This window comes from Manis pentadactyla, chromosome 4, assembly GCF_030020395.1.
Source record: "Manis pentadactyla isolate mManPen7 chromosome 4, mManPen7.hap1, whole genome shotgun sequence".
Classification (NCBI taxonomy): Eukaryota; Metazoa; Chordata; class Mammalia; order Pholidota; family Manidae; genus Manis; species Manis pentadactyla.
Window position 1 is genome coordinate 100,421,910 of NC_080022.1, and position 71,717 is coordinate 100,493,626.

Here is a 71,717-nt window from a genome sequence, read left to right on the forward strand (position 1 = left end):
TTCTAGCACCCTTCTCTCTGAGAGCTGAGGCTGATCAAGCTGGCAGGAAGGAAGCTCGAGAGCCTGACATCAAAGCCATCTGCCCTCCCTCTCCCCACTGGGGGAGTGGTGTGGGGCTCGGCCACTCTGGGGAGACAGGAGTCATCCAGTCTCCTCACCATCTTCCTTCTTTGGACTCTACTTGTTTTGAAGGGTTCCAGGCTTAGGAGAAGGCCCCATGGCTGCCAAGGCAAGGTCTTACCCACTGATACTCACACCTCCCCTTTAGGCATTGCAACTCCTGCCAGGGACCAACCCCTCCTCCCTGAGGTCCAGGTCAAGGAGCCAGCATCCTTTCTCAGCCTGCCCTGCTCCCAACCCAGTTAATTTAATTGCTTTATCAGCTGCCATCACTGGGGGAAGGGTGATAGGGAATTTCCTTTCTTGGAGGAAAAAGAGAAGGGAGGGCCAGAGGAGGCTGGAAACTTTCCATTTGCTTACCAGTTTGTTTAACCCTGTCTCCCACGCCCACCCCCATGCAGCCTGCAGAGACTCTCAGGCTCCAAATCAAATGCTGAGAGCCTTCTGGAAAGGGATCCGGGGCATAGAGGACAGCGCATGGGCCTTGTGGAGGTCGGCTAGAATGCCTCTGCATAAAGGCTGAGGCAGGGTTGGGTTGCTGTGAAAATCCTACTGAAGGTATATTTGGGGCTCTGGGGAACTCCAAAGGTGGCCTGTGATGGCCCAGCTCTTAACCGGAAAGGATCAGAAGGGTGCAGTCCACTAGCTCTGGCCTGGCCAGGGCTCAGAGCCTCATAAACTATGGATTTGGAGTCATAAGGCAGGAAGGGACCTGAATGGCAGCTCACAGTGCATTCTACTTGAGAGATTTCAGGCCTAGGGAGCAGCAGTGAGCTCTGGGAGACTGAGCTGGGCCTGCGGTTGGGCCAAGGGCAGAGAATGATATGGGGACCCATGTGGCCTCTGCATGCAGAACAGTATTCATGGGAGTCACAGGACAAGTCTAGGTAAGTGGACCCCCCAGAGCCCCCCTTGCTCAAGGCTGCTGGGGTAGAGACCCAGCCCTGGGACCAGAGAGTGTGTACACACACACACACACACACACACACTAGCTTAGGGCCCAGCTGGCAAGACTCCTTGGAACACACACACACACACACACACACACACACACACACACACCACACACACTAGCTTAGGGCCCAGCTGGCAAGACTCCTTGGAACACACACACACACACACACACACACACACACACACACACACACCACACACACTAGCTTAGGGCCCAGCTGGCAAGACTCCTTGGAACACACACACACACACACACACACACACACACACACACACACACACCACACTAGCTTACACACACACACACACACACACACACACACACACACACACACACCACACACTAGCTTAGGGCCCAGCTGGCAAGACTCCTTGGAACTCAGCATTTCTCAATCTAGAAAAGTAGATTCCTCCCACCTGGGCTAAACTCCAGCAAAACTGGTTCATTCTATTAGAGCAGTTAATGAGTCCTGATGGGCCCAGTCCCCTCCAGCAGTGTCCTGGAGAAATGGGAAGTAGTTGTCTAGACAGACCAAACTCTCACTCCTCTTGGATGCTCATGAAGCCCAAGGATCCTTCCCTCCTTGGCTAAACCTGGGAAGAACAGAGACCCAGAAGCCAGCCAGCTGTGGCCCAGGGGGCCACAGAGTGGATCTCCATTGAGTCTTTCTACTCCACAGCTAGCACTGTGGCTAGAGTGGAGTAATCTTAATAATGGTTTGTTTGTTGTTAAGTGAGAAACGATCTTCCCCCACTTCCTGGGATTCTTTCCGCCTAAGACAATGTAAGTAAAGATCCAGCAGTGTGCCTGGTACCAGTGGGCATAACAGTCGCAGGGTGTTCCAAGGCAGATCACGACTGCCTCTACGAGGAGGGGCCCCTGCCTGATCCTTCCTTGTACATTCTCAATGCTCGGACAATCCGAGGCACTCAGACACTCGCGCTTGATTGATGCATGGAATGAGTGAGGCATGTGGGATGGGGGTGAGAGCCCTCCCAGTCAGTGCCTTACTGTCCTGGAGGATTGGGAGTCAAGAAGCCCAGGCTTTGGTCCCAGTTTTCCCCCGGCTTGGTGTATGAATTCTGGGTACATCTCTTTTCTTCCCTGGGCCTCAGTTCTCCAAGTGTTGTTGTATGAGGAGGTTGGACCAGATAATCACTAAGGTTCGTATTCTGGTCACTATCACTGTGAAGCTAGTCATTCCCACAGTTTAGTGGTATGAACCCAGCAGTTTTTATTTTCTTATTTATTTAATTTATTTAATAAATTAAAATTTTATTTTCAGATTTTATTCTTATAATTTTCTGGCTCAGGATGTTAGGAAGGGCTCAGCTGGACAGGTCTTGCTTAGGGAGGACAGTCCTTCCTCTTCCAGCTGCAGTCAGATAGCAGCTGAGGCTGCCTACATCCAAAGCTCAGCAGAGCTGAGCGCCCACTGTGGCCTGTTCACACAGCTGGCAGCTGACGCTGGATGTCGGCTGGGAGTTCAGCTGAACCTGTCAACTGAAACACTCGGCTTCTCTAGCGTGGGCAGTCTCCAGGTAGTTGGACTTCTTCCATGGCTCCTGGATTCCCCTAGACCAGTATCCCTAGAACACCTGGTGGAATGACATGACCGGATTTAATCCAGCCTCAGAAGTCACATAGCAAAGTGATCACCATAGTCTGTTGGGCAAAGGAGACATTTGGGTGCCCAGTTTCAAGGGGAAGATTATATAGACTCCACTCCCTTGTGGTGTTAAAGAATTTGGGACCCTTTTTATTGTTTTTTTTTTTTTAAAAAGCCACATCCCTGCAGTCTGTAGAGTTCAACCTTCAACCCTGGCCCAAGCCCCTGTGGCTGGAGCTGGCTGAGGCTGTGTGGCTGGTTTTGTCTGTTTTTGCGGAGGAAGCAGGATGGTGTGCAGTATCAGCGATACCCTTCCCTGGAAACAGTGGCTTCTCTCCCCTCTTTCCTTGGCTTCTTTGGATTTTAGGCTGAAACCGTCCTTTCTAAATAGCTCTGACAGAATGGCTCATTGCATGGATGATGAGGCTCTCAGAATAAAGCCGGCCCCATGGACTTAGTCCAGTTGCAAGAAGGGAGGAAGCTAGCATTTAATAAGAACCTACTGTATTCCAGCATAGAGAGAATTCTATACTGTGTTCCACTAGGTGTCCAGGAGGAGTTTGTTTTTTCCTAACATCCCTGCAAGGAAAGTTTGTTGGCGTCCCTCTTTTACAGATTAGAAAATGGACGTTTCAAGAGTTAAGTGATTTGTCCAAGGTCGCACAGCTGGTGACAGAGCCATGATTCAAACCACCTTTATGCCACCTGACCTGGGCAAACAGGAGTCAGAAGAAGTGATCTCTCCTGTCCTCCTCGCATGCCCTCCCTTCCTGCCTGTCCTCTCTATCTAGGGCCACAACTCAGCCACTCCCTTTCCTATCAGAACATCCCTGTTCTGTGCCTCGAAGCTGACAACCCCTCAGGAGAAAGCCCCCACTCAGATTCCAATGACCAAAGACTCCTAGCACCTCAGAACAGGCCCACTCCATGGGCAGCCACACATTCTTTGGCCTCCTTCTCATCAGCAGGTGGGGTCTGTCTTCTCTCAATAAACTCTGGGCAGATGCGGTGATCCATGGGACATGGCAGAAGTGACACTGCCATTTTCCAGGTACAGGCCTTAAGAAATTGGCAGCTTCTACTTCCTGTCTCTTCAAACAGTCTGCTGGGCACCCTGAGCCATCATATAAGAAGTCGGCCACCCAGAGCTGAAATACTCTAGAGAGGCCAGTTGTAGATGCTTCTCTGGTGACAGCCCTAGATAAGCCCTGCTCTCCAGCCATTCTCACTGAGGTGCCAGCCACTCGAATGAATGTGAGTGGGCAGCCCAGGACCCTCCAGACCAGCTCATCTGCCAGTGAATACCACTAAGTGGCTTCAGCTGCCACCAGAAGAGTCACTCAGATGAGCTCTCCCTGAATTCCTCACCCAGAAAAACCGTAAGATATAAGGAAATGGTTATTTTAAGCCACTAAGATCTGGGGTAACTTGATACAGAGCAATATGCATTATCTCATTTAATCCATTCATTATATCTATTTTATAAACTAGGGCATTTAAGCTCAGAGGGGTTAAGTAACTTGTCCTAGGTCTCCTAGGAAGCAGAAGTCCTGGCATTTGAATTTGAACTTGGCAAGTCTGACTCCATAGCTTCCTTGAACCCAAGCCCTGCTTTTACTGCTTCTTAGTGGGTCTCTATGTCCCTCCTGGCAGGAGTGTTGACTTTTCAGCCAAAAACATTACCTCAACCAAAGGATTAAATGAATTTACAAGGAGTGATGTTTCCAGCACCGGGACATTCCCGTTTCAGAGATACATGGGAAGATTTGGAGTTGGGGGTCAGGTGGGTGGGGGTGGCATTCCCTTCTCAAAAGTCAGGACAACAGGGATTGACTTATATATCTTTGTGTACCCATAGTTGGCACAGAGCCTGTCAGGACGGCTTAATAAATGTTTGTTCAACGAACGCTGGAGCTGTGGAAAGGAGGGCAAGATCTGGAAAGAAAGGTTTTCCTGCCATCTGGTGGTTATTTCTGGAATAACACTTTCTTCCCTGGCCGGAGAAGGAAATGGAAGATTCCTTGGGGGAACTTGGCTGTGTGGAGATCAGGCAGATCACTGCAGACTGCAGTGGGATGCGGCGAGGGTGGAGCCTTCCCCAGGAGCCAGACTGTTTGCCTCTTCCCATGCCCGCAGTGCTTGAGGTGAGGCAAGAAGATGCACTTCCCCAACCCAGCACGTACCACCAGAGCATTCAGTAGGTGTTTAATAAATACTCGGGATTGAAATTTGAGAAAATATCCTTATCTTCTACTGAAGTTTGCAAAAGCGATGGCCGCTCCCTCAGCACTTAGAACATGGCCTGCTCCCAGTGAACCCTCAGGTCCCCTGCTGTCCCCCTCCTTGTTCCCAGACCCCCAGAGGTGCGCCGGCCCAGCCCCAGCCCTTCTCTGAGGTGGGCCTTCACACATCTCAGCCTGGCAGTGCTGACAGGTAGAGCTCTTCCTGGCAGCAAGGCAGGGTGGGAATCCCCCTGACCTCACCCCGCAAGCCCCAGAGGTGGACACCAAACACCACGCTCACATCAGACAGAGCTTTACTTTCCTCACCTGGGAAGATCTGTACGAAAGAGTAACCTCTCAGAGAGATGTTTCAAAGATCATGAGATTAGACGTGTGGAGTCCTTGGACCCCAGTAAGGCCCTCTAACAAGTGTAAGCCTTGTTAAACATCCAGGACAATGCCTAGAAAAATAAATACATGTCCCTCCTCACTCTCCCCAAACTCATCAGCCAGCACAACTCCCACAGCAGTCCTCCCCAACCCACCCCTCCAAGCTCTGACCCCAAAGCTTCCCCCAGGATCAGGGACTGCCCCCTACCCGACCCCACCCCCAATCCTGTGTGGTCAGAAAGGCAAGATGGGTTTGGTAAGAACAGACACTTTATTGTACACCATGGGGAGTGTAGAGAGGAAAGCGCTCTGGGGGTAACAATGCCTCATCCCCTCCCCTGGGCTGAGTGGTCTTGACCCAGGGCTCTGCACAGCTATGGAGCACATGGACTTGAATTGTTCTGAACTTGCACCAGAACTTAAAGTGATGCTTGCTATGTGTGCTCGGGTCTGTACAAAGTAGCGCTTGAGATAAGGAAGGACCCTGGGCTCCCCCCAGCCCCAGTTTCAGGACCTAGTGGACACTTAGCAAGTCAGATGCACTCCAACCTGTTCCATCTCTTTTCTCTGTGGGGAGTTCTCTGTGGAGCCAGGGGCAGGGAGGTGGGGCATGAGAAAGGGCAGAAGGGCAGCTCTCTGCCTGGAATACTCAGGCCTGCTTAAGACTGGGACTATGCAGCTTCTAGCCCCAAGCCTCACAGCCTACGGCAGGCTGCTGACTTGGGAAGGCCTCTCCTGGCACTCAGAAAGCAGCAGTCCCCACAGATCTATTGCTGGAGGGCAAAAGCCAACCTCACTGGCATCAATTTGTATGCCCTCCACTCCCATCTGGACCTTGGGCTTCGTGTTGCCTCAGCAGAGAGGGCTCCCTGAGCAAGAAGCTGGGGATTGGGTTCAAGCTGGCACAGCCCTGCCCTGCCCTGGATTCTGCTCTATCTCTGTGGGTCCTGCTTGGACAGAACCAAAGCCAGTGTGCGGAGACATGGCGGCTGCCCCTCTAGGCCATCTCTTGCTCCTCCAGGGAATCTGGGGCTGGACCTTACCTCATCAGATGCCCCACCTGCTCTGACCTCCCCTGCTGACTGGCCTGCTCCTAGCTCCCCAGCTCCCTGAGGAGTGGTAGAGATCAGGGGAGCACAGGGGAGGGGCAGCCGGCTGTGCCTTTCTGAACAGGTCTGTCTCAAGGACAAATGCAGGACAGAGGTGCTGTGAGATGTCCTCTTGAGGTCTCACCATCTTAAGAAACCCAGCATATTCCCTTGGGTGAAGAGCTTGTGACTTTAAGAGCAGCAAGATGTTGGCTGGAAAATAAATCTGGGGGCTTCCCACCCAAACCCCTCCTTCCCTGTTTCTAGTAAGCCAGAAGGCAATGCGTGAAGGCAATGAGTTACCAGCCAGACGTGCCTGCTCTCGCCACAGCAGGGGGCTTCCCACAGGACCCAGACAGAGCTGAGAGGAGGAGGAGGAGGCAGGCAGAGGGCAGCGTGGTCTTCAGGAATGTGGTGAACACTGGGAATCACAAATCGGCTCCTGGCACACATCCACACCCACATACGTGCACACACCACACATACACGCACACGCGCACACGCCAAGCTCTGGGCCCTACATCTAACACAGCAGAGACACAGCAGGGACAGGGTCTGGCCTATGGCAAAAGGCTACGAGCTCCACCACGCCCACAGCCACCAAGCAGAGGGCCCCAGCTCAACTGCCCTGTCACAGGCTGTCAGGCTGGGGCCTGGCCCAGCCACACACTACAAAATTAAAAATATATCAAATATACAATGAAAATAGATCTGTACAGCACTGAGGATGAAAATAGTCCACCAGCCACAGTATAATATTGGGTTTGTCATTTAACAGCATTTACACCCACATGTACAGATTGAATATACAATAGAAATAGAATATATAGAGGAGTATATATAGTAGAGTGTCTCTCCTGGGGCCTTGCTTTTCCTGTTGCTAAATCTGGTGGGATTAGGCATGGGGCCAAGTAGGAGGTGTTGTCATCAGGTGAGGGGGCCTAAGGCGGGGTGCTGGGCCCCAAAGGCTTATGTCTTTGGGGAGATGTGGGTCTGCTCTCCCCTCACACACTCAGGAAGGAGAAGTAGGGCTGAGAGGGCTGGCAATGGGAGCAGGTATGGGGGAGGGACAAGTTAGGGAGATGGTTGGGTCCAGGGATGACCACCAGGTAAGGGAACCAAGGGATTAAGAGGTGAAGGGGGAGCCCTGGGCCTTGTCTATCCCCTCCCAGTGCTGACTGCAGTCAGAGCAACAAGAGTGACTCGGGACCCTCTGTGAAGGGGCCCAGGCCTAGCACTGTGGTCTGCTCCTGTCTGCCCACCACAGCTCTCAAAGATAGAGGTTTGCTGTCCCAGCCTGCCTGCCATCCAGACATCTAGTCATCCAGCCATCCACCCACCCACCCACCCGTTGCTCCACACTTATTCCCCAGTTAGGTTCCAACTGTCCCAGCCTGCACCCTGAGGACAGCCTTCTTCTGGGGCCGGGCTAAGGGTGGGTATGGAGGCTGCAGGCGCTGGGCTCCAGGACAGAGGTGCAGCCCTTTCCTCTGGCAGTCTCCAGTGTCCACAGCACTGGGTGTGGCCCCTCTGCCAGGGCCTGGGCATCTGGGGAAAGTTTTCCTAGGTATCTGCACACAGCGTGCACACCAAGTGGCTGTGCTTGCACAAGGAGAGTGAGCGGCAGCCCAAAGGGGCAGTGAAATTATGTGTCTTTCCCCAGGTGCAAGGATTCCTGGGAGTGAGCCCCTGACCTCCAGGGACCCCATTCCAGGGGAAGAGCTGCTGCTAGTGGGAAAGTCAGGCCCCAGGTGAGAGGGGAGGGAGTGTGCTTTACAATTGTGCTCCAAGCCATCTGAACTGTGCTTTGAACCACTACGTGTGCTCTGGAAACCTCTCCCTTCTCTGTCCAGGAAAGAGGCAGAGGCTACCAGTCTGGCTCCAGGATGCGGGAAGAGAGGGCAGGCTAAGCACTAACGGAGGTGGGCAAGTTTCCCAGGCCCAGTCACTGCCCTTCCAGGCAGGATGCGGGAGCCCACGCCACCCACCTGAGGCAGGGCCAAGGGTATATGAAGAGTCTGAGTAGACCTAGGGGCAGAGGGGCACCCACACACACACTGCCACAGCTCATGCTCAAGCCAGAGGGTACCATCTGCCTCACAAAACAGAACCTGGCAACTTTTGCAGACTCCATCCCAAATCTGAACCCTAAGTCCTGGCACATCTGTCCTAAATCCCTACCCTTAAATCAGGCAGCCTCTGGGACACCCCACCCCACCTGACCCTGGGGCCTCTCACCACCACCACCACCTGGCAGCACAGAGGGACTCCCAAGGCCTAAGAACTACAGGTGCCACTTTACAGGGAAAGAGGGAATGTAGTGTGGGGTGACCCCTAAAATGGCCACAGCAGTCTCCCCTATGTAGGAAATGAGTACTTCTGGATTGTTCCAGTTATTCAGCTGCAATTTGGTGACAGGATCTCAGAAGTTCAGATGGGCTGGGGGCCTGGAATGGGGGCCAGAGGTCCTCCCAGCCTGCACTCATGTCTAGGGAGAAGTTGCCTATGGGGATGAGGCAAGGCAGACCCCACTACTTGGGTGGAGGGCCTGGGAGGAGAGGCCAGGCCGGGACAGGTGAGCTGGTTGGGTGTGTGGGGAGGGGTAGGGAGGGTGGGAGCCACGGTCACAGCTCCGACTCGGGGGTGCCTGCCAGGAGGTAGCTGCTCCCATAACGTCCATTGGGGTTGCCACTGGGCTCCAGGGGCGATGTGCTGCCGGGCCCCAGGTAGGAGCGGTGAGTGGGCATTGGGGAGGGCGCCTCGCTGGGCACCTTGCTGAGGATGAAGCGGGTTTCATCATTCTCCTCCAGGTTGGAGATGTCCTTCATCATGCGGCCCTTTTTGTAGGACACGGAGAGGGTGTTGGAGCCGTCAGAGAGCAGGTGGAAGTGCCGCAGGACGAACACCACAGGGATGGGCAGGGTCGCCACAAGGATGAGGGTGATCAGGAGCGCCATGGCCCAGTCAGGGAAATATAGGTAGCGCTCTGCAGCCTAGGGGTAGATGGGTGGAGTCTGATGCCTAACACTGGCACTGACAGCCTCACCCTCCCAGCACCTCCAGAACCATCTCTTTTGCCCTCTCCCCATCCCCACCCACCATCCTGGCCAGGCACTAGCAGAAATGGGGGGCATCAGGCATTGCTATTTGAGTTAGCTGGTCCCCTTGGTTAAGGGCCAGAATTTCTCTGGGTCTCAGTTTCTACATCTGTAAAATGGATGGGTAATTCCACTCCACAGATAAGGAGAGAGAATAGGGTTAGATAGACAAGCTCCTGGCAGGGCCTGGTACATAGTAATTAACCTGTGAGGGTTTATCTCTATTGTCTGTTGCATTAAAGGCCTGGGAAGATGCCAGTGTCCCTGGGGTTTCAGGGTCCCACCCCTCACCTCCTCCTTGATCCAGGCGCTGTACCCTGGGGGCGTGACCCCCAGCTGGATGACACTGGCTGTGGTGAGCACAGCCATACACAGTGGAGACACGAACTTCCACATGTAGAAATAGAAGCGATAGGGCCGGAAGCCCAGCATTTCCGTTAGCTCCTGCATAAACCTGCCAGGTGCAGCAAGAAGGTCCAGCAGTTGGCACCCCCACCGCACCTGCACATTTCCCCACAGCCACCTCCTCCAGGAAGCCTTCACTGACCAGTCTCCTCCCTCCCATGCTCTTCCATTCTTCACAAACAGTGCTCCCTTGTTTATTAATCTGTAGCCTGGCTGGCCTCTGGGAAGACTCTGCTGCCCTCCTCTACCTCCGTTGAATACATCATGTCACACCCCACTTAGAGATATGATCATAGCCCACGGGACACAGCCTGGGCAGGCAGACAAACACTGGAGGGCTTCTGCGTTCACCAAACGCCCAGCCCCACTCACTGTGGCCTGGCTCTGGACTCCCCCTGCTGGAAAAGAGGGAGAAGTGCACCTCCCTGGGGTGGAGAGCCAGAAGGCTGCCCTGTCTTGGGGGTTTCTAACCAAAGGACCTGTGAGGGAAATTGCAGGTTGTGTACATAAATGGCTTTCAAAAAAAAATCTTTACCTCAATAACACCTAATTTAAATCTTTCATTTCTTTCTATTATAAATGCAAGCAACCACAGCTGTATTAACAGTATCTGTGACTTTAATGGCTAATTGATTAAATCACAGATTATTTTCCTGTGGAACTGTAATTTCAGATACCAACACTACTTCAACACTACTGTTGCTATTAGACCCATAGCTTGGTCTTGTAACTCAGTGCAGGGAAAGGAAAGTACACACACATTACTGTATCACAGACTTTAAACAGTATTTTGCATTTTTTGTCAATAAATTATTTCCTATATAATCCTACATATTTTATTTTATGCATTTAAAAATAATATTCTGAGACGGGGTACAGGGGCTTCACTGGACTGCAAAGGAGTCATACGCCTTCTAGCAGCTTCTTCCAACCCTGGCTCATGGGGCTGCTCTCTGTCTCATCATCCTGTCCGCTTCGCAGACCCCTAGGAAGGAGAGGGCTACGGCAGGGCCCATGAGAGAGCCTGATTCAGACGTCAGTGGAGGGTCGGGCTGAGTGGGTTAAAGGAGGCCCTAGGCCTTGCTAAGGACTAGGACAGCACAGCCATAGCCATGTGGGAGGGACTAGTCCTGAGGCTCCTGGGGACATAGACTTGTCCTTAAATGAGGAATGAGGCCAGGCACTTACAGGGAGTGTGGTCTGCCCTAGGCTCAGGCCATGAGACCCAATTCTTTCTATTACTGAATTCTCTTACTTGCATCGCTCCACACCATGGTTCATCTCACACCCCTATGCAGATCACCTTAAAGCTGAATCAGGCTGCTGAAGTCTATGAGTCCTCAGAGGGCAGGGGCCTCTAATATGGCTAATAAGTATTTCAACCTAACAGAATCCTGAAGAGTTGGTACCCAGGTAAAGTGCTCTTAAAAATTTAAGGCAGTTTTAAATGATGTCAAGACCTGACTCGGGAGACTTGCATCCTCAGCCTGGGTCTGCCTCTCAACAGACTAGAGGCATTGGGCGGTCACACCCTCTCTCCGTGAGTTTCAGTTTCCCTAATGATCTGAACGGGCACTTTCAGCTCTGAGCTTCTGACTCCACGGCCTCCTGTCTCGCTCACAAGCTACCCTGAGAACACAGCACTTTCCAGGGAGTCAGGGCAGGACAGATCCCTCTCTCGACTCCCCCCTCCTCCACACCCCTCTTACTTCTTGGTTCCATAGATCCAGGCCACGGCGATGTTCTCGAGGATAACAATGACGGTGAGAGGCAGAGTGGCTGAGTAGTCATCAAACATGGTGACAAAGTAGTTTCCGGAGCGCTGGACAAACAACAGCCCCACGAAGAATGCAAAGACACAGCAGCCCACTGCAGAGAGCAGGGAGGCGGGTGTGGGACAGAAGTGCAGGGTGGGTGGGGCCTGGAGGTCTTGAGGGGCACCCAGGCCCCTCCCACCCACTGCTCCCCCTAGCAGGCCTGCAGCCCACCCTCCAGCACACCCCAGCCCTGCAATGGGGATGGGGGTGGGGAGGGGATTCAGATGCTGAGGTTCTAAGCTCCCACTCCGGTAGGCAGGGAGCATCCCAGGGCTGGGAGTGACAGAGATGGAACAGGGTGCAAGGCCAGCACAGACAGAGGCCACCCTTACCCAGCATGACTCACAGGCCTTCAGGGAAAGGGGCAAATGAACTGGGAAGAGGCCTGTCTCCCGGCTCAGATGTACCACTGATTCCCAAGCAGCCTCCTCCTCCTGGTGCATGAGCGCTCTTCTCTGGGTGACACCAACTGTGTCAGGGTGGCAGTGGGGAGGGAGCCCTCTAGGAATGGGGTCTTTGTAAAGTCAGAGCTACAACTTGATTGCTGTCTCTGAGGGCAGCCCACAAGGCTGGCAGGGGCTGCCAAAGGAGTTACCTGTGAACATCTCCTTGGGCACCTTGAAGGTATCGATGATGGGCGTGGTGATGCCGGCCATGGTCCCAATCATGCTGCCCAGACCCAGGTTGATGAGCATCAGGAAGAACATGACGGACCAGAATGGGGAGGCGGGGAAGTGCGTCATGGCCTCAGTGAAGGCGATGAAGGCCAGGCCTGTGCCCTGCACGGACTGAGGGTGGGGCGGAGGGCGAGGGCTCAGAGGGCCCACACCTGCCCCTAGGAGCCCCCTGATTCCTTATCTCTGCACGCAGAGGTTTAGGAATAAAGCTAATAGGCAGGTCTGATGGGTAGCCAAGGGAGAGAATCATAGTTTATGGCTCATGGGGCCCCTGACCACCCCCAGCCACTGACATCACTTCCATGTTGTCCTGTAACGTCTGCTGGATGCCTCCTACTGTGTCAGCGTGCAATTCTTATCATCTGGGTCTTGTCAAGGTTGGACTGGTATTTAGAAAACTGCTATAATCCTAGTTTTATTCAGAGGACCAGGTCACACTCATGACAACAGGGCAGGGTCTGAGGGAAGGGGGAGGTCCTTCATGCTGCCAGTCACCTGGAGAAGAAACCAGCGCAGGGGTCCCAAGACTGGGCCCTTTTGCTCTTGATCACATGGGAAGAGGTTGGGGGTAGGGAACAGCTCCCTCGTCTGAGGATGGTGACAGTAGAATGCAGCTGACTTTTAATGTGGAGCTCAGGCATCAGCGCAGAGGTATCACCTTCCCTGCCCCCATAAAGAAGGGCAGGGTTGGCCCAGGCCGGTAGAAGCTGGATCTGCCCCACAGGCGCCTTGGCCCCAGCTGGGCTAGGACCCTGCGAGTATGTCTCTCTCCTATTACTCTTTCTAACAGAACAGTCACTTTGGAAGTTTCTAGCTGTGTGGACAGGAACAGAAGTAAGGTGTCCAAACTTGGGCCTAGGCATTAATAAGGGTACAGCATCCTCCTGCCCTACTCCAGGGGATAAGGGTCATTGTGACAGTGGGAATTGGAGTGAGGAAGGCAGAGAGAGGGGACAGAAGCATCAAGGGTGACTCAGAGAAAGGGGATTTGAACCCTGGCTCCCCTGATCTTGAGTAAGCTCCCACCTTACAGGCTACTCACCTGTAAAATAGGGGACAATAATAATACTCAACCCACAGCGCTCTCATGAGGGTGAAAGGGGATAGAGAGAAAGGGCAGATGCTAATATAAACACTTATTTTCTGTGTGCTATGTACAAGGCACTAAGTACATGACATAATACAGTGACTGCTGTGCAGGAAACCTACTCAATGAGTGCAAAGGTCATACTGTACACTTCTGGGATTTCTGTGATGTGTGTGTTTGCCTCTTCCCTTCGCTGAGACTCAGCCTAACCCAGGACAGAGATTTCAGCTGATACCTTTCCTCTCTTCTTCTCTGGACATTTAGTAGGTCCTCACTTAAATCAAGTAAATGAGTGAGTCCTGGTGGCTGGCTGTCTGAGGCCTGCACCCAAGCTCCAGTCACCCGGGTCCTGTCTCTGGTTCTACACTCCTAGGTCTGCCTTCCTGCCCATCCCGGGGTGGGCAGCCTGCTCCACACCTTGTCCAGCTCATCCTCTAGAAGGCAGGGATCAAGGCCCAGGGCTGAGAAACGGTCTTCCTTCACCGCCTTGATGACCTTGTACATTTCCGTGTAGTCCTTGGTGGTGAGGTGGGAGAAGTTGACGTGAGGGGGGATGAGGTCCCGGCTCAGGACGTTGGTGTGGAGGTACCCCAGGATTTTCTCAGCATTCCTGCAGCATAAAAGAGAGAGGGCCAGGTAAAAAGGCAGGGGTGGGCACAATCCTGCAGGCACCTCCCAGACACCCAGGCAGGACCCGCACAGGCCATCAACAGAAACATCTCTGAACCTGCCCCTGTGGTTCAGGCCCGGGGACAAAGAGAGTTCCTCTGCACTCCATCCCTCAGCCTGGTGGGACTTGGACTCCCCATCCACAGCCCTCCTGCCCCTCCTGGGTATAGTGGACAGGGAGAAGACAGGAGGACAGATGCCACCTACTCGACCACACACTTCTCATTCATGATGTTGGCCTTGAAGCCCAGCACAGCAAACACCACAAGCGTGGCCAGCACCGAGGTGAAGAAGTTGATGAAGGACACCAGGGCAGCATCGAAGTGGCAGTTGTTGTCCTGCTTGTTGTAGCTGGAGAAGGCGATGACACCCCCAAAGCCCAGCCCCAGAGCGAAGAAGACCTGTGTGGCTGCCTCCCGCCATACTTGGGGGTCCAGCATCTTGTCCAGCTGTGGGGGAAGGGCCATGGCAGGGGAGAAAAAGAGACACACACATAATGATTTTTTTCACATGCAGTGGAGTTCCTACCACCTTCCTCAGCCTCAGTGAAGTTCCAAGGCAGCATAGCTGGAAACAGCCGTGGCTGTGTGACCTCAGGCAATTCTTCCAACCCCTCTGAGCCTCACTTTCTGCATGTGTAAAACACAGACAACAAGAGTATCAACTTCAGAGGATTGCTAAAATAAAATAAATTCTCGAGGGGCGGAAGATGGCGGCGTGAGTAGAGCAGCGGAAATCTCCTCCCAAAACAACATATATCTATGAAAATATAACAAAGACAACTGTTCCTAGAATAAAGACCAGAGGACACAGGACAATATCCAGACCACATCCGCACCTGAGAGAACCCAGCGCCTCGCGAAGGGGGTAAGATACAAGCCCCGGCCCTGCGGGAGCCGAGCGCCCCTCCCCCCAGCTCCGGGCGGGAGAAGAGCGGGCAGAGCGGGAGGGAGACGGAGCCCAGGATAGCCGAACACCCAGCCCCAGCCATCCGGGCCAGAGTGCAGGGCCCTCGATACTGGGAAAACAGGGCAGCAAGAACAGTGAGCAGGCACTGGAGGCTGGGCGACAGAGGACATAAGAAAAGCGCGCGACCATTTTTTTTTTTTTTTGCTTTTTTGCTGCTTTGTTTTGGCGAGCGCTTTTTGGAAGTCTTAAAGGGACAGGGACCCCAATACTAGGGAAACAGGGCAGAAAGACCGGTGAGCAGAGGCCTGAGGCTGGCACCGGAGAATAAAGAAAAACGAACGACCACCTTTTTTTTTTTTTAATTAAAAATTTTTTTTTTTTTTAATTAAAAAAAATTTTTTCTTGTTTTTTTTTGTGGTCGTTGTTTTGTTTTGGTGGGTGCTTTTTGGAAGTCTTAAAGGGGCAGGGCGGGTCACTTAATCCAGAGGTAGGGAATCCGGGATCTCTGGGCACCCTAACCCCTGGGCTGCAGGGAGCAGGGAGGCCTCTTACGGAGATAAATAGCCTCCCAGCAGCTCCTGCTCCAACGCGACTCCACCATTTTGGAGTAGCTGCCCGAGCCAGGCCACGCCCACAGCAACAGCGGAGATTAACTCCATAGCAGCCGGGCAGGAAGCAGAAACCCTGTCTGCGCGCAGCTGCGCAGCACAAGCCACTAGAGGCCGCTGTTCTCCCAGGAGAGGAGGGCCACAAACCAACAAGAAAGGAAGTCCTTCCAGCCGTCACTCGTCCCAGTTCTGCAGACTATTCCTATCACCATGAAAAGGCAAAGCTACAGGCAGACAAAGATCACAGAGACAACACCAGAGAAGGAGACAGACCTAACCAGTCTTCCTGAAAAAGAATTCAAAATAAGAATCATAAACATGCTGACAGAGATGCAGAGAAATACGCAAGAGAAATGGGATGAAGTCCGGAAAGAGATCACAGATGCCAGAAAGGAGATCGCAGAAATGAAACAAACTCTGGAAGGGTTTATAAGCAGAATGGATAGAATGCAAGAGGCCATTGATGGAATTGAAATCAGAGAACAGGAACGCATAGAAGCTGACATAGAGAGAGACAAAAGGATCTCCAGGAATGAAACAATATTAAGAGAACTGTGTGACCAATCTAAAAGGAACAATATCCGTATTATAGGGGTCCCAGAAGAAGAAGAGAGAGGAAAAGAGATGGAAAGTATCTTAGAAGAAATAATTGCTGAAAACTTCCCCACACTGGGGGAGGAAGTAATCGAACAGACCACGGAAATACACAGAACCCCCAACAGAAAGGATCCAAGAAGGGCAACACCAAGACACATAATAATTAAAATGGCAAAGATCAAGGACAAGGAAAGAGTGTTAAAGGCAGCTAGAGAGAAAAAGGTCACCTATAAAGGGAAACCCATCAGGCTAACGTCAGATTTCTCAACAGAAACCCTACAGGCCAGAAGAGAATGGCATGATATATTTAATACAATGAAACAGAAGGGCCTTGAACCAAGGATACTGTATCCAGCACGACTATCATTCAAATATGACGGTGGGATTAAACAATTCCCAGACAAACAAAAGCTGAGGGAATTTGCTTTCCACAAACCACCTCTACAGAACATCTTACATGGACTGCTCTAGATGGGAGCACTCCTAGAAGGAGCACAGCACAAAACACCCAACATATGAAGAATCGAGGAGGAGGAACAAGAAGGGAGAGAAGAAAAGAATCTCCAGACAGTGTATATAACAGCTCAATAAGCGAGCTAAGTTAGGCAGTAAGATACTAAAGAGGCTAACCTTGAACCTTTGGTAACCACGAATTGAAAGGCTGCAATGGCAATAAGTACATATCTTTCAATAGTCATCCTAAATGTTAATGGGTTGAATGCACCAATCAAAAGACACAGAGTAACAGAATGGATAAAAAAGCAAGACCCATCTATATGCTGCTTACAAGAAACTCACCTCAAACCCAAAGACATGTACAGACTAAAAGTCAAGGGATGGAAAAACATATTTCAAGCAAACAACAGTGAGAAGAAAGCAGGGGTTGCAGTACTAATATCAGGCAAAATAGACTTCAAAACAAAGAAAGTAACAAGAGATAAAGAAGGACACTACATAATGATAAAGGGCTCAGTCAAACAAGAGGATATAACCATTCTAAATATATATGCACCCAACACAGGAGCCCCAGCATATGTGAAACAAATACTAACAGAACTAAAGGGGGATATAGACTGCAATGCATTCATTCTAGGAGACTTCAACACACCACTCACCCCAAAGGATAGATCCACTGGGCAGAAAATAAGTAAGGACACGGAAGCTGTACAGCAAAAGACACCATCAATAGAACAAGAAGGATCCCTACAGTATGGGAGAATATATTTGAAAATGACACATCCAATAAAGGCTTGACGTCCAGAATATATAAGGAGCTCACACGCCTCAACAAACAAAAAACAAATAACCCAATTAAAAAATGGGCAGAGGAACTGAACAGACGGTTCTCCAAAAAAGAAATACAGATGGCCAACAGACACATGAAAAGATGCTCCACATCGCTAATTATCAGAGAAATGCAAATTAAAACTACAATGAGGTATCACCTCACACCAGTAAGGATGGCTGCCATCCAAAAGACAAACAACAACAAATGTTGGCGAGGCTGTGGAGAAAGGGGAACCCTCCTACACTGCTGGTGGGAATGTAAGTTAGTTCAACCATTGTGGAAAGCAGTATGGAGGTACATCAAAATGCTCAAAACAGACTTACCATTTGACCCAGGAATTCCACTCCTAGGAATTTACCCTAAGAATGCAGCAATCAAGTTTGAGAAAGACAGATGCACCCCTATGTTTATTGCAGCACTATTTACAATAGCCAAGAATTGGAAGCAACCTAAATGTCCATCAATAGATGAATGGATAAAGAAGATGTGGTACATATACACAATGGAATACTACTCAGCCATAAGAAAAGGGCAAATCCAATCATTTGCAGCAACATGGATGGAGCTGGAGGGTATTATGCTCAGTGAAACAAGCCAAGCGGAGAAAGAGAAATACCAAATGATTTCACTTATCTGTGGAATATAAGAACAAAGGAAAAACTGAAGGAACAAAACAGCACCAGAATCACAGAACTCAAGAATGGACTAACAGGTACCAAAGGGAAAGGGACTGGGGAGGATGGGTGGGTAGGGAGGGATAAGGGGGGGAGAAGTAGGGGGGTATTAAGATTAACATGCATGGGGGGGGTAGGAGAAAAGGGAGGGCTGTACAACACAGAGAAGGCAAGTAGTGATTCTACAACATTTTGCTATGCTGATGACAGTGACTGTAAAGGGGTTTATAGGGGAGACCTGGTATAGGGGAGAGCCTAGTAAACATAATGTTTGTCATGTAAGTGTAGATTAGTGATAGAAAAAAAAAAAAAAAAAGGGCAGTTCCTGTGTGGTAACCTCCAACGAGTTCTACACAAGGGTATAAAGGGCATATAAAAGTGTAGGCAAAGGGTCTGTTTGTGTTTATACAGAGGATCAAAGCCTAATTGGGCTACCCCGAAAATGAACTAAGATACGATATGAAAAAGAACTTCCAACATCTGCACTCTCGGGAAGACTCATGCCAGAAGATGATCATCAAAAAACCCCAACAAAGATCCACGCACTGCTACAGCTGTAGATGCACTCATCCCACCAGTTCCTGGACTTGCCATGGGAATGAGGAAGGAGATATCTAAGCTGGCCTGTGCATACAGTAAAACAACAAAATTGGACTGGATCTATACTGTTGGAACTCAACCAAGAATTTGGAGAAGTGCAAATTGTAGCGCTCCAAAGTCTTACAACTACAAACTATTTACTGTTAAAAGAACATATGGCATGTGAACAGTCCCCAGGAATGGGTTGTTTTAATTTGTCTGATTTCTCTCAGGCTGTTCAAGTTCAGTTGGACAATATCCACCATATCATAGATAAGTTTTCACAAATGCCTAAGGTGCCTAACTGGTTTTCTTGGTTTCACTGCAGATGACTGGTAATTACAGATATGCTTTGGTTATGTAACTATACTCCTATTATGTTAATGTGTGTGTGCAATTTAAGTAGTACCTTAAAACCTATACATGCTGAAGTTACTCTACAAGAAGATATATCAAAGAAATAATCAATCTTCCCATGTTTTCTTCTGCCTGCTACTTCTATAGCTTTTCTTCTTCCTTCCTAATTACAACCCTTAAATAGAATTCGTGCCTCATATCAAATTTACCGAGTATCATAATTCTTCCAAGTGGTAAAGATACCTCAAGACAAATGCTGGGCATAGAAGCCACAGGGCATAAATATGCAAAGAAGTAAAAAGCTAACTTTTTCAAACAATAAGGCTTCTCTCTCACTTACCAACTTCACATTTCCCTGTATGGCCCTGGAAGATGACAGGTTAGCCAGAGACAGGTAAGATTCCTCAAGGGAGGAACAACCTAAGACAGGCACAGTCGCAGGGGGGCCATCAGGTGAGAAATTGGGGATCAACAGAGGTGAGGCTTAGAACCTCACCCCCCCCGTTCTGAGAGAAATCTTCTGCATACGTGGATGTTTTATTGCCCTTGTCTAGCTTGGATTAACACATAGTCTACAGGCACACACCTGATCATCTACATGTGCTCTCTTACAACACTAAACTATGTTTTCTACCTTTATCTTGTATCTACCTACCACTTCAGCATTTTATTAAAAATAATAATAATAAAGAGAGAAATGTGGTATCCACATATAAATCAAGTATAAAAACCAAATGAGTATTCATATTTGAACTGACTGTTTATAGTTCACAATGCATGAGCAAAACCGAAAGTTTCTGTGATGACTGCCCTTGTACTGTTCACTATGTAACTTATTCATTATGTAAGAATTTGTTCTACATGTAAAAACTTGTTTGTTATGCCTCAGAAGATTGGAGACTGACAAAAATTAGGCTTGGGGTAGAATAATGATTGTGCATTGAGCATTGACTCCCCTATACAGAATTTTATTGTCGTTAACAACCATTTGATCAATAAATATGAGAGATGCCCTCACAAAAAAAAAAAAAAAAAAAAAAAAAGAAGGACAGACTTCCAATGGTTAAAATAAATTGGTAACCGGGATGTAATGTATAGCATAAGGAATATAGTCAAGATATTGTAACAGCCTGGTAGGGTGATAGCTGGAACCTAGAATTATGTATATAAATGTTCTACCACTGTGTTGTACACTTGAAACTCATGTAATGTAATACTGTGTGTCAACTACCATTCAATAAAAAATAATTATTAAAATAATAATAAAATAAAATAAATTCTCTGTGCTTACATAATACCTTCTCAGTTAATTTTAACAGCTAGCATTGGTTATCATGGAACTATCATACTAAGGAGCATTTCCAAGGCCATCAGATATGGTGTGTAGTGCACAACTCTAGAGAGTGCCATTCACTTAGACTATAGTGTAAATGGTTCTCCCTGGAGTCACTCTGTGTACAGCCTGTGCAGCCGTACAAAAGAACTGAGAACGCCAATATCTCTGTTACCTTCTTCACTTCAAACCATGAAAAAAGACACCAGTTTTTCTCTCCTGCCCACCTGATCTCCTTTTTCCCAGAAAAAAAAGGCCCAATATTCATTCAGACACATCTATGTGCTCCAGGTCACAGAAAAACTCCCCACAAGCCACACAATTTGAAGCACAGAACCCAGACACTTCCTGGAGAGGACAAGGCCCTGCCAGACACTGCCTCTGCCCCTAGAGCCAGCAGGAGGCTGAGCCACACAGGGTCTGGAGGGCATGGGACAATTTCCCAAGCGCTTTTCATATCCACTTTCCCTTTACTGTTTGTTCCTCAGCGCGGACCATGGCTTGGCCCCGGCACAGAGCCTTAGAGTCAGACAGACCCAGATCTAAATCTGACTTCATCTTTCAATCACTGGGAAGGCTTAAGCAAGCAATATGCCTGTTTTACAAGCCTCACTTTTCTTACCTGAAGAAAGGAATGATAACAGTGTCCTTCTCCCAGAGAGTTTGTGAAGATCAAATGTACAGCAATGAGCAATGCCTGGCACATAGTAGCATATAATTCTGACCTGGTCAGGACAGGCTTTTTGGTGGGAGGCAGGCATTATTATTCACAGTTTGAAGCAATAAAATGAGACCCAAAGGTGAAAATTACTTGCCCCAAGTGCTTGGAGCTAGCCAGTTAGGGCAGAGAAGTCACTAAGCCACTGACTGCCTCATTCTGGGCCATGGCGCCCACCGGCCTAGCGCTGTCTCCTGACTCAGTCAGCCTGTTTCCTCTACTCCTCAAACCACCTTCCCCTTGGCCCTCTGGTGCTGAGGTGGACCCAAATGACCTCACTGCAGACAGACGAAGGAGGCAAGGAGCAAGTTAGAGTTCACTGCCCTGTGGGCACCAGCCCCATGGGGTCCTGGCCTGGCTGCCACTTGCTGTGTGCCTGTGTGTGAGTCTGTTCCTCATATATGCACTGAGGCATCGGACTTGAAGGTCCACCCAGTGATAGCTCTACTGTCACAGCCCTGACATCAGAAGAGAGGGCCCACCTGCCCACCATTGGAGCAGCTTCTGAGGCATATCTGAGCACCTAGAGTCACCATACCAGGTGCGAAGGCACTGGCAAGTCTGGAGGGCTGGGGGAAGCACCCCTGTGCTGAGGAGGAAGAGGAGGGGGGTGGCAATAGGGCGCTCAGGGCCTTATGAAATGAGGGCACAGGAGGACCACCTGGCAGGCAATCTCCAGGAGAGATTAAGGTCCCCCACCCCACACAAAACAGGTAAAGCCATCTTTCATCCAGGAAAAAAACCCAGAACCCAGACCTTAAGGAGCTAAGAGCCCCCTAGCATCCATGAGAAGGTGATACCCTCCTCAGCTCCACCCCTCTCTATGCATTCAATAGTCGTAACATGCAGCCTCCCTGGGGATATGACGTTCAGCCTCTTGTCCACCAAACCCCAGGCACCTACTGTGGGCCAGGCCCAGTGCTAGATGATGGGGCCCATGGGGAGCAATAGCAGGCAAGGACCCAGCTCTTGTCGGATTTACATTCTAGATGGACATTGGTCAAATGATCCCACAAAGAGAGGCTAAGTTGCAAAACTGATGAGGGCTATAAAGGCCAGACATGCAACACTCAGAGCTGCACTGCTCAGAGCCTGCAAGGGGAAGTTGAGTGAGTGAGGAAGCCAGCAGAGGCTCCCAGAGGAAGGGATCCTTGAGCTGATGTCTGAGAGAAGACAGAAGCAAGGCTTAGAGAGGAGAGAACAGAAGTCAGACAGGAGAAACAGTATGGAACAGGCAGAGACCCCCAAGCAAGACAGGACAGAGGCGGACACTGTCCTCACATGGGGAGTGAGGTATAAAAGGAAATAGAACAGGCCAGGCTGGCTGAGGAGGCGCGGACAAGGCGGGAGGGGTACAGGGAGGCAGGGAGAGCCCAGAGGAGTTGATCAAAGCCTGGAAGGATCTTTGTCTTGATCCTATGAAAGCACTTAATCTGGGGAGCCGCTAAGGGAAGTGAAGGAGGAAGGAAGCAATCAGATGTGCATTTCTAAGAGAAACCAGAAGATGCAGCAGACCAGCTAGGAAGAGGCTTTTGGGGTCCAGGTGGGAGCCAATGGTGGCTCTGCCTAGGATCAGGGTGGCACAGATGGAGAGATTTCACCAGAAGAGCCACAGTGAGCTTCATGATGACCTGGAAACAGGGGATGCTGAACAGAGATGCCAAGGTAACAGCCACAGCTCTGGTTCTGTCTCTGTCTGAGGGAGTTTCTGGCTGGGTGGTTTCTGTTTTCCCTGTAAAGCAGCAGGGAAAGTCATCTGCTGGGGGTGAGGTGTGCTGGGAGGGGAGGTCAGAATATTCACACAGGTGGATTAAAATAGTCACCCTGTATCATGAAGCAAGACAACTAGAGAAATGGAGTAGGACTATCCCGCACTGTTGGGGGCCCACGGTGCTTGAAATGTCATCTTGTTTGTGGGAGATAGGCTCACATTTCCTAATCTAAAAGCCCTGGGGCCAGGCAGGTGGTGGAATTCAAGCTTTTGTAGCGAACTTGACTTTAGAAAGGTAGTACGTGCATATGCCACATAATTGCAACATACCCCCAGCGGGGTCTGGGCAGCACCCTGTAATCAAATACATTAGTATTTCCACAGCAGAGTATGAATATTCACACCAAGTGAATCAACAAAGGCTAAATAGCCTCACAGCTGTTCAGGTCATTTTGCCCCTAAATGAGTTCTGGAAGAAAACAAAATAACTTTGTTTTCAGGGCTATTTGGATTTTGGTATTGTGGATAAGGGAAGAAGGGCCTATACATGCTCCTAATAGAAATTTGAAGATTATAAAAACAGGAGAGTGAAATAATCATTGTCCCACTGAGAAAGGGCTTCTGGACCTCCTCTCTCCTGGATGGGTTTTTTTTTTAATGATCGTCCCAGAAAGTTCTAGAAATGGATGGAGGGGTTACTTATGCCTGGAAGGCATACTGGCATTTACTGCTGTTCACAGATGTCAGTCATGACAGTCTACCAATCAGCTGGAAGCTGGCCACTTCCCTCAGGCTGGAAAGCTGGACCTGGTGGGAGGACTCTGGGTGGCTTGGTAAGTTCCAACTAGGAAGCACAAGATTTTGTAACATGGGTCAGGTTGAGATGGACACTTGCAGGCTGAAAAATACTTGGTTCCTCACTGTCTGCTCAAAAGTCACTTTTTCTGCTCTTCGTTCTAAACACTCTAAATGCAGTGAACTTACTCTTCAAAAGGACCCTGGTCTCATCTCTGGCTTTTGCCCATGCTATTCCCTATGCCTGGGATTCCCTTCCTCCCACTCAGATCTGGTGAACTCCTACTTACTTCTCACACTCAACACAAATGCCACCTCCTCTTTAAAGCTTTTCCTGACTGCCTGTGGCAGAGCTAGTCTCGGGCCCTGGGCTCCACCAGCTCTTGTCAATACCCACATCACACATTTCTGTGTGTCTTCTTTTCAACACTTTTTGTTTTTTTAGAGAGGATTCCATCTCCTGTTTCTCTTGGTATGAACAGTCCCTGGCACATGGGAGAGAAAAGAAGAAGAGAGAGCAAGAGAGAGACAGGCAAGGACTGACTTGTTTCCTTGAGGTGAGCTGAGCTGGAAGGACCAGACCAGGGGCTGGGAGGTCGTGCCAGTCTTTGTGTGCTAAGCTGTGTCAGCTGGGGTCTTCGAGGACAAGAAGGTCCTTAAGGGCTTTAAAATTCTACTTTGTAAAACATGACTATTTTAATGCTGGCTCCTTTTCTCTCTTTTCCTGTCCTTCTCTCTCTCTCTTTTTTTTTTTTGGTAATTATTGCCTTTTTGACCAGTCATTATTGAAGTTTTTACAGAAAGGTCTGGACCATGAGTGAGACCCAAACACATGCCATCATTTGGGTATTTCACCACTCCTTAAACCAAGAACTAAGATGTGGATAAATTCCTAGGCCCAGTTACCGTTCAGGGCCAAGTTTCACAAACAGAGCGGCCATCCCAGGGAGGGCACCCTAATCCCAACCACACAATCCCAGTTGGCCCTACAGCCTGAGACATTGCTCAGAAGACAGGGTGGGACTCTGCCTTATATGCAACCATTTTTTTTATGGAAAAAAATTACTTGTTTGCATGTTAAAACTGTATCTTTACGCTGTTCTTTCTCTGTTTTTAAAAATTATGGAACCTTTATTGTAAAATGTACAAAAGTGTAGAAGACAGTGTAATAAACCCCCACATACACATCATCCAGCTTCAACAGTTATCAACACAGAGCCAATCTTGCTTCCTCTACATCCCCCACTCAATTTATTTTGAAGCAAATAGATGGATTCAAATCTGAAATTGATTAGGCCCCAGGAAAGGTTGACCTTTCAGGAGAAAAGCATCCTATGTGAGTGGTCCCTGGGCGTCCCCCCTTCCAGCCTGCAGCTGATCCAGCATTTTCCTGATGGAGAAGACCAGATGCCCAATGCTCGTCTAGGGGGAAACTGAGTCAGGACTGAATGTCTCTTGTTCCCTGAATTTAAAGGGGCTCTTTCAGGATGTCGGAGGTGATGGTACATGATTTCAACAAGATCCTGATTATAGTGTCAACAAAGGATGAACTCACGGCCAGACCTCAGGAAGCCAAAGTCTTTCCAGACATCAGGACGTGACTGCAAGAGCAGAGGTCGGCAGTGGACTTTCCCCATCAAAGACAAGGCTCACATGCTCCTCCAGGCGCCTGCTACAACAGCTTCCTACCATTTACTGGCACAATGGCTGAGTCACTTCCTCACACAGGGAATGAGGTGTTTCATGGTATTCCAATGTCATGAAGATGCTTTTTGAATCATAAGCAGGTGCTGAGCGCCTTGCCTGAGCATGTGCACAACAGGAGTACACGGCCTTGCTCTCAGCACTGCTGGGCACCTCTGGTGCGTGAGCCAGCCAGGGCAGTGAGACACCAGATGGCACTGGAGCACCAGCTTCCCAGAGCCCAAGAGCACCATCACCTTCATGAAGGATGAGAGTAACAGCTAATGCTTCCCACGTGCTCTCTGCACACCAAGAGCAGCCCTCCATGCTCCCCTGACAATGCTTCCTCACTCCATCCTGCAGCTGAGGAAACTGAGGCCCTGAGGCCAAGGAACTTGCCTCCAACTACTGAGTGGTAAGTGGAACTGAACCAGATTGGCTGGAAAGTCCATGTTCTGGTAACAAGGCCGGGCTGCCCTCCTCCTGCTCAGAAGCCTCACTCTAACTATGGGAGTCCCGAAGTTCCACCGCTAACCTCTCCTCCTGGGCCTTTAGAACTTGCAGGAACCCCACTTCTCTTGTCTACACACACCTATAGCCAGCCTGGTTCACTGATCAGGACCACTTGGTTGTCTAGACCTCAGAGAGAGCAAAGTGAAAGGCAGATGCTCAGGCTATCTGGACCCTGCCCCTGAAAGGCTGATGTGGTTTTCATCTTGACTGATTATATGTGTGTAAAACTCAAAAGGCATGCAAGGCTCCACATAAAGTCTCCTTCTCCTCAGCCCCATATCCCAGACACCTCGCTCCTCTTTCCTGGACAAAGGCAGGTTATCAGTTTCTTGCATCCCTTCCCAGCAATATTTGGTGTGCGGGTAACAGCAATATACCTACCTATACACATACAGACATTACACACACATATCTACAAGTGTGTGTGTGTTCCTTCTTTTCCCTACTATCCACACCAGAGACGTCCACCGCCACTGCCCCCAGCCTCGACCCTTCCTCAACGTGCTGAGTTGGGAGCCACGAAGTTCCAGGGCCCCTGGCAAGCTGCCCCCTCTGCCCCTGCACACTCACAGCTGTGGCCCCACCATCTGCCTAAGGGATCACCAGGCCTGGTCCCCTGTCCCAGGGCAGCTGCTGCAAGATGCCCATGACTCCCAGGTTGTCTTTCATCTGGAATTCATCCTGAGATGGCTGGATTTGCCCCTGGTCTGACTCAAGTCTCCACCCCTCCTTAACTGCCCACACACTGACACAGGGCTCTTGGAGCTCACAGCCTGTCATCAGCTGACTCCTCCATTTCCATGATCCCTCTCTGGACATTCTTGCTCAGACTCAAGGTCCTCCAGCCCAGATGCAGAGCAGAATCACCTGGGGAGCTTTCAACAGCTACCACCACCTGGACGCCACACCCAGGGATCCTAATTAATTAGCCCATGGGCTTGATTCTGGTTAGTCAAGGGTGGGACTGAGCCCTGGTATCTCTCCCTGTTACACCTTCTAAGTGAACCTGACATGCAGGGAGGGGCTGAGCAAACAGCCCTGAGGCCGCAGCATCTCACCTCCTGAAATGGGTGCTTTCTCCCACATCCTTGGTACGTTGGGCCTGGAGGTGGACAGGTGCTGCCTGTTCCTCCAGGTCACTCGCCTCATTCCACTGTGCACTGTCTCTTTCCAACACTGCTGCTGTCATGATTCTGGGTGATTCAATAACTATGTCAGTGTCCCTTCCAACACCTGCCTCTTGGGTCCCTTTACCTCCTCCCTTCCACCATCCTGTCCCCCACCCCTCTCCTAGGATCATGCTGTGGTCTTTGTCATAACTAAGTGCTCCAGTTAGAACCTCAGTGCTAAGCATCCTGAACTCCAAAGCAGCCTGTCTTCCTGGCTCACTCCTTCTAGTGTCTTGATTCCAAAAATTCTTCAACTCCCCAGGATCTACCTCCATTTCACTGTCCCTCACCCTGTTTGTGTCCCCACTTCCCTTCCTAACCAGCTTAGTCAGCAGCCCACTGTTTTGGTCACTTACACTCTCCAGTCCCCTGCTGTCTCTCTCCATTGTCATCCCTTGTTATTTCCTCCTAACTGGTGAAGTTCAGCCCTCCATCTACTCTGGGCCTGCCTCCAAGCAGCTAGATGTAGCTGGAGAAATCACACTACACACACCTTGGGTTCCCTGACAAGCAGGACCTTGGACGAGTTATTTCACTGCTCTGCACCTCAGTTTCCCCATGTGTAAAATAGCAAAAACAATACTTACTGGTAGGGGCATTATGAGCTTAAAAGAGTTAACATATGAAAGTGCCTATAGCACTTCCTGGCCTGTAGTAAGCACTGTCCATTGTAAAATACATGATCGTTAGAAGTGCCTCACTGATGGGGGGCAACAGCCTGCTTTCAGAAGTGTTAAAATGCAAAGAACTGTCCATCTTGGAGCTGGAGATGTGTTAGCTACCCCCATGCTGGCTGGCATCATTGTACACTCCCTACTCCTAGACACCAGTGTGCCCTTCATGCCTCATGCACTCCCTGTCTCTTGCACAATTACTTCACACTCACTCCTCCTTAGGCCTCCAACCCCTCCTCCACCATTCTTACTCTCAGCTGATGACCTTGCTTCCCCCTTCCCAGAGAAAAATGAGACAATCAAAAGGGAATTCTGGCAATGAGAAGCCCCTCACCCCGGCTTCTCAGTTGCCAACAACTGTGCCCATGGGCTGGCCCCTCCCTCCTGTCCATGGGAATGGAATGTGCTCCCAGCCCAGACCGCTCCTCCGCTTGGTCACCGGCTTCCACCTCTCCTGCTTATTGAAAGACCTCGGTTCCTTTCACCCAACAGCATCAGTGTCCCCCCTTTACTGGATATTTTTAAAGTGTACAATTCAATGGTTTTTAGTATATCACAGAGGTATGCAGCCAATACCACAATCAATATTACAACTTTCTCATCACCCCAAAAAGAAAGCTTATCCCCACTAACTGTCACTTCCCAGTTTATACGTCCGCCCACGGCCTACTCAACATCTCCACCTGAATATTAGACATTTTAGACTCACCATGTCTAAAACAGTATTCTTCGTGTATTCCAGCAAGCTGATCCTCACACTGTCTGGGCCCATCACCATAAGTGCCAACTATCCTTCTAGCTGCTCAAGAGTTATCCTTGACCTTGCCCTTTTTCTATCCCTCACTCCAACCCAACAGCAATCCTGTTGACTGTACTTCCTACATGTATCTTCAGTCTGATCACTCCCATTGCCATCCACCTAGCCTTTTAGCTGGTCACCTCTCACCTGGATGAATTCTAGCATCTGGATAAAGTGACCTGGATGGAGCCTGCTAGCTGGTCTTCCTGTTCTGCCTGCTGTTGTTCAAAGGGCACATTAACCATTTTGCATCCATCTGGCAAAAACTGAAGTCTAACGTGTGGAGTAACTGGTACTCCACACATGTTAGACTTAGCAACATTGGGAGTGTTAATAGATGCAACCACTTTGGAGAGCAATTTGGCCAATATCTAGTAAAACTGAAGATATGTATACCCTTTGAGACAGTACTTGCACTCCTAAACCTATATACTCTAGAGAAACTTGTGCACATGAAGACCTGTGTAATAATGGTTACTGTAGCATAATGGTAATGATGAAACTGGGAGCAAGTTAAATGATCATCAACTGGAGAATAAATAAACAAATTTTAGTTTAGTGCTCCAGTGGAATACTATACAGCATTGAAAATGGATGCACTAGAGCTACATATATCATTATAGATAAATCTCAAAAAACAGTGTTGAGCAAAAATAAAAGCAAGTTTCAAAGGATTGTTCATAATATGGTGTCATTTATGTAAAGTTTAAAAGAATGCACAAATTCTATTTGTTGTTTATGGATACATATATGAATTACATTTTTTTGGAATTTATTTTAGCAGGATAAATCCCAAATTCAGGAAAGTAGTTATCTTTGGGGAGGAAGGGAATGGGATTAAGGCAAGCTATACAGATACTTTTATGGCATCTGTAATATTTTATTTTTTAAGGATGTTTATTCTATTATTATATGTGTGTTATATGCCTGAGACATTTCATAATTAAAAAGATGTTTTACAGAATGTCTGAATCAAATGGGGAGCAGTATTGTGTGTGCTGGGACTGATAGCCAATCTCATGAATTGGTTCCACTTGCTCCTGGAGTTACATACCCAGCTCTCCTAACCATGGATGCCACCAACGAGCCCATCTGGAGACCTGATTGAACCCCCACACTTATGAACATCACCAGAGTACATAATTGTCTCATAAAGTTCATTTAAGTATAACTGAAAGACCCAAGTGAACACCTTAGACTGATCATGATTCTTGAAATACAGTTGAAGTAATTCATAAAAACAGCAGGCTCTCTTCTCTTGGCCCTCTGTTGTTTCCCCAACAGAAACCAGGTTCACATTTTTTTCCTTGTCCATCATCAGGTGTTCACAGCAACCCTATGCCAGCCACGTAGCTTGGGCGTCATGCTCATGTCTCAGGACACTCGCTAAGTGCTTCATAAAGTGGACCTCCATGGTTGCTCATGTAGAAATGTTATATCCAAAAACGCCAAGGGCCAACTCATGCCATCTGGTGAATATGGAGTGGTGTGTGTCCTGCCCATTGCCACCTCCCAAACATCAGGAGCTGTTAACAGGGGAGTCAGGAGGGAATGGGTATTTTAAACCCACTAGATCTGGATTCTTCTCCATGTGTCATCTGTATGAACATTACGTGTAGGCATTAGTGTGTGTGTGTGTGTGTGTGTGTGTGTGTGTGTGTGTGTGTGTGTGTGTGTGCATGGGGGGCACACGTGTGAGATGGCAGTTGTGAGGACCAACACTAAGGGCCTCGGGCTGGCAGAGTTCTGACTCATGCCCGTGGACTGGGGTCTTGCCAGTTCCCTGCTGGTTGCTCACTGATCAGCTGGCACTGGAGGTAGACTTCCCAGCCCGCCCAGCTGGGGTTACTAGTGTACATTGGTTGGGTACTTTGAACTACTCCCCAATCTGCATTTGAAATTCTCTCATTCCTCAGTGACCTGGCTCATGCAGGCTATGCCCAGTGGCTCAAAGGAGAACAGAGAGGAAAGGCCACATGGTGTGCAAAGACCACCATCAGGAGACTTGGGTGTGCATCCTCAGAGTGCCTAGGCCCTGCTGCAGCCCTGTCAGCTGTGCAGTGGTTCTGCTCAACCTGTTCATGGGGCTCTGTTCATGAAATGAGAGATGTGGATGGACTTGGTAGGGTAAAATCACTATATTATCTTTAATAAAATAGTAAAATTATTCCCCCGATTTGGGTACAAGCTAAGATTCCCAGGGTAGCTTTCTTCTCTCAGGCATCTTCTTGGTTCCTATTGTCAGACTCACCCAGTGAAATCCCCACCACTCCTTGCCTCCAGGCCCTGGCCAAACCCAACTTCCCACCATTGCCCCAAGCATGCCCAGAGCTTTTCCACGCTCTTGCTCATGTGGTTCCTGTAATGTAGGTGCCTGCAATGTCCGACTGCCACTCACTGAAATCCTATCTGCTCTCTAAAGCTCATTTCATATATTGTCTCCTCCCTGAAGCTTCTGATTTCACCCAAATTGATGATGTCACTTTCCTTGGAACCTTGAGGGCAGGGCCCATGTCTCCTTCCAAAGTGCATCCCTCCAGGGCCTAACACAATGCCTGACCCATAGCAGGTCCTTAGTGAGTATTAAATTGCATGAAGATGAGCAGGCCCCATGGAGCTGTTAGTGTCCTGCAACCCTTACCTTGGGAGTGAACATGTGTAGGATGCCATCAACAGCCCCTCGCAGCAGTAGCCCCCGGACCAGGAAGCAGGCCAGCACCACATAGGGGAAGAGGGAGCTGAAATACATCACCTGCAGAGAGGACAGGGACCCACTGTGGGGCAGAGCCCCTCCTGCAGCTGGCATTCCCCTCCCCGCTCACAGCTGGGGTATAAGAGCCTCCTCTGATGGCAGCAGAAAGCATAGCCCTGGGACCCCCTGGGCACAGGGCCAAACCCACCACATGTCTGGCATTGAGCCAAGGCAGAAGCAGACACACAGACAAGCTGGAGTCAGTGTGGCTGTACCTGGGGCTGGTTTTCTCTTCAAGGGCTGCTGGGGCTGGGCCTGCAGCCTCCCTTCCCCTAGGAACCACCAAGGGGCAAGGAGCCCTTTGCTCTCCCTATTCATTTTTTCAAATCTCATGCCTGCTCTTCTGTCCCTGACTCCAGTGGGTCCCCTAAGGATCTCCCCTGTCCATAGAGCTCCTCTGACAGAAGGCATCCAGGAGGGTAAAGACATGGCTCCCAAGCAGAAACATCAGAAGTCCTACCTCTTATGATTATAACTCGCGTGCTATTTTCTAGCATATGTGTTTCTTGTACATTTCTGTATTATCCCCATGTGCCTGCCACAGAGCCTCACACAAAGAGGATGTTCACAAAATGTTTGCTGCACTGAAAAAAGTCAAGAGGGCTGTTAGGGGAGGATGGTGTAAAGGTTACGAGTGTGCATGTCCAGAGCTAGACCACCTGAGTTTTGATTCTGACTCTACCATTTGCCAATCATGTGACCTTGGGCTATGTACTTAACCTCTGTGGACCTCCATCTCCTCATCTATAAAATGGGTATAATATAATAATTCTTAGCTCACAAGGTTTTTGTGAACCATGTGGCAGTGCCTGGTAAGTGCCACGAAGTATCAGCTACAATGTTGGCCTTTTGAAATGGAAGACGCAGTGGCTGAGAACACTCTCCCTTTCCAAGGCTCAGCTTCCTTGCTCATCAGGTCCAGTAATGAACCTGGAGCCTCAGACGGACGTCCAGTGCTCCAGTTCCAGCTTTGGGACTGGATGGCTGTGTGATCTCGGGTGAGGCCTCAGTTTCTTCATCTGTGAAATGAGTGGATTGGGCTACAGGATTTCTAATGTACTTCCCAGCCCTGGAAGCCCATGAATACAGATATGTGACAAAGAAGAAAGGGCCCTTTTTTGAAGGGGATCTGACCTGCTGGGAGAAGGCCTGTGTGCTTGGCTGGTCTGCACCCTGAGACTGGTGTTGGGCTGCCCTCAGAGGCCCCCAAGCCCCCTTCACTCACCACACCCACCTGCTCAAAGAGCCCTTTAGTTGCAGGCATGGTGAGCCGCTGGTTTTCAGCAAAACTTGCTCAGAGCAGGCTCTTCTAGGGCTTTTGCTTGGGAACCATAGGGACTAGGATCTAGACAAAGATCCCTGGCTCAGTACTCCTGGTTTTCTTTCTCTTTAAAGTATCACATTCTAATACAGCCCAACAATAATTAAACAACAGCCCGAGTTATCTGAGCACAGAGGTGGCTGGGAGTCAAAGCAATGGTCCTCTGCGAGCCCATTCCTAGCCCCTCCCACGGGCCGCCCACAGGCAGTGACCTCAGGGGGCCCGTGCTGCCATCTGGAGCCCTCCGCAGGCTGAGCCCCTGAAGGCCCCTGCATGGATGACCCAGAGTTCTCAGCTCCCTGCCCTCCAGGCTTCTCTGCTGCCCCGTGCGAACCTGAGTGCCCGCTCCAGACTCACCTTCCCCGAGGACTGGATGCCCCTGACGACGGCCATGCCCACGATGCTCCAGGCCACCAGGAGGCACAGCGTCATCTTCCAGTTGAGGCCGCCACTCTCCGAGATAGAGTTGGAGATGTCTAAGGCCTCTCGATACCAGAAGTAGGTAGTGGCTGAGCTCTTTTCACACTCTGTCTCCACCACTGAAACAGCAGCAAAGACCACAGGGCCTCCAGGGCGGGGCTGTGCAGCCACCTCCTCAGCTGGACCCCCACCCAGGGCAGCAGTGAGTGAGGGGACAGCTGAGTGTGGGTAGCAGGGAAGGGCTGTGCTTCTTCTGGGGTCACTAAGATCTGACTGACCCTGAGGATTCCTGGGCTCCTGACAGGGCCTGGAAAGTTTCAGGACACACTCATCTGGCTAAATTCCACTCGTGCCACCATCTGCCCATGTCCTTCCATGGAGGACAGGAAGGTTAGGCAGAACTGGCCTCAAGTTCCTTGGGAAAGGTCCTGAGCTGGGAGCCAAGGATCTGGATTCTCATCTCAGATCCTTGGTTAAATCAGTCATGTGGCCATGGGAAAGTTGCTTCTGGGCCTCATTTTAACCACCTGTGAGGTGGGATAAATCATCCAGCCCTTTATAAGACTGAATGCAAATTAAGCTTGTTTCCAGATAGGACAGTGTTAGAGTGACACAGAGTAGTTGATAACAATTAAACAAAAGTCACAATTTTCAGATTTTTACCTACACTCAATATTTGATTCAATCTCTGTAAAAACTGTATGGGATAGGCTGACAAGGATCATCAGAAGGAGAAATGAGAATCAGAGAGGGTGGTACCTTACTCAAGGTGACACAGCAAGTTAATGAAATCCTAAATCTGTGTCTAAGCTCTTGGGCTTAACTCCTTGCTGGGACAGGACTGGCTGGGGTCCCCAGATCGTCGTACACAGAAAGTCCCCTACTTGCCTGCCAAGGTCCCATTCCTGATGACAGGACATTCACTCCAGGGCAGCGGGTACTGGAAGGACTTGAAGAAGTAGAAGATGCTCCACCCGATGATCACATTATAATACAGCCCAACGAAAAGGCAGACCTGAGGAGGAGGGTCCACAGAGGGGGATGAAGGCTGCAGGCAGCTCCACCCCAGCCCCCAGCCCCACCCAAGGCCCCCACTCAGGCTGGCTGCACGCAGCACAGGGCACAGCCTTGAAGGAGGAGGAGGAGGGCCAGACGTGGGCAGCGACAGCCTCTTCCTAATCCTTCATTCATCTGGTATTCGAGGAATCCACACAGGAATGTCTCAGATATTAAAGTTTTCTCCTTTAAGCAATAAACTCTTAAAATGTTAATCCCTTCCAGTTAGAAATTATTCTAAGATACTTGAAGCACCTCCCCATCATTTTCTGGTGACTCGGGAGCACAGTTCCAGGGCTGCCCTGGGGGACCGTGGGACATGCGCGGCTTTTGCCTCTACCATGAATTGCCCCAGACAGTATGGGGCTTTTAGGGATGCTTCTTACTGGCTTCCTACATCTCCTCTTTGCTCAGGGTGCTATTCCCCCTTTGGGAATGTCAACAGCTTGCCTCTAGAAGGACATCAGTTATCATTTCATATCTCTAGAAAGACGCCACTTCTCATTTCTTGGAAGCATGATAACTAACCTTGGTGGAACTGCGTTTAAAACAGCAGTGCGTGCATGCTGAGCGAGGGCCCAAGGGGCTTCTTTGAAAGCAAGGCTTTTACATGCAGGGATTTACTGCCCCACTCTGGATGTTGAGAGGTCCCTTCTATCTCCAGGCACCCCACTATATTTTGCATCAGTGACACTGCTGGTCAGCATGAGAGTGGAGGTTCCCTTGCTTCATCAGGTTCACCTGAGCCTGGGTGTGAGGAGCAGACAGTCCTTCAGCACACCTTACAGGGAGCAAATATGGAGAGAGAGACCCTTCCTCTCCTTGGGTGCTCACAGTCCAGGGGGAAACACCCCCTCCTACTCATGCATATACACATGGCCAGTCCCCTCAGACTGCGCTGTATTTGCCCACATCCATGTGTGCAGAGGTGATGCCCAGTATGGCACAGGAGCTGCACAGACCTTTTCCAGTCTCTGCCTGAGGCAGGTTTGGGCTGGCCCTGCTACCAAGCGTGATACACTCCTCAGTCCCTTCCAGAAGCAGGCCCCAGTTTGTACCCCAGGTGTGAGCCTGGGCACCTGCAGGCTGTGCCCTTAAGAGAGTCTCAGTTTCTTCCCCTAGAGCACTAAGCAGAGACTCCTCTGTGGCCCTGTGGATAAGCCTGGTGGAGTTCCCGGTCCAGGCCAGTGGGGTCTCCCTGTCTCCCACTGTTCCAAAGCCTCATCACTCCTGGGTGAGCCAGGCTCCTGTCTGGGTCCTTCTCCAGCTCTGTTTATGTTCACAGCAAAATGGCAAGGAGACCTGGGCCCCAGGCCGCATTTTCCTGTGCCACCCACTTGCCCAATTAAAATATTCTTTAAGCAAGGAGAAAAGGAAGGGCCTCCCTCACAGGAGGTGATGGGCTGGTACACAGAGAGAGGGATCTGGGATGGTCCACACGTCCCCAGAGAATTCACCCCTTGTGACTACGTCCCAGGCTTTCCTCCCTAGTGACCATTCCAAGTTTTATATACTGCTTCAGGCAGTATGGCCAACTCTCAGTTTAGTAAACACATGGTCCTAATATACCAGCTGGAAGAAATTCTCACACTGAGGGTCTCCCTCCCTGCCCTTGACCCAGCCCCAGACTCTGGTCTGTAAACCCACACCCAAGAGCAGCCCCTGTGCCTCCAGTTTAGGGCCCATAACCAGCCCCTGACTCACTATGCAGCTGGAGAAGCCGATGCCCCCCAGGCGGGGGCACACGTAGTGCCATACGCCAATGCTGCCACGGCGGATCCTCTGGCCCACAGCCAGCTCCAGGAAGAAGAGGGGGATCCCGATGATGAGCAGCAGCACCAAGTAGGGCACCAGGTAGGCACCTGGACAGGAGGGATGGACATCAGAGGGTGGGGGGCAAGGGTAAGGGAGGGGTGGCAGCCATGCCCTACAGATGAGTGCCCACAACCCCGAGCATCCTCAAACTGTCACCAGTTCTTGCACTCTTCCAGGAATGTTCTGCATCATATGTGTGACTCCCCAGGCACTGGCCACACAGACCCTCCTTCTTCCCCTTGAATCTCCTGACCTAAAATACTAAGGGAGACCCAGGTACCTGTCAACACCTCCCGCTCACAGGGTCAGACTCAAAGACAGGCACTGCGCCGCCTCTCAGGGATCCATAAGCCAAGTCACGAGCAGACACGTTTCCCTCCTGATGTACTCTGTGGATACTGTTCACACCCCCTCCCACCCACAGAGAAGCAGCCCAGATGGAGTGGGCCCTGCTCACTCAGCCCCGAGAGGCACAGAAAACCCAGGCACAGCATTCCCTGCTTCTGCACCAGCTGCTGACATGCAGACTGGCCAGCTCCAGGGAAGCAAAGCTTGGAAGCTTGCCAGGGAGAGAGGGTCTGACCAGAATCGACATTAATCTATAGCTAATTGAGAGGAATGGGAGACAAATTAGCAGTTCAGGAAAGCATAGCCAGGAGGATCATAAAGGATAGAATGGATCCTGCTAAAGATTCCAGATGATAAATTAAACTCACTGACCTGGGCCTCACTGCAGACACAATCTCGATTCCAAGTGACAGGGCCTTTAGCAGGAGAATTAAAACCATGTCTGGACACAGACGAGTGATCCCCACTGAGAGCTGTGCCAATGACCTAGCCCTATTAACAAAGCTGTCAGCACAGCCCTGCCTGTCCGTCAAACGGTGTCAGGCCAGCCCTGGTCACCTGTGCCCTGATGGTCACCCGGCACCCCAGACCAAGCCTTGAAAGCTGGGAGTCTCAGAAGACCCCCAGCCACACTGCTCTGCCCTCCATAACATGACGTCTCACACGTGCTCCCCAACATGTGCCCAGTCTTCCAACAAGCCCGGGCTATCAGGTATCTCCTAGGCACAAGACCTGGCTCTTGGCAACAGTCAGCTATTTATTGCAGGTCTGCTTTGTGCCAGGCATGTGCAGTGAGGGGGTACAGGGGCAACAGAAGGCAAAGACACTATCCCAGGAGAGCTCACAATGGAAGGCAGGACCCTCAGATCCACATGAGCAATGTCAGCACCTGTGGACACACACACACGCGCGCGCGCACACACATACACACACACACACGCATTTACACAGACTACTCACACACACACAGACTAATCACCCAGGGCCAACCAAGCACACATATGCTGAGGAAGCTGATCAGGAAAGGCTTCCAGGGTAGGCAACCCACTGAACCTTTAACAGCAGCATCTAATTTATTAAACACATACATGCACGTGGTCACATGCACACATAAATTCAACTTGTCACTAACAAGCAGCCCCATCAGTGTGCTCAGAGGAGGGGGGGCCTTATGTCATCTACATAAAAAAGGACTTCAGAGGAGGGAGGGCCTGAAAGTCTGTCTGTCTCTTGGTTTTGGGCTTGGGGAAATGAAAGACGAGAGAAGTGATTTGCAGGAAAGCACAGGGACACAGCCTCACCAGTTTCATATTTCACCCACACGTCCTTGGACGGGGCACGATATGCAGGAAGATGGGTTTCAGGGTGTCAAAGAAGGCTGACATCTTCTGTGGATGCTTCTCCCCACTCCCCAGAAAACCACGGTAAGCTTCTAAGCAAGCACCGTCCCAAGAACAGTCCTGCAGAAAAGGCCAGCCACTGAGGCTCATGTGCATCAGCTAGGCCCTAGGGCACTGACTCGACTGCCGGTCCCTCCACCCTGCAGCCCAGGCCTGGCTAAACACAATGCACAGTGTTTGGCATAGATGGAGTGGGCCCTGCTCACTCAGCCCCGAGAGGCACAGAAAACCCAGGCACAGTGTTCCCTGCTTCTGCACCAGCTGCTGACATGCAGACTGGCCAGCTCCAGGGAAGCAAAGCTTAGAAGCTTGCCAGGGAGAGAGGGTCTGACCAGAATCAACATTAATCTATAGCTAATTGAGAGGAATGGGAGACAAATTAGCAGTTCAGGAAAGCGTAGCCAGGAGGATCATAAAGGATAGAATGGATCCTGCTAAAGATTCCAGATGATAAATTAAACTCACTGCCCTGGGCCTCACGGCATAGATCCAACTGATCTATGCCACAAAGGCCTGTGGTCAGGGTGAGCACAGTGTTTGGTTAACCAGAGACGTTTTTCCATATCAACCCTTGTTGAAATCATTTGAAAGTGTATCCTCTTCCATCTTAGAAAATAAAACTTGGGGACACAACTGGATGTCCTTTGATGTTTCTGTAGCTTTCAGAAGCCTCAGGTCATCAGCCTGAACAGCTAGGAGCACGATTCAGGGAGTTAGGAAATTTAGCAGAACATGGCTAAAGGGAGTTGGATTCCGGGATCTCTGAGGTCTCCTGGATCTCTAAAAGCTGTGTCTCAGTCCATATGCTGGCTCTTGCTTCTGGCAAACCCCAAGGTTATGCCTAGGATTGGAAAGTCACCTGTTCTCAGTCGGCTGAGATGCCTTCTGAACAAAGACTGAGGTCAAGACCCTGGAGCCAGACCTCCTGGGTTTGAATCCTTGCTCTGTCACTTAGTAGCTATGTGACTTTGAGTAAATTACTTACCCTCTCTGTGCTGCTATTTTTGTCATCTACATAAAAAAGGACAAAAAGGATTAGATAGAGCCATATGAAATTGCTGATATTTGACCATTTTTGAATTACACAAATGGCCATTTCATATGCTTTGACTCTATACCCATTGCCCAGGGCTGTTGTGAAGATTAAATGAGTTCCTTACCTGTAGTAAGCACTTGGTGAACATTTGTCTCTCTCCCATAAAAATAAACAACAAAAAGAGCAAATTAAGAGGATGCAGAATAGAGGAACTGTCAGTATCTGGTGGAGCTAAGCAGAGTTCCAATATTCCCACCCAGAATTAACCAATGTTTGACTGGATCACTCACGGCTCCAATCACAGAGCTTCAAATTTCAGACCAAACAGCTGTCTCCTTCCTGAGATAATCTGCCAAAGATTTAAGATGATTTACTTTACTTGTAAAATATAGGAGAGTTAAAGGTAGAGATAAAAATAGATCCCAGGAATCAGAGAGGATGGAAAAATGAAAGCAGAAATGTGGAACGGCAAGCTCAGAATCCTAACAGTTGACACTGCTTTTCTTCTGGGGGTTGCTGGCGATGTCTGGTGCCATGGCAATTGTCTGGCAATGCTGTGAACTGGCAGACTTTGGCAAGAACATTGCCCTGGGGATAGGGGAGAGGAACTCTGTGATTCAGCACCAATTGCCCAGGCAGAACTGATCTTTGCCACAAAGGACAAAGTTAGACGTCCCCAGCTAGAGTCTCCAGATGCGACGTGTCCTTTAAAGTCTGAACGCCTCTGAGCTCTTCTCAGCATCTCACCACTCATAAGAAAACCACACAGTCATATCTGTATCTTTGCTTTTGGCTGGTCTTACACCAGCTCAGGAACTGGGCCTGCCATGACATAAGACCGAAAGATCTGATTGGCAGTCATTTCTTGGGGGAAAAAAAAAGATCTTTCAAAGCAAAGAGAGCATGTGGTGAATACAGGCACACCTCACTTTACTGCACTTCATCACAGATACTGCATTTTTTACAAATTGGAGGTTTGTGACAACCCTGCTTTGAGTGTTTTTGGTGCCATTTTGCCAACAGTGTTTGCTCACTTTGTGTCTTTGTCACATTTTGGTAATTCTCTCAATACTTCAAACTTTTTCACAATTATTATATTTGTTACAGTGACCTGTGATCAGTGATCTTTGATGTTACCACTGTAATTGTTTTGGGGCACCACGCATTGCTCACATGTGAGATGGCAGCAAACACCGCCCTGCCCAGTCAGCAGTCAGCAGCATCAAGGCAAGATCTTCCACCAGCAAAAAGAGTAAGACTTGCTGAGAGCTCAGACAACCGTTAGCACTTTTTAGCAATAAGTTTTTTTAGTGAAGGCATGTACACTGCTTTTTTAGACATAATGCTGTTGCACACTTGGTAGACTATAGTATAAACATAAATTTTTTATGCACTGGAAACCAAAAAATACATTTGTCTCACTTTATGGTGATATTCACTTGATAGTGACATTTGTTTTATTGCAGTGGTCTGGAACCCAACGTGCAGTGCCCCTGAGGTAGGCCTGTAGACTGTGCTAAGGTGGAAAGATGAGAGTCTCCAGCCTAACTCAGTTACATGGGCTCAGCTGGTCATTCTCACTACCTTCAGTAGAAACTGGAAAGGAGGGGAATCTTCCAGCCAGACTCTGCCTTCTGAACAAAGGAGAGTGCACCCTGGAGAGGAAGGAGGGCCCCTGATTGGGGCTGCACCTCTGGGAGAGGCTATGTCGTGAGAGTCCCATGGAGCAGACAGGGAAAGAGTCAGGTTAAAATACCTACAAAGTTGAGGCCATCCTTGGGCAGGGGATTCAGAGGCACAAAAGCTCTCTGCTGGCTCAAATCACTTTCCCAGGACCTGAGGTCTGAGCTTGTAAACGTCATTGTTTCCAGTCATTGGATTTTTCTTTGTTTATTTTCCATTAGCTTTCTCCTGGTTCCAAAGCAATTTGCCCTTGGAACATTCCAGTATGTCTCAGAGGTGCTGTGGGGATAAGTCCTGGGGAGCTGGAAGTAGTAAGTATAAGGGGTTTGATACCAGGGGCAAGATACCTGATTACAACTCAGGGGATAGTGGGAGAGCCCTCCCACCTGGGAGGTGGTAGGTGTGCTGATTAAGTTCTCAGGCTCTGGGGCCAACCTGTCCAGGTTTGAATCCTGATTTTATCACTAGCTGTGTGACCTTGAGAAGATTATCCAACCTCTCTGTGCCCCAGTTCTACAGTCTCTAAAATGAGGATGATAGTAACTACTTCCTCTCATAGGGTTGTTGGGGGAATTCGATGGTTTAACCATATGAAATTGGTGCTTTCTTTGTCCCAAAATGCTCAAATAAATAGCATTACATGTATTTCAGCCTAATATCCAATACATGCTTACAATAGTGCCTGGCACCTAGTAAACATTTAGTAATAATGGCCACAGTTGCTCTTTACTGTGTGTGAGATTCAGTGTTAATTGTTCTATGTGTAAAGCTAATTTAATCCTCCCAATTATCCTGTGAGGTAGGATCTACTATGATTCCCACTTTACAGATGAAGAACAGAGAGGCACAGAGAGATGAAGCAACTTACGCAGGGTTGCAGCACTGACTGGCTGTGCTGAGATTTGAACCCAGGCAGTCCTGAGCCAGAGCCCAGGATCTTATCATCATGCCCAACAGCCTCTCAATTGCTGTTAGCCATTAGCTATTCCTGGGCAGTCTTACTCTGGAGTCCTGATTTCCAACCCATAGGAGCTCCAATTCTGCATCAGCAAAGGGTGTTCTTTTCACCCCTCAGCCCAACCATTTGCAGGACAACCTTGGGACAAGCAAGGCTGCCTTTTACCTCCTCCATTTTTCTGGCACAGGTAGGGGAACCTCCAGATGTTTCCCAGGCCCACAGAGAACCCAATCTGGGCCAGGATGTACTGCAGCTTGCTGTTCCAGGCTGGCCTGTCCTCGGTCTCCAGCTCCTCCGCCGCCGCCTTCTGCTTGCCTCCCGCCTCACTGGCCACGTTCAGGACACTCTGCCTGTAGTCCACGGGCTCCTCCAGGGCCAGCAGATCGGCCACTGACTCTGTAACATGCTCGCCGCTCTGCTCACGCTGGGTCACCTTGCTGTTCTTCGGCATTGGTGCCCCTCGGGCCACGCAGCCCTGCGCCCAGCACACAGAGAAGGTGGGACTCAGCTGTTGTCAGCTCCTTCTCATCCAGGGACCTGGGGAACCAGGGGAGCAGGAAAGGATTAGCTGGCCACCCAAGACAGGCAGGGAGCCCTAGCGGACCCAACCCAAATCAATTCCCCATCACGCACTCAGGACTGTCAGTGCCCTGGGATACTGAACTTGCCTTCCTTCCCATAATGGGGAGCTGACCGAGGAGTTTAAGGTCTGCAGACTCAGTTTTCCCACGAGTGTTACCTAAGCACCATTAGAAAGGGAAACATAAGGAGGCAGGCGAGGCCAAACCAGACATCAAACCCAAATAAAGAGCCCTCTGCCATGATGTCAGCCCCTTTCATAACTGCAGAGTGTTCAAGATCGTCTGGGGGTCTCCACAGCCTTCCTCTCCCAGGACTGTGCAGCCCTCTTGTGTTCTATTTAGCCACACCACCTGGTAGGACCCAGGAAAGCCAGTGTCTTTCTCTAGGGTCTTTCTCCCCAAAATGCAGTTCATGGGCCAGTGGCCTCACAGGGAGCTTGTTAGAAATGCAGAATCTCAGGCCCACCCCAGACCTACTGGATCATTCTCTGCATTTTTACAGGACTCCCAGGTGAGTCAAAAGGACATTAATGTTTGCACATGCACACAAAGACTAGAGTTCTCACTGTAGGGTCCCTGGACACCAGCCCCTGTGGCCGATTCACTCCCCAGCAGGCACACTGGCCAGGCTTGGCAAAGGATTCTGGCTCCAGAGCCCTAGAGGTGCTTCCATGGTGCCAACACATCCTGGTCCATTGCTCGGCGCTGACATTACCTGAAAGCCACTGCAGCCAAGAGCTGGTTCTCCATACTTCAGTGACAGTTTTATAGCAGATAATGTCTGCACAGCCAGGGCGGGGGAGGAACAACCCTCCCCCGCTCCTGCCATTCCTTATGTTTTTCATGCTTTCTCTTAAAGAAATAAAGCACCAAGGAAATGAGTCCTTGAAGGATCTCAACACTCTGCTATGTTTCAAAGTGCTTCCTCATTAAGGGGAGGTTGGAGGATTTAAAATTAAACACATGTATACCCTGGCCTGCAATTTCCCTCCATTTTTCTAAGGGTGTAAATTACCCAGCTCTGTAATGACTTCACAAGGGAAGGAGCTGCCTCTGGAAGCCGGGCTCCCACTGTTCTCCTCTTAGGCACCACGTGAACAGCACGGGCAAGGTTGCTGCACCTTGCACGTAGAAGCATGCGCAGCTGCCCTTTCTCCAGCAAAGACCCAACCTTAGCAGGCATCTGACCAGCCAGATCCCGTTACACACAGAACGAAGCTGGGAGGCCTGACAAATGGGGATGACTGTCCATGCTCGTCTGCAGGTCAGGCCTTGGGCCACATCCGTGAGTGACACCTCCCTGCCCTCCTCCGCCAAGGAGGATGGTGAGTCTTTATTGACTGCCCTCTTCCATCCTGGGCACACGCAGGGGCTTGGCCTTTGGGGTGACTGGGACAGAGCCAGCCTGACTAAAAATCCTCAGAATTTCCTATAAGAAGCACAGCTCTCTGGTGGGACTCCACTTCCTAGTGGGTTAGCTGAAGATTCCACTGTGTCCCAGCAGGTGCCCAAAGTCTGTGGACCCTTCAGCTCTCAGCCTCCCCAGGCTGTTACATTGCCCATGTTACACAGGCAAACGGCACCCGCAGGAGTTGTGCAATGGGGAGGCCTGTGTTTCTGCCTAGGCTGCCAGGAAGAGCCCGGTTCCCCCGCCCAGTCAGCAGATCCCTCGCCCCAGAACACTCAAATGGAGAAAGCCTTGGGCACACACAGTGGCTGCTTGTCTAGCTATCCCATTGCCCCAAGAGCTTACATCAAGATTTTTACTAAAAACTAGAGCTGGGGAGAAGGGTTGGGCTGCTTTGGAGACTGCGATCGAGGGTCCCTCACCTCAGAGTCTCTCTCCAGGTACTCTGTCTAGGATCTGATCAGAACAATCTGCAGTGCATTAGGTATGAGGTAGTGACCATGCTGCCACAACAGGAGAAAACCCAGGGAGGCTCCCACAGGTCTGCCAAACTCATCCTGATGCTGACTGACTGGACAATACACTTCCCCACAAACAGCCTAGTGAGCGGCAGCTCTGGTCACCAACATGAAAATGGGCTTTGAGTGGGGGAAATGTCATTTTAAACTCAAGGCCTCAAGGACAAAATGAACACATTTCGGTAAAACCAGAGGAGGATACCCACAGCAACTACCCACAGCAACATCAAGGAAACCACTGGCACCAGTCGGCTCTAATACCAGCTTCTTCCCTCTTCCCAGGGCATCACCGATGTGCACGAACATTCTGCACTGCAGCATGGGAGCCCAGGGCCTCCTGTGCCACCGGGTTTTGCAAAATGCTTGTGAAAATTTGCAAATTGAGGCACTAGGCTGGGCTGCAAAGATGACTGGAACCTTCAGTGCCCAGTGAATACACTCAGAGGGCAATAGAGTCTGACACTCAGAATATTAAGTGGCCTAGCAATATTTCTCAGTTTATTATGAGGAAACCGAGGCTCAGAGAGAGTAGGTGAACTGCCCAAAGCCGCTGGGTAATACTCAGCAGTGGGCTGGAACACAGAAAGGAGACCACAGGCTGTGGTGGTAGACGGCAGGCCCTTTGAAGTCAGACATCGCTGGATTTGAGAGCTCTGGTTTCACTTACTCAACGTACATTTCCTGAGTCCCTCTCTGTACCAGGCTCTGTTCTAGCTGGAAGGGATACAGCAGCAAATAAACTAAGCAAAATGTTTCCTCTTGTGGAGTTTATATTTCTTGTGGAAGGGTCAGATACTAAAGAAAGAAGTAAACATATATAATGGCCAGTGGTGGTACTTGCTCTAAAGAGAAGTAGCATGGCAGTGGATTGGACGTGGGGGAGCAGGGGTTGAGGGCTGCTGTCTTACGGTCTGGAAAGGCAACCCTGAGGAAGGGCCATCTGAGCACAGGCACTCAGGAAATGTACGTCAGCTGAGTGAGTGGATCAATGAATAAAACGGGAGCTGTCAGTCCAGGCCTGCCTGACTTCAAAGCCCCCACCCCTCTACCACCACAGGCCATCTAAGGACCCTGGCTGGTGCTCTGAGGGAGGTGAGAAGTTATGAAGCATTGATCCCCTCATGGGTAAAAGGGTTCTACTTAATGACAGCTTCCCCCTCCCAGTGGTGACGCAGTGAGAATTTAATGAGCAGATTCATACAAAGGGCCAGCCCAGGGCCTGGCACCAGGAAGGACCCAAACGCGAGCAGCTGCTACCTGGAAGCCTTGCTTTGTTTGCCTTTATTCATTAAAAAATATATAAGGCCCCTGTTCATATTTGGTCACGTAAACGCCCTGCTTTTCGTCAGGAAAAGCCAAAGTGTGTCTGTGGCAGGAGTGGGGACAGAAGTGAAGAGAAACATTTTGCAGCACTTACCTCTCAGAGCTGTCCGTTTTGTTAGCGAGAACTGCACCACCCTGAGGCCACTGGGGCAGCACCGCACGGAGTCCACACCGCTCACCTCATGCCAGTGCCAAAGGGAAGTGGCAAAGGCTGGGCAGCACCACATCTTGAGTCCAAAGACCAGCCATATTATTACTAATAAAGCATGGCCTCATATTAAAGCCTAACAGTATTATTAATCAAACTATAGTTTGCATGTGTAACCACTTAAAAACGTTTTTTACCCAGTCTCCTGGCACAGTATGGCAAGGTGATTCTGCTCAGAAGACAGGCTGCCTGGGTTCAAATCCAAGTTTACCAACTGCCTGGCCTGGCAAGTTTCTTAGCCTCATGCACTTCACTTCCTCAGCTGTCAGAGGCAAATGATCTTGGTGCCGCTCGCAGTGCTGGGGAGGGTTGGACGTACAGGCCTCAGAACGGTGCCGACCCCCAGCAAGTGCTCACAGATGTCACCTCCCCTTGGTATCTCTTTGGATTCACAGTGCAGCCTGGGAAGTGAGCTGGACACCTGTGCCCAGGGCCATGCGTGACTCACATCACACAGCTGTCAGCACCCAGGTCTCCTCATGCCCGCGCTTTCTCCATGTTTTTAATGTGAAGGTGGCAGCAGTGACTTGGAACAACCCCCCTTCCTGCCCCTCCAGTTCCCCGAAGCCTTGAGTCCTGGAGCTGCTGAAGGTCAGCTTTCAGAGCAGAGCTTGGGAATCCAATGGGTACCTGGCCAGCAGTCTGTAAGCATTGCCAGAGACAAGCACTAGATTCAGAGAAGGACCGGGAGGGGCAGATTCCTCTCTGCCCTTGCCTTTGCAGGCTGTGGAGCCAGCCGCAATCCAGGCATCAGGAAGCTGACTAGGTGCTGGTTAGTCTTGACCAATCACCAACCACCCACACAAACAGCACCACTGCCCTGACCACACTAGGCCTTGGTTTCCCTGGATGTGAAACACATTGGTCTGGAGGATCTCTGAGGCCCCTCTCAGCTCTGCATATACCCTGGGAGTGCCCCTCTTGCCCGCAGGTGTGAGCAAGGCGTGACCTGCCCAGGCACCAGATCCCGTAGGTATTAGCCTGTCTGTCCTGCCATCCTCCATCAGTTGACAGGTTGCTGGGGCATCCTGGGAAAGCTCTGGCAACCAGCCCAGCTACAGTCAGATTATCCCCCTGTAGTAGCTGGGGTGGGTGTTGAAGTCACTTTCACGAGCAGTGCATCAGATGATGAGGACCCTGGTGCTCTCCGAAAGGCATGCCTCAGTGACTCAAAGCACAGTGCAGAGGGGCGCCAGTGCCGAGGAAGTCCTCAGTGCCACATCGGTCACTTAGCAACAGACGCAGTTTACAGCTCAAAAAGCACAGGAGAGATGCAGGACTGAGCAAGTGAGCTGTGAATCCTCTTAAGAAGAGGAAAAATTACGCGACTAGGAGGCAGGCAGGTAAAAATATCTCCTGCCAGAAGGCTGCCAGCCGACAACAATTTTTCAAGCACAGCACCCAGCCATTGCCTCATGGAGTGGAGACATGGGGACAGCTGCTCGCTGGCCAAGCTGGGAGCCCCTGCCCACACAGCAGTCAGAGATGGGGAAGGGGTCCTTCTGGAGCTACAGTCGGCCCTCTGAGCACCTTCCTCCTGGGGCCAGGCTGTCCCTTGCTGAGGAGGGTTGTACCAGGTAACTCAAGGGACAAACTCAAGGGACTCACATATTTTCCAAGTCCAACCCCCACCAGGGGAGCTGAGTGGAGACACCACCATCTTTGGGAAAGCAGGCCGCCAGGGCGACTGCAGACCCCAGTGTCATGCTCGCTTTGGTACCCTTGGGCCTCGTAGCTCTGGAAAGAGTGCTACACTTTCTTAGATGCAAACTGCTACCTATGAAAACCACCCAGTGCAGGAGAGCATGGGAGAACACTCAGCCCCCAGGCCATAACACGGAGGTCCAACTCAAGACCAGCTGGTGGTGAGAAGGAAACAGGTTCCTTTTTCTCAGAGAACTTGACACCTTCCTGGTTTCCATGTGACAAGTGATGCGGTCCAAAGAGTTCTCCTAATTACCTCAGAGCCTCTGGGCTTCCGCTGAGCCCAAAACAGGTCTGACTATTATCAGAGACCCAAACTGTCCTACAAATCATTTTTAATTGTTTTATTGAAACCTCTGGCAGTCAATTGGGAAAAAATGCTCCCGTCAGTCCCTGGCCTTGACTTGGTGGCTGCACAACTTGGGTTTTCCGCTGAGCACCATTCCTGCCATCCTCCTTCCCCATCCTTCCAAAGGGCACATGGTGAGATCGGTGCTCTGACCCTCACCCTTCCCCACTCCTGTGCTCTCACTCAGGGCCTCTCTGGGAGGCCTGCTGCAGGCTCCAAGCCCCCTCTTCCTCCAGGCCTTCAGAGGCAGCTCCTTGAAATACTATGTCAGCCCACTCCCACTGCCTGCAGAAGAGAGCCCCCAGCCCTTGCCCAGGCATTCGCAGCTCCTGCACTGGGCCCCCCACACCTTCCAGCCTCAGCCTACACTTCTTCCCCGGCACACTACCCCTCCTTCAGCATAAATCTTCCCCATCCTCCGCCTACTCAAGCTCCCAGTCTTTGAAGGTGCAGCTCAAGGCCCCAATTCACCCCCATGACATCTTCTATGATTCTCTAAGTGAGAAATTAATGTCCCTTTCTTTCCCCTTCTCAGCATACTCCATGTAATACTATTTTACACTTTAACCATTTGGCTTTCTGGTATAGCTAGTTGTTTACATGCCTGATTTCTTTTCTAAATAGGAACCTCCCTGAAGGCAGGAACCAAGGTATATTTAGCTTTGTGTCCACCCCCACTGCCTCCTGGCCCAGCCAGTGCCTGGCATGCATAGGACAAAACAAGGTACTTACAATGCTCCAGGGTCCCTGCCTTCCCACCCTCCAAGAACAACCTTATGCTGAAATCCTATCCACTGCCCCCACCTTCAAAACAAAGAGGCAGGGGTGAAAAACTAACAGATATGACCAGAAGGACCTTTAAATCTTCTACATGTCAGCATGCCCCAGCCAGAGAGGGGTTGGGGGAGAACTCTGTTGGAGTGCAGACCCGCAGCACATGTGGGGAGGACCAGGCCTTGGAAGCCAGCTTTCTTGTTCCTTATTCATCTGTAAAATAGGGAACAGCACTTACCTACCAACTGCATCTGCTTACCACATGGATGGAAGGAGAAAGAGAAAGAAAAGCTTGTTGAGAAGTCAGATAAACCAAACGGTAAGTTCTGACTCCATTTCACAGATTTGTTACGTTTATTTTTTCATCTCCCATCCGTACCTCAATAAACACCACCTTTGTCTCTGCAAAGTTAAACCCTGGTATGTTACTATGATGTGTGCTCAATAAATATGATACGAATGAACTGAATGATTAAATCAATGAATTGATGCATTTTGAATTCCCCAAATTTTCTAGTATGATGTAATTTCCCAGATTCAAGTTCTTCCCATTTTCTGATTAGATGTTTTGACCCCAAGAACAGTATAATGCCCCAAGGATGCCCCAAATGGCAGTGTAAAACTAAGGTAAACTAAGAAGTCTGGCCATCATTCACTGACATCTCGCCTCTTATAAAGGAGCCACTATTTGTGCCTCATTTTCTCTACTTTGTACACAGGATCCATCTCCACCACAGAGAAATAAAAACAGGATGGGCACAGTCTTGGCCCAGAGCATTCCATGGGGCTGGGTGTAACCATTCCAAACAAGTTGGGCAAAGGAACCAGTAGAATCTTCTGCAGCTTGTCTCACCTTCCAGTTATATTTGCCGAGAGCATTCTCTGCAGTCAGTATTTTGTTTTCTTAGTCAAGGAGGAAGGGAAGCAGGAAAAGGGGCAGATGGTCCAGAGTGGGAGGAACTGGCACTGGAAAATGTGGGCAGGGCCAGTGCAAACAAAATCTTTTGGTTCGGTTTTACCATTTCATAGACGGGGGGGTGATGCATGTGCAATGGGTACATGAGCAGGAGAGCACTGTGGATGCCCACAGATGCTATAACTTTGCACTAGAAGTTAGGTGCTGAGAACTTCTGAAGGCAGAGTGGGTGGAGTGATGATGACAATGATAACAACAGCAAACAGATGACACTCCCTGAGGCCAACCGCACAGCCAGCTGCTGCTCCTTTAAGTCTGCCAATAACTGTGAGAGGTTGTACCACTATTATTCCCATTTTACAAATGAAAAAGTAGAGACTCAGAGGGATTAATTACCTATATTTCATTGAACTTAAGGGCCCTTGATGCTGGCAATTCCTTGAACTTACCAGAGAGGGTCAATGGAAGGTTTTCACCCAACTAGGTCACCACTGCCTCCTGACCAACGGCCATTTGTAGACATCATTGATTACATGTCATGTCCTGATTTTAAGAGGTGACAATGTACAAAAATATGCATCTTGGAATTGATGAAATAAGGCAACTGGTCCATGGGCACACCATCAGAAAGGGGAGGCCTTGGGTCTGCACGAACACAGTCTGACTCTGGAACCTGACTCAGCCATAACACCATGACAGATAGATCACGGGTTTGGGAGCCAGAGAAACCTGGTTTTGAGTCCTGCTGCCACTTATTAGCTGTAAGTGTTTGGGAAAGTACACATCTCTCTTGGTTTCAGCTCCTGCACCTGAGGAGATGGAGCTGGAGGTGCCAACCTCACAGAGCTGTCAAGAGGGTAAAATGAGGTAATGCAAGGAGCACACCATAAACCAGCATCAGCTGCCCCTTCACACGAGAACATGGGGTAAATGGGTCAGCCAGTGCAGCTACCCACTGTCCTACAATGCCCTGCAGCAGGCATGTAACAAGCATGTGGGTGCCTGGGGATGCAGGTGCTCGGGGCTCCAACGGACTTCCCACCACCCTCTTGGGCTGGGAGGAGAGTGGAGCCCAGAGACTCCTGTAAACTAGAGATATTGCTGAAATGCAGGATTTTTTAAATCCCTCTTTAGAGTTTTCCCTCCCTCTCTCCTTCCTTTCCTTTCCTTCCTTTAACAAATATTTACTGAACACTAGCTATGCACCAGACCCTGTTCTAATATAGCAGAATGTCTCTACTCTGTGGGATTCACCTTCTAGTACAGAGAGACAAATAAAAATCAGACAAATATTGAATTAATAATGTGTATATAGATATATACTATATCTATAATATATAAAAAGGTATTATATAAATATATGGAATGAATATGAGGGGATGGAGTGAGGCAGGGATGCTACAACATACAGGGGAAGGAGGAAAGCACATTCTGATAAAGACCCGATAGACTGAGAAAATGAGGCACATGAATATCCTGGAAAGCATTTAGGGCGGAGGGAAGTGCAAAGGCCCTGTGGCAGGGCCAGCATGCTTGGCAAGTACAAAGAGCAGAAGGAAAGGCCCATGCCAGGAGCATCCTGAGCAAGAGAAGAGTGAAAAGTGCTGAGATAGGAGGACAGCCAGAATCCAGAGCAGGCAGGACTCATTGGCCAGAGAAAGGAGTTTGAGTTTCCTTTCAAGGCCAATAGGAAGCTGCTGGAAGTTTTTGAGCAGGGGAATGATGTGACCCATCATTTAAAAAGGGGATCACCATAGGACAAGCAAAGAAACAGAGGGTGGGTAAGAGATTATGGTGGCCTGGGCCAGGATGTTGAGTGAGGTTTAGGTTTTACAAACAGAGAGAAAGAGGGCCCCACCAGGATCCAGAAGATGAACTGAAGGACACAGCAGGATCCAGACAGGCAGAAGACCCAGAAGACTATACCAATTTGGAAAAAAAAAATTACTGTAAATCAGAAGTGAAAACATAAAGTCCAAGAGCAAAGAGTAAAAGTCTCACTCCCCTTTCCCTTCATTCTCCAGAGGCCCATGATCATGACAGATGGTTCCTCACAGCATCTGCCCTCATCCTCTGACCTGGATTTTCTTAAAGCTGCTATTTTATCTTGTCTCAGAGAGAGACAGAGGGAACCAAGGATGTCAAATAACCTGAGTTACCCACAGAACTGCTGAAGGGCACTTGAAGAAATCATGACCAGAAACTCTTAATTACAGTCCCAACATGCTGTCTCCTCTCAGGGAACAAGAAGGGTTATGTCTCTTTCCTCACCGCCATCAGTACAGCGGGAAGCACTACTATCAGGAACAAGTTGCTGGACAGCTGAGATCACAGCAAGGGAGCAAGTATCTGAAGATCTGGTGCAGTTATATGTGTTATTTATCCTCCCAAAAACTTGGGATAAAAATGCAATTCTCACTTTATAATGAAGCAGGCTAGGCTAAGGGAAGATAACTCTCCTGTACAAGATTGCCCAGCCGTGAAATGGAGGAGTAGAGATTCCAATTATGTTCATCTGAACTCTGTAGCCCATATGCTTTCCAATATCCTGGTTCTTTCCAACTTTTTGCATGTCATGACACGCAGAGAAGAGAATACTGGTACAGAACACTGGGGTGAATGGAAGAGGTTCCTCCACCCTAGGCCACTCCAGGCTATTCCAAGAGATATAGGCAGCACTCTTTCTGGGCCAGCTGCTACCCACCTGTGGCACTGATTAGGAAGTTCACCCATGTACCATGCTGCATTTCAAAGTGATACACCTGAGCCACAGTCAACAAGTCACCACCATTTCCCCCTGAGGTCAGGAGCTTCCTCACTTGGCCAGGTTTTTTCCCAAAGCCAACAACTAATGCAATTTGGGGAAGTGGTCAGTGATGTTCCTGCCAGCTGTTCTACAGGAGCCCCAAATCACTAGCTGGCAGGTTGTCTCAGCAGTGTGCCAGGACCGTGGACAGCGCCCAACAGGCCATCCTGGGAGCCAGTGCTGGGTGCCCAGCACGGGAGCACCTCCTCCTTCCTTTATATCCCCAGAGAAGAAGGGGTCCACATCATCATTGAATATTCACCTGGTGTCACCTGACGGAGCCACTCCACCAGGTGACTGTTCACACATGTCACAAAAGGTAGGCTTTATCAAACAGCATTGCTGACCTGGAGTGGGATTTAAAACCACAGGAGCCCAGGAGTCTTATAATTAAAGAGAAAATGCAACCAGCAGGAATTTTGGGTGTAGACCAATGAATTCCATTTGCAAGTGAAAGAATAGGTGGCAAATCAGCAGTGTGCAGAATCCAGCAGAAATTCTAATTAAACCAGTAATTAGAAATGATGGAGTACAGCAAGAGGCAGCTTGTTACCTTCAGAAGATCTGTGAGAGGGCTCTGAAGGCAGAGTGGCAACTCAGTGCGACGAATGCAGCTAACAAGACGCCCCAAGGGTCTGAGAGCTGGAACATCATCTCCTCGGGCCCTACACTGGCCCCACCCTCCCTCCAGAAGAAGCCACAGAGCAAACAGGGCCTCAAGTCTCAGCTCCCAAGCTGGGGACTCAGACTGCCAAGGATCACCTGACAAAGAATTATTCTCTAACAAAATTGCCTGTTTCTCACCATGAGAATATTGTGGTAATCCATCTTACATCAGCGCTTATCTCCTCATATGTGAGTTTTCTATGCACAGGGAATATTTTAATTATTCCCTATATATGCATTATACACATATAATATATATATTACTTATATATTCACTATGTAATTATTCACTAATTATATTTTCCCATAACTGGATTTATCCACATATGAACAGTGTTTTAATTTTTTTAATTACTCATGGGGGTGGGGCAGGGGGATTATCAAAGGACTGTATCTCCACAAAATGTCTGCCTATGGAGGAAGGGTTTCTGGGAAGACCTCTCTGTGTCCTCTGGGGGTGGGGGAGTATTAATGCTTACTTCCAGTTACCACCCTCACTCACAGGAACTTCCCCACCAAGACCAAGGGTGGTTTGGAGGTGCCAGGCAGGCTGGCCAGTATAGGCTTGTTCCTCAAGGGATGGTGATTTCTCAGAGAGAAGAGATGAAGGAGCAGGAGGAATCAGATGCCAAATTTCCCAGAACAGCCAAGAATGCAAGTGGCAGAGCCCAAAAGGTGAGGAGAGTGCACTCTCCATGGGATAAGATCAGGAAGCAAGCAGCACTGCTCTGAGCAGCCCATGCTGTAAATAACCTTGGAGCTTTAGCAGTTTTGCCCTGGGGTCTGGGGCCTCATCAGAAACTGCTGCAAGTCCCTAGCATGCACTCTCCAGCACAGAAACCTGACACACCAGAGCTCCCACCAGCAAATGGCTGTCCTTGATTCTGCTGATGCAACATCCTCAGGGCAACATCCACTCTGCTTTGATTCTCCTCTCCCTGCTTCCATCAGCAACCCCTGACTTGGACAGAACTGAAGTGAATTAGGTCAGGAGTGGTAGAGGTCAAGAAACGGAAGACAGGCAGGACAATAAAGCACCAAGATGGAGACTGGGATCTTCTGGATTCCAATCCACCTGGAACCACATACCACATTCCTCAATTTTGGAAGTTTAACCATGTTCATTCCTACCAATTTTCCATTGCTGGGAGCTCATTTCCCCCTTTCTCAGGTCACTAGCATAAAGAACTGGACTCACAGATTTAGACAGCCTCCTCTGGGTAAATGCCTAGGTTGTCAACAAATATTTATTAAGAACTTCTTATGGAGACATATCACATAGTTGTTAAGAGCATGAAGTTTAGAATCTGACAAACCTGAGTTCAAGTTCTCAGGTTGCCACTCACTATGTGTGTGACCTTGAGCAAATTATTTCACTGTTCTGAACCTCCAGTCTCACAACTGTAAACTGCAGAGAGCAATATCTGTCTCATGGGATTGTAGTGAGATTAAACAAGATGGTATAAGAATAAAGCACTTAGCACAATGCAGAAGCCTCAATAAAAACCTGGGTATTATCACTGTGTGCCAAGCATGGCATAAGCAGCTAGAAGCCAGGATGGCACTCACCTCCCCTAAGAGCACACCAGGTAAGCATTTCCCCCACAGAGCACTGTCCCACCTGAGTATGGGAAGGGGAACTAATGCAGACCTCCTCACAGCACTTTGCTTCTGACCTCTGGAGTCCAGAACACCAGTCAGGGAGGTTAATGTAAAAGGGCTTTGTAGTTGCTAAGTGACCGAGTTTTTTCTCATCCTGCTGCTCTAGATATTTGGCTGTGAGGACTTTTTGCAGCCCAGCCTAGGAGTGAGTGATAACTCAGACCTGGTTCTAAGAAAAAAGCCCAAATCCATCTTCCCTTTAAGCTATTCTGCTGTGCATCTTAGCAGCCTTAAAGGGATTCATGATGAATTGTCCTGCTGCAGCAGACCTGGACAGAAAAAGGAGCAGGCAGGAAGAGAAGATGCACAGCAGTCAGGAGTCCTTTCATATCTCTTTCTCAATCATCCTTGGAATTTGCTCCCAGATCTGATGGGTAGGACATTGATTCCAGGGTGCATGTACCTCCAGGGTGCATACACACACACACACTCACACACACACACACACACACACACGCAACTTCCAGTAGCAGGCTGGAGTCCCCTGGGTCAGCATGGTCCCTTCCCTGTTGCACTGGGGATCCCCTTATTTCCTTCACTCTTGAGGCACAAACATCATAGCTCCACACCAAAACTAGGCACATTATAGAATGAGGGAGCAGGGACCCAGGACCCATCAGGGAAGGCAGGAGACACACTCCTTTCCTCTCCAGGAAAAGCCAGCCCCGCCTCTCCTGCACAGTTGTCTTGTGGCTTTCAACTCCATTACAGATAGGTCAGGTGGGGAGGAGGATGGCAAGCCCTGCCTGAAGGGCGGGGACCCCTGAAGTCCACCCTGCAGGTGCCGTAACTTGAGACCAGGCCCTAGACATGAACAATCCTAAACTATGTGCTGGAGTCTCATCCTGGGGCTATTTGCAGACAGCTGAGGGTGCCGGCAGACCCAACACAGCCGGGCCCACCCCCACCCCTACCCTCTCAGCCCTGCTCTTACTCAGTCTTCCCCACTCAGGGTCTCCTGAAGAGACCTGGGGGTTAGAACAGTTCAGCTTGAAGTGAGTTGTGGGTCCTTCTCAACCACACTGAAGCCCTGCCACTTTCATTTTTCCCATACCCCTCTTACACCAAGGGGCAAGGGCAGGGAGAGGAAGAAGCAACTCTGGTTACAGTCCATAAGGAAAGAGGTGGGGAACTAACATTTAATGAGCATCTGTTATGTGTCCAGCAATGGGCTCAAAATAAGCCTGCGGAAAAGGTGGCATAGGCATCTCTGAGGACACCAAGGCTCCAGAGGGAAAGTGACTTGCCCAAGGTCACTTCCTGCTGGCACATGGCTGGGCAATGGGCCCAGTTCTGACAACAACCACATACCCTCCCCCGGAGACTTCTCCAACCCCGCACCCCCACCCTGGCCCTGCTTTCCTTCCCTTGGAGTCAGAGGCCTAAGGCCCTTGCCCCACAGCCAGGCAGCCTGAGCTCAGCATGGCTCACTATGAGGACCTGCCCACCTCTGCTCAGTGGCCCTAAAACACTGGTATCTCTGGCCATTCCTGCCCACAGTTCCTGGGAAAGAACTCCATTCAACTCCCAAACAGCTGACACACAACTCTGCATGTGACTCAGGTCAAACTTACTCCAATCAGAGCTGGTGGGCGCAATTTGCCTCCTGCACTGAGTCACCCTCCAAGCTGAGCTGCAGAGATTCAAGGAAACTCACCACCTACTTAGTTACAGCTGCTCTATTAGAGAAAAAGTCAGCAGAGGAGCTGGAGCCTCTGATGGGCCCCATGAATGAGCCATAGCCCAAGGACAGTCAGGTGTGACCTCAAAGCCCTTCCTGCTCAGGGGATGGGGGCACTTACTGGACCATGGGGTAATGTAAGCACAGGGAGGGACACAGGAAATCCCCACTGTTAACCTCAACACCCTCTGACCTTGTCCTCTAGACATCAGTCACCATGTCCAACACAGCCAAACAGCTAGGCTTTAATGTTTTGGTTAAATTTTTTTTAGAGCCATTACAGGATTTTCCTAGTTTCTTACAAGTTCCTGTTAACATGGGCAGAGCCTTCAAAAGACTCTTCCTTCTTTACCCAACCACCCTATCTCCCCAACCCGGCCCCACCTGCCTCATACTCACAGAAGAATTGCCACAAATACAGCCTGTTAGAAATCTCCTAATACAAAGATCCTTTAAAATATTTCTCAAAGAAGTAAAGAGAAATGGGATCAATTTATAATTTTTTTAAAGCCACTTGACAGTGACTGAGTCCTGTAAGTTAAGTGGCCTCGGTATTTCTAATCACTTGGAGCCCTGAAAGTGCGGTTTGGGCTTTAAAAGGAAACACCAGGCTTCCTTACAAGACGACAGCGCTCCTGGGGGAACGGCCCTCCAGGAGTACTTCGAGCATCGCTATAGAACTCGGTGCTCACAGGTATAAATGTGGCAGAGGCCTGTCTCCTGAGACGGTGCCCCCTCCAGACACGCACCCTGCGCACGTCCCCCATCTCCGTCATTAGGTTCTCAGATGCGCTTCCCTCGAGGATGGCTGGGCTGCCGGCTAGCTCCAAATTCAGCGAAGACCAGCCCCAGGGCTGGGAATTAAATATTCATCTCTGCGCAAGCACTCTGCTTCTCCTGCCAATGTTATTCTCAAGGTCACCGGCCGGAAGCCGAGCGGATGGGGCTGGGGTCTCCCGCCGCGCAGGAGCCTCCCCGCGGGGACTGAGCCCTAGGCGCGCAGCTGCGGGCGGCGGGACTGGCCGGGCCTCCTCCCGGGTGCTCCGCGGGCGCTTGCCTCTGCAGCTCTGCCCTATTACCTCCGGAGTTCTTGGGCCCGCCTGAGCCCCGGAAGCTGGAGCCCGTTGGCCAGCCCATGCTAGCTGAGCTGGGCACCCGCGATGTGCCCGAAGAGCACGGGCCCCGGTGCTCCGTCGCCAGGCAACAGCGGCTGGAGCGGCGGGAAGAGCCCAGGGCCGGGCAGATACCTGGGCATGGCCGCCTCGCACCTCGGTCCTTAGGCCTTCCCGGCCGAGGCGGGGCCGGAACAGCCAAAGTTGCGGTGGCTGACCGCGTAAAGCCAGGCGGGGCGCGGCCAGCGACTCACCTGTCCCGCGTGGGGCGTCGCGCGGACACAGCCGCTGCGCTTCGGCAGAGCTGCTGCGGCCCCCGACGGGTCGCAGGCGCACAGCCCTCCCACCGGCAGCCCGAGTCTGGCGGCGACGGTCACCAGCCGGGGCTGGGAGGGGACCCGGAGCCGCGCGCCCGTGCACGCGACTCTGCTCGCTTCTCGCTCCCTCCCTCGCCGCGGGTCCCGGCCCAGCTCCCGCCCGCGGTGCGCTCAGGCCTCCGGGGAGCGGCCCGGGGACCCAGGTCCCGCGGCAGAGGGAGCGCGTGGGGCTGCGGGCACCGAGGCCGAATGCCGTCCTCCCTGCGCCCTGGCCGCGCCGGCTCTGCGGAGCGGAACGGATCTGGGCGGAGCGCACCGCGCACCGTTCCCTCGCTTTCCGAAAGGCCACCCTGGCGGCGGGGCGCCGTGACGCAGTCTTGACTCACGCGCGGGCCCGCGTCAATGCTGGGCTCTGAGGCCGCGAGCGAGGCTCTGATGGCCGACGCAGGCGGAGCGGGTGGGCAGGGAGAGGGAGAGGGGCTGCCTCTTGAGGCCCTGGCCAAGCGACCCAGACCACGGAGCCCCATTACCACGGCTTCTGCCCTCGCAGAGGACTGGGCCCTGGGCCTCATTTGTTTACCTTTTCTGGCCCATCTCTTTGGGCCCTCCTTCAAGAACTCTGTCCCACCCAAGTGATAATTCCTCCTGCTCTGGGCACTCCCATCTCCTTACCTATGTTCACTCTCTTCTCACTGGGAATGCCTTTTCCACAGGTCCCTCCACCATACCACCCTGCAATTCCCTGTGCCTTGAAGTTCAACTCTTCCATATGTCTCTCACTCATCCATTGAGCTCCTACTGTATGCCATGGGCTTCAGAGGTTGAGACCACAGAGGCAGAGTGGGGCTTACCCAGACAGCCACAATGCAAGGCAAAAGGACTGAAGGACCCTACAAAGATCAGTAGAGTGAGGGTCAGTGAAGGGAGAGGGAATTCCAAGAGGGAATTCGTAAGGCTCAGGGCAGGCCTTATGAAAGAGGCAATACAGGATACTGGTCTCAAAGGGTGGACAGGACTTGAACTTTCATAAGGGGACAAGGATGACCCTTGTGGAGGGAATAGCATGACAAGGCCAAAGATACACAAGAGTGGAGAAGGTGTGCAAGGGGGATGACTGCCTGAGCTGGAGCAGGGGTGGGGTGGTAGGAGGTGACCTTAGGGAGGTAGGAACCATCCTCCAGGGTCTTGGAGGGCAGTCTGGGGAGTCTGGGATAGATTATCCCTGCTCTAAAGGACACTATGGGGACTTCGGCACTAGAGACAGCTGTTAGGGAGGGGTGGGAGGTGGAGGCTGTTTCTCAGTTGTCCTACTGAAAGGCTATATAGGACCATGGTCACAAACTCCAAAGGCACTGAGATTTTACCTTTGCAGTCTAACAAGTTAGCCTGCCACAGGTTCATGGATGCTGGGAGTAGACATGATATCCCGGCCCAGAGATAAGGGACTTTACAACTCATGGTACAGCAGGCAGCATGAGCTTCACATTCAAGTCAGTTTCTCTTAGTCCCCAAGTTCCCTGGGGCTGGACCCAGGTGATACTACACCTGCTGAGGAACCCCAAGCTTAGGAAACCCTAATCTTTTATAATGGGCTGCAAGCAAGCCTGTCCAACCTTTGCCCTGGAGGGATACATTGTCCTTATTATACTGGACAGCAAACAAACATTATTATACTGTCCTCCACTGCAGAAGACACTGTATCTTCCATAGCTGTTTGCTATGTAAATAAATGGTCTGGGATAAAAAGCTGCCTGTGCTTCTGCCCATAAGCATGTTTCATGGTCAACAAACTTGAGCGGGTACCTGATGCTGCCCTATGGCATTCCTATAATCAAGTTGCCTCCCCAGGCTGATGAGAATTGTGGAATTGCGAGACAGCCATGGAGAATTATCTCCCAATAGACATTTATCTTTTCACTCAACAGCTTCTTAGTGTTAGCCTAGTGTTTGTCTGACTCTGTTCTAGGCTCCAAGGATACACAGAAAACAGCATTGATAATGATTCCTGCCCTCAAGGGCTTACCTTCTGGTGCACCCAGCCAGTGACACAGAGGAGGGTGCAGGGACATGGCAGGAAATGGCAAGTGATACAGGAGACATGACAGAGGTGAACTAACAGAATGTGACAACTGAGCTGGTGTGGGAGGTGAGAAGAAGGAAAGTCAGGGATGGGTGATTTTAGGGCAGGGGAACTCGCAGGGGGTGGGGGAGAGGAGAAGGACTTTGGAAACTGACAGACCTAGTTTTCATTCTGACTTTTTTACTAGAGACCTGGAGCAAGTGACAGAACCTGTCTGAGCCTTAGTTTTCACATCTGTAAAATGAATAGGACATATCCCATGAGGTTGTTATGATGAACAGATGAGGTGATTTTTTAAAAATATCTGGTGTGACATTTGATAGAACACGTGCTTAATAAAATACTGTGACTCATGGTATCATCAGATGATTGTATTTTTATTAACCAAGATAGGGAATCTGGAAGGAAGAGCAGATTTGGGGAGCACTGGGGATGAAGGTAATGAGATAAAAGATTTGGGACATATTGAGAATGAAGTGTCCATGGGATAGCAGGACAATAACCAGAAGATGTCTTTGCCTTTCTGCCCTTGCATCACATCTACCTAGTAAAATTCCAAGCTTAAATGAACTCAGTACTTGGTTTCTCTGCCCAAATTCTCTAGAGAAAAATGCACTATGGGGCCATGAGTGCCCCTTTGCCTTCATGGTCAACAAACTCGAGCGGGTACCTCATGCTGCCCCATGGCATTCCTATAATCGAGTTGCCTCCCCAGGCTGATGAGTGCCACTCAGCCCTCACACACCACCCGCTGACCCCACCCCACCCCAGAGGGCCGTGCTCACTTAGGGACTGCCTTACCTGGGGGAAGAAGCTCCCTGGCGTTTCCACTGAGGAGAAGGAAACCTGCCCGCACCTCACCTGCACTTGCTCCTCCCTCTCTTCCCCCTTCCTCCTGACACCGCAGGGCAGAGTCTCTCCTGCTCCCTGAGACCAGCCCCTACCTGTCCACTGGGTCCCCTGGCCTCACCTTCCGGAGAACCTCAACTGCTATCAGTTACTCTATCTTGCCAATCTTGTCAAGCTTTCCCTTTCTTCTGGATCCTTCCAGAAGCTTTACGCGTGTTCAGGTATCTTCCCTTTGAAACGTCACTAGGCTCTCATTTTGTTCCACATCCTCTGCCTCCATTTCCTCCCTCCCCACTCACTCTGAACCCGCTTCTGCCCCATAATGCTGCCAAGATGGCTCCCTCTCACTAGGGTCACCAGGGACTTCTCGGTCCCTAAGTCCATGGGACAGCCTCCAGTCCTCATCTTCCTGCCTCTGTAAAACCTGTCTCCGATGCCCTCTCCGTCCTGCTAGCACTCTTTTCTCAGGACTGCATGCTCCCTGATTTCCTTCTACCCTTCTGGCCACCCCTCAGTTTCCCCTGCTAACCTTTAAAAGCTGGACTTCTTAGAACCTTACCCTTTTCTCACTCTACGCTCCTGTCTTAGACCATCTCCTGTACCAGGGACTCCCTCATTTACAGCTCCTTCAGGCACTCTTCTGAGTTCCATATATTCCACCTCTTCCTCCACTTTTCCACTTGTCTCCCTCAGAATCACCTCCAACACAGATATATAAGCAATAAATTCAACGTTCAAATATCTACCTTGTAAAATATTCGACATTCTGCCTCTCACTCCTCCTGCAGGGCTCCCTGACTCCGTGAACAGCTGAGCCACAGGAATCCAGCCGTCACCCTTGAGCCTCCCTCTTCCTCACTCCTTCATAAAATCCATCATGACATCCTGGAGACTTTATGTCCTAACCCCACCCCAAGAATCTGGCCACTTCTCCTTCATTCTGCTCTCACAACCCTAGTCCAAACCATAATGATTATCCACCTGGGTTCATAGCCACCTCCTAAGCCCACGTCCAGGCTTGCCCATTCTCTCCACATAGCAGCAAGTGTGAGTTTCTAGAAGCACAGATATGATCACACCCTTCTCAAGCTCTCAGAGTTTGGTGCACATCTTGAATGTGTCTGTCCTCATTCCTTGGCCTCATCTCACACCCCTCTCCCATGGCCTTCCTGGCAGCCCACTGCCCACACTGACCTTCTCTCAGCTCTCCCGCTCACCCACTCCTTCCTGACTCACCCTTCAGCCCATGTGTCCTCTCTGCCGGGAAGCCTCTAAGTCCCCCTCTCCCTCTTCCCTCCCTCCCTGCCCACCTACCCACAGAGTTCCCTTCAAGCCCTCGTTCATGCCTCTCCTGACCATGCAGAAGAATTCAGTCAGCCTCCCAGGTGGGCATTTCTTCTCCTTGGTAGCCCCTGGCATGACTGGAATTAAGTACATCAGGGTGTGACTGGCTCTGAGTGACCACCTCTCTGGCTGATATATAAACAAAGGCATGGGCAGAGACTGTGTCCACCTTCAGCACAGAGTGGGCTCTCCATAAAGATCTGCTGAGAAAATAGAGTGTGGTCAGGAATATAGGCACAGAGCACAGGAAAGCAGGCTGGAGACGCAGACTTAGAAGTCACGAACCTGAAGGAGACATGACGCAGAGCGAAGACACCCCTCCAGAGGAAATGCACAGAGGGCAGGGCTTTCCCCTAAGGGGTGGGAGGAGCAAGAAAGGTCCAGAAAGAAGACAGACAGGAAGAGCCAAGAGGTAAGAGGACCGTGTGAAGACCGTGTGTTGAGAAGGACAAGGCAGTCTACAGTGAAATCTGCTGCAAAGTTAAGAAGTCTGAAGCCTGAAAGGTATCCTGAGTGACACTATGCGTGGGGTGGTGGGCAGGAAGCCCCACTGAAGGCCCTCAGGCGGAAACGGCAAGTAAGGTTTCCACCATGAAATCTTCCTGAACCTTCCCGCTCCCAGTGACTGCCTCTCCTCTGAACATCTAGGAAACAGACCCTTCCTTTTACCAGGCCTACAGAAATATATGTAAATTATGTAGTAAATATTATGAGTTAAGTACTATTAGAATCCCCATTTTACTAACGGGAGAATGAAAGCTTAGTGTGGTGAAATAATCTCCACATCATACAGTAAGCTCCATCCCATCCTTGCTCTCAATCTTGACCTTTAGGGCCTTAGAAGGTAGGTTCCCCCTCATATGTTCATGAGCCTTGCTTCTCAGATTAGAGAATGACTGCTTACAGGGCTGGATCTTTTCTTAGTCATCTCTTCATACCTCACATCCCCGGCACAGGGACTTACACATGAGAGGTGCCCAGTCAAAGCTTCCAGGCCATCAGCCTGGTCAAACACGGCAGGTCCAGCACAATGATCTCGCCCTTTCTTCTCTATACCTGTCCTGCCTGAAAGAGGAAACACATTTACTGGTTAACCTCCCCTCCTCAGATTTCCCCCTTCCACCCAAGCCTGTCTTCCTGAAAAGAAAGACACTGAGGTAATGTTCCTAATTCTTGTCTCTATGCACAGGAATCTTAGGAACCACTCCCAGGTGCATCAAGTAGTAAAATGATGCAGGAAGCATTGGCCACAGCTTTTCCCAATACAGGGGGAAACCCAAATTGCAGCTCACCTAAGTTGTTTGTGTTTCTGAGTATCTTCAATGCATACAGGCTAAGATATGACCTTTGCTCTGTTCTGAGTGGCACAATTATTAGAGTTTTTCCAGGGTGAATGTTTTTCTAAATGGCCCCAAAATTCATTGACCATGCTTTCTTTATGAAGGGAAGTCTACATCTCCTCTTTTTGAATCTGGGTTCTGTGACCACTTGAATAAGAGAAGGAATGTTGTGCCTATTTCTACACCCAGACCATAAGAAAATTCCAGCTTCCATTCTCTCTCTCAGGATGCTTATCCCTGAAACCTGACCACCGTTCTGTGAGGAAGCCCAGGTAGCCCACAGAGGCCCGTGTGGAGAGGCAGCCACCAGCCCCTGGCCTGGCTGAGCTCCTGACCCTCACAGCACCACCTTGCCAGCCATGTGAGTGAGTCATCTTGGAAGCAGGTCGTCCAGGCCAACCAAGTCCCCACAGCTGATGCTGCATGAAGAGAGACAGACTGCCCAGCTGGGTCCTTCCCAAGTGCCTGACTGACAGAAGACACAGAAGAGAGGAAAATAATTGTTGTCTTAAGGCACCAAGTTTTATGGTGATTTGTTACACAGCAATGAAAAACCAGAACCGCCATGCAATTGTCGAGTAAGTATGGAAGGAGCAAGAAAGTCAGTGACATCATGCAGCTCACACCGTGGAGAGCCCCTCACCCCTGACTTAGAAGCAGTAGATGGGCCTCTTCCCATTGCCATCATAGGAACCCCATCCTCCCACAGTAATTGTGTTGATCAGCAAAGATGAGCAAACCTTACCAGATTAGGGTTCAAAATCTGAAACACAGCTCAGAGAGTCCCCACCCACCACTGATACTGCATGAGTGTATCTTTAGAATCAGTGCCAGGCTTGTTGCGGCTCTGTGAGTGATGAGTATCCTATTATGGCCTCTGAGGATAAAGCCAATCCCTGTGGGCACATGGAATTTTACCTGAAAGAAGAGGCCAATGGCAATGTAACTCCTGGGGGAAATGGTGACTGGAACCTAGAGCATGAGCCCTGAGGGTCTCTAGGGCTGCCTGCGTCCGTGGTATTCCTGTTGCCTTCCTTCCTTTTCCTTGCCCATGGCCGCATCCCTAACGAATGGTGGTTTGCTTTTCCACTGAGACCCTACTTGGCTTCATCATCTCAGCAATCAGCTGGAGTCAGCAGAAGAAATGAAGCATCTTAGCTGAAATGCCGTCCTAGAGAGTGAGGTGTGAGCTCTGAGAGGCAGGCGTTAGGGAGCAGTGTGGGGCAGGGCAGGAACCCCTGAACATGTGGTTAAACACTCGTCCCTGCAGTGGGGTGCCAGGCTCACAGTTCCACCCCTTTACTACTAGCTTGGGACCTCTCAGGACCACAGAGTTCTCAGTAATAACAGGGTAATACTAGGCAATAATAATAGTGTCTTCCTCAGAGGACTCAGTGCAGGTAAACCCCTGCTGCTGCAATGATGAGGACAGCAACAGTGAGGACGATGATGATGACACAGTGGAGAGCTGGGCCAGAGGCGTGGAACGGGGTGCTTGAGACCAGAGTGCTCTGTCTGGGGGTCCTGTGTTGGTAGAACAGAACTTGAGCCAAGGAAAGCAGCTCTGCCTTGCAAACCCAGCTGTACAGAAGGTCACCTGTCTGAACCTGAGCCACGTGTTAAAGAGGGCGCCGTGGGGACCTGAACCAGGAAGGGACTACCCTGGGGCAGGTCAGTGGACAGCAGGCAGCTGCCCTCCTCACCTGGCCCATCTGGGGCTGACCACGGGGGACGGCAGCCCTTCCACCCACTCTGAGCCCACCTGCCCCTGTCCACATGCAGTGGCCTGCTTTTCAAGTCCAGCTGAATCCTATTTGTGGAAAGCTACTGTGTCAGGCACTGTGCTAAACTCAGTCAGCTCATGGCTGAACTCAGAGGCAGGATTTACACCATCAGCCAAAGACAATTAGCAGGTGTTAAGAAGTCAAACAACTTTCCTCTGTAGAGGCTGGAGCCTAACAAAAGCCCCAAAGCCCCAGAGGTGAGAAGCAACAATGAACTCCATCTAGACAAAAAAGAAAGGCATGCTTGCTAAAGCACTGAAAAGGAACTTCATTAGCACCAAGGGGTTGGTGTTCAGTCACTTTTTGCTCTATTATGCTTGGAAGAAGAAATAGGTTTCTTTCTCTCTTATGTATGTATATATATATATATGTATATGGTTCAAGTAAGAATCTGGTTCAAGTAACAACACAGATGAGTTCATTACCTTTTACATTTCTGTTTCACGTTTCTTCTTAAAGTTTATCATTCTCAGTTCTATCAAAGTTTACATGAAAAATAACTGGACTTTCAGTTTATTTCAAGCTACAATCCTGAAGCCACAATGTGAAATGGCTGCTAAATCAGCTTAGGTTTGCTTAATAGAACTATAGTTTTCCAATGAAGAGATGAATCTAGCAAGTCCATCTAGCTTCATCTAGAGGACCACTGTGAAGAAATAGAGAGCTAGCAGGGACAAGCATGTGAAGGAATTTGCTGGGTCCCCAGCCTCACGGACCTCGGTTTGGATCCAGCAGGGCCATTAGAAGCTGTGGCTTCGGGGCCAAATGAGAGGTGAAGCCAGGAGGTGAGCTGGGTCCTCTAATGTGGAGACCTCCTGTGTTAGGCCTGAACGCCTCTGCTCATGCCGGAAGGTCAAAGGAGTCACTGAAAGCGTTGGAGCTTGAGGGTGGCACGATGGGGATGACTCCCTGTTTAGACTTAAATGGGAGCTGGCAACCCCAGAGGCCTTCAGGAGCATCCCTCTTCCCTGAGAGGGGACCCCAGTTTCTAATCCCAGGTTCCATCTCCCAACAGCTCCAAGAGTCTCTTTATTCCTGACCTCAACTCCCAGTCTGTAAAGTGGAAGCCTCACTCCAGGCTCTGAGAACCCCAGTGGTGGGCCATGTCAGGGGGAGGTGAGGGGAGTGCGGGAGGACAGGTATGAGGGGAGCGAGGCAGAGAGAGGTCAGAGTGTCTGGAGGACCCAAGAGGGGCTCCAAATTCTTTCCCGTACTCACCACCTCACCATCCTCTGCTGGGACCCTCTGAGCCACCTGGTGCCTCCTCTCCCCTGACAACACTAGGCCATCAAGCGTGGTGATGGAGGGAGGAATGGACAGCTCCTCACGGGAATGAGCAGGGCCACATCAACATGGACCAACACCAAAGGCACCCCGATCTTTTGTTTATTGGAAGTTAGTGGCCTAGGAAGCTGACTCCATAGAGTCCTTATCAAACAGGACTTATCAAACACATCCCTGCATGAACATCCAGAATACAAATCAAAACAGACCTCTGGGGATGGGTGATTCACTTTACAGAAAGGACGCTTCACTTTACAGAAAGGCTTGCCTCCTCTTTTCCTGAGACAGTGATGTATACAGATAAACCCAGGTCCTGAGCCAGCACTACCTTGCCAGGTGACCTTTGACAATTCACTTAATATCTCTGACCTTCATATTCTTTATCTGCAAAGTGGAAATAATAATGTGTTTTCTAACCGCATGGGGTCGTTGTAAGGATTAAATGAGATAAAACGCTATGTAAATTCTAGGCAGTATTGTCATTGTTGCTATTAGTGGTAGCTCATAAGATATGCCAGGCACCACTCTAAGTATCGTCCACTTACTAATTCATTGACTCATTAAATAGCCACTTACCCTGAGAGCTTTAAAATAGAATCTGCATCTTCCCTTAAAGGCTGAAAGCTTCATTTAAAAATAATTCACAACTAAAAAATGTAAACAACAATATGATTCAGTAAAGTGACTGGAAGAGACATTAGCCTGTGAAATATCTATAACCTTCAGACAAAACAACCAGTAAGATACAAGAAATGCTTCAGTTACAACAGCAACAATAAAAAAAGAAAAACACTTAGAAATAAACTCTAAGTGATGTGTGTAAAACCTACATGAAGAAAATCTCCAAATGCTACTGAGAGGTCCAAAAGAAAGTTTGAACAGAAGAAGTGACATGTTCTTTGATCGGAAGACAAAACATAATAAATGTTAATTCTCTCTAAATTAATCTATAGTTTTAAGTTGACTTCAATGAAAATAACAAAAGGGTTTTTATTTTTCCTTTTGACCAGACAAGCTAATTCTAAGATTCACATGGAAAATGAAAGAAACAAGAATAGCCAGGGAAATTATGACAAGGGAGAATCATGGGTACAGTGTGGGGAACTCACCCACCAGGGGAGAAAGCATATTATAAAGCTACAAGTCTAAATTAGTATGGTCCTAGTCATGAGAAATGCATGAGGCAGAACACAAAGTCCAGAAATAAACCCAGATTCAGTAATTTAGAATAAGATAAAAAGTATATTTCAAGAATGTAGGGGAAAGATGGATTTTTAATAAATGATATTGGTTTGGACCCCTGAAAAGAAGTAAATTTGAATCGCTTCCTTACTCCTTACACCAAAATGTAGATATATCAAGATTAATAAATGTAAAGAAGTAAGCCACAGGAATGCACAAAAAGCAGTGTTTAGAGGGATATTATAGCCTTAAATAGCATATTAGAGAAGAAAGATTGAAAATCAGTGAAGCAAACAACCATCTCAAGGACTTGTAAAATAGACCAAAGAAAACAGAAGGAAGGAAATGATAAAGACAATGTAGAAATTAATGAAATAGGAAAGCAAACATAAAATAGAGAGACCTTCAAAGTCAGACATTTGTCCTTTGAAGAGTCTAAAATACATACTTTTAATGAAACCATAAAAGTACTAAAAGAAAAGACAGAAAAAAAACTGTTATAATGTTGGGTGGGGAAGACCTTCCTAAGTATGATATTATCACTGGATCCCTTTTACCTCCTCCTCTGTTATTGTTCTCCAAATCACTTGCCACCATCTGGCACTCAATTCACTTTCTTGTTTCTTTGCTTGTTGTCTGCTCCCTAACTAGACAATCACCATATCCCCATGGCCTAGGAGAGTCCTGCCATATAGTGGGTGTTTAGAGATATCTGCTGAGAGACTGTTCAAAAAATGGGGTAAGTATTTCTTTAATATAAAAAGAGTTCCTAAAAATCAGTAAGAAAAAGACACAAGGATATGAATAGAGAGTTCATAGGAAAGAAAATACAAGTGGCACTTACACATATAAAAAGATGTACAATTTCATTCACCATAGGAGAAATGCTAATTGAAAAATAATGAGATAACATTTCCTATGTATTATGTTGACAAACGAATTTTTTAAAAGAGTTGATAACACACATATTGCTAATGGGAGAAGAGTTAAATTGTACAATTTCTGTGAAAGATAATTAGATCATATTCACCAAAATTATGAAGTCACATACCCATTGCCTATTAGGCCATATCAAAATTTTGAAGGCACATACTCATTTTGCACACGTATTTGTTTAAAGACATTCATTTAAAGATACTCCTTGCAACAGTGCTTGTAATTTTAAAAAATAGAAACAATTTAGGTGTCTATCAACAAGGAACTCTTTAAATAATTTATGATACCTCCACACAATTAAATGCTTTGCAGCCATTAAAATGAACAAGTCTGCTCTATATGTTCTGATTTGGAAATGTCTCCAAAATGTATTGTTAAATTAAAAAAAGATGCAGACTAGTGCAGAGAGGGTGTGACCATTTGTGCATGCTGTGTGTACTTGTAGAGGCATAACATATTTCTGGAATGATACATTAAGAAACTGATAATAGCTTGCCCTTAGCATGAGGAACTGCATGGCTAGGAAGAAAGACCTACTTTTCATCATGTACCTTTTGAATTGTATACCATATGTCTGTGTCATGTATGTTTGCTATGGCCATACCTGCTTCTACATGCACATGAGACCTCTGGAAAGGGTACACCTGAAATTGGCCACAGTGGCTTCCTCTACGGAGGGGGCCAGGGGGCTGGAGGATCCTGGGAAGGGAAGCCTAGGATTGGACTTACTTCAGTTTTGTTTTAACTTTGTTTTGACCATGTGCATGTATTGCCTGTTCATTAAAATAACAAAATGCATGGCTCCTTGCTCCTCTACAGTGCCCCTTTCTGCTGCTCTCTCCTTGGCCCCTACCTCCCCTCCTGTGCCCTCCCTTCAGGCACACTCCACTGCTCTCTGCAGCAGGCACAGTGGGCAGAGCACAGACTGGAATCAGGCAATCCAGGTTCTCAGTCTGACTGGGAGCTCCTTGTCCTCATCTGTAAAATGGGGGTAACAGCATTATCTATGTTGTAAGGTATATGAGGATTAAATGAGATAACATATATCAAGTTATATCAATAAACAATAGTTCCTGTTAACATTAACTTGCTTTTCTGGAACATGGAGGGCCAGTAGCTGAACCCTTCCAAATCTTGCTCAGATGGATACTTCCTCCCATTAGGAGCTCCATCCAAATTTTAAAGGAAGAAAGAAGTGGCAAAGGATTTGAGTAATCACAGTATCTTCTAATATTTACTGAGAGTAGCAGAGATTTTCCTCTTGTTTATACATGGAGGCGTGGTGAAGGAGGGTGTTCCAAATTGCCCACATGCCCAGCATCTTGGGGTCCCAAACTCCCAGCTGGGGAGGAAGCATCATTCAATGTAAACAGAAGGGGGGATGGTTCTGCTCCAGTAAGAGCAGCATCTGCTGGGAGTGGGCTGTGGAGGGCAATGTGCCAGGACCTGCCAGGAAAGAGGAGGCCATTTGCCCCACCAACCGTGGGGAGGGGAATGAGATGCAAAACCTTCCTGGCCTCAGGGCCAGCATGGAGCTCTCAGTACCAGAGTCAAATATAAACCCACTTCCATAAAAGCACCAGCCTGCTTCTATAAATACCTCAGCCAGTTTTCCGGGGTTCTCATGTGACTTGATGCCTACCTCGGCTGCGGGGATCCATCACCATGGCTACCAGGCCATGTGACCAGCCACTCTTCATTCATGGCAGGTTGCAGCATCCTGGGTTGGGGGCAGGGTGGTGAAGGGGGGCTGGAGAGAGGGCCACGGAGAGGGAGAAGGGGGGTGAATGATGAATAAAGACACCGGGTCCAGTCTTGGGGGAGACTGCAGAGCTCCAGCCTTACTGCAAGGATGCGTCGACAGAATTATTGATCTCCCTAAGCTGGCTGTCAGGAGAGAAACATTTTTATTCCAGAAGCATAGACATCCTTGCCTTTGAGTCAGAGAAGCAAAAGTTCAGAGCTGGAAGTCACCTTAACAATCCTCCAGGCTATGACCCTTGCTGTCAGATAAAGACAACCAGGCCCAGAAAGGTGGCATGACTTGTCCAAGGTCACAGCTTGTCAGTTGCAAAACTAGGACAAGAACCACAGTGTGTGTTATTAACAAGCTCTTCTCCACCTAACTAGGGCTCAGCTCCTGGCTGGGAGCTGTGGTGGGTCCAGAGATGTATGTGTGACTCTGGTGAGTAGGAATTTAGGTACCTTTGCTCCCAGGTTATCCCACCCACTGGAGTCATAGGTCCTCTGAGGAAGGTGAAAACAGAGCTCATTAGTCTGTGGCAAGACCTGCCCTAACCCCATGGCTGATAAACGCAGAAACAGAGGCTAACAAATCATGAGAAGTCCTGCAGTGTCAGGCAAAGCCAGATGTATGCTTAGTGATCTATGGAAATCTTTTTTCGATCAGAATGTCCCATATCTGCCCCCAGCCAGCTGAAACCCTCAAACATCACCATACCCTGCACCTTTCCTTGCTCCGTGCTGGGGTTGAGATGAAGAGGCAGGGAAGGAATGCTTCCTGCCCTTGCAGAGCTGCCAGGCTTAGGTACGTGTGGATAAGCAAATAGAGAAGAATCTTGTTAACCAACAGCTGTGCTCCAGTTAGGGTGGCACACCAAAATCAGGGAAGACTTCCAGGAGGAGGTAGGGAGAAGGGCATAGCTTGACAGGTAGATGGAGAGGAACATTCTTGGGGGATTCTGGGTGTTGAGATGGGACCTGGCTGTGCAGGGTGGACAGTGCTCTACTGAGGTGGGCTGAGAAGGAAACACTGACCAAGTCTTGGGATAGGACACCGCTGAAAGCAGAGCTGATGGTTCCATCACATGGGCTTAGCAGCCAGCAGCAGAGGGCCCAGGAGGAGATGGATTCAGAGACGAAAAACTCTTACATGAAATAATCCTGAAGGTGAGAGAGAACAAAAGCAGACATCAGCTGTGGCTGTGATGCCATTCAGCCTTGGAACAGAGGTTAAAATCCACCAGGCTGGATGGAGACTGGCAGCAGCTGGAGTGCCCCTGAGCAAGGCTCTGTCTCCTCTATTCTTCACCTGCGCAGTCTCCAGCGAGCTGAGGACAGAGCACTCTGCCTGCCCCGACCCCATCAACTGTTAGCCAGCCTAACAGCCCATCTGCAACCTCAAAGGGTAAGAGCAGTTATTCTGAGGTCACTCTAATTCAGAGGGAGGCTGTGCAGAGCCATGTGCTAAGCCACGTTTCCTGTGTGCTTCCCAACCAGCTGGGCACCCACACTGTGTGGGTTTACCTTACCAAGACTTCCAGCTGCTGGAGTCCAGAGATGATGCCCACCCCATTTCTACAAACCCCTCCCCTGACTCACAGCAGGGGCCGTTGAATGGAGGCACAAATTCCTAGCAGAGTGATGCAGGCAGAACACCGCTATGGAGACAGACCTAACTGACTCCTGCTCTGTCACTCACTTGTGTGGCTTTGTGGAGCTTATTTAGACTCTCTGGGCCTCAGCTGCTTACCTGTAAAACGGGATAACATTACCTACTTTAAATAAGAGTTGTGAAAGAGGAGATCATGATTGAAAAA

General features: G+C 49.6%; 1 protein-coding gene across 1 annotated transcript; it reads right to left on the reverse strand.

The window, feature by feature from the left end:
* Positions 1 to 5,563: 5,563 nt before the first annotated feature.
* SLC6A17 (solute carrier family 6 member 17) lies at positions 5,564 to 57,671 on the reverse strand. The gene is made up of 12 exons (XM_036916715.2): positions 57,296 to 57,671; positions 41,499 to 41,870; positions 35,798 to 35,955; positions 33,926 to 34,052; positions 32,975 to 33,156; positions 31,186 to 31,296; positions 14,345 to 14,586; positions 13,886 to 14,078; positions 12,300 to 12,492; positions 11,597 to 11,756; positions 9,774 to 9,936; positions 5,564 to 9,377 (listed from the first exon to the last, which is right to left on the reverse strand). Exons 2-12 carry the CDS (start codon positions 41,782 to 41,784, stop codon positions 9,009 to 9,011), a joined length of 2,184 nt encoding a protein of 727 aa, XP_036772610.2. The 5' UTR covers positions 41,785 to 41,870; positions 57,296 to 57,671; the 3' UTR covers positions 5,564 to 9,008.
* Between the last annotated feature and the right edge of the window lie 14,046 nt (positions 57,672 to 71,717).

Excerpts from the sequence above, each read along its gene's own strand:
- SLC6A17 (XM_036916715.2), bottom strand. The coding sequence starts at position 41,784 with ATGCCGAAGAACAGCAAGGTGACCCAGCGTGAGCAGAGCGGCGAGCAT. Across the intron at positions 33,157-33,925 it reads CAGGAATGGGACCTTGGCAG|TGGTGGAGACAGAGTGTGAA; the intron begins GCAAGTAGGGGA and ends CTGCTGTTTCAG. Across the intron at positions 14,587-31,185 it reads TACACATGTTCACTCCCAAG|CTGGACAAGATGCTGGACCC; the intron begins GTAAGGGTTGCA and ends CTTCCCCCACAG.